At 43.9% G+C, this 71402-nt stretch overlaps 5 protein-coding genes across 7 annotated transcripts in view; 2 read left to right on the top strand and 3 right to left on the bottom strand.

Annotated features, from left to right (window-relative positions):
- The window catches only part of LOC308336777 (uncharacterized protein), a 95537-nt gene extending 79144 nt beyond the window's left edge, over positions 1 to 16393 (top strand). For 2 of the 3 annotated variants that reach the window (XM_080794324.1, XM_080794322.1), the window contains 21 exons: positions 38 to 121; positions 343 to 408; positions 593 to 646; positions 736 to 825; positions 2614 to 2649; positions 2771 to 2824; positions 3614 to 3670; positions 4091 to 4150; positions 5101 to 5142; positions 6295 to 6322; positions 7168 to 7236; positions 8054 to 8082; positions 8372 to 8467; positions 9031 to 9175; positions 9703 to 9767; positions 10624 to 10752; positions 11623 to 11670; positions 11841 to 11903; positions 12332 to 12529; positions 13279 to 13394; positions 13818 to 16393. In XM_080794324.1, the coding sequence (XP_080650450.1) occupies positions 38 to 121; positions 343 to 408; positions 593 to 646; positions 736 to 825; positions 2614 to 2649; positions 2771 to 2824; positions 3614 to 3670; positions 4091 to 4150; positions 5101 to 5142; positions 6295 to 6322; positions 7168 to 7236; positions 8054 to 8082; positions 8372 to 8467; positions 9031 to 9175; positions 9703 to 9767; positions 10624 to 10752; positions 11623 to 11670; positions 11841 to 11903; positions 12332 to 12529; positions 13279 to 13394; positions 13818 to 14019 (1731 nt within the window). In that variant the 3' untranslated portion in view covers positions 14020 to 16393. The remainder of the gene's footprint in view (positions 1 to 37; positions 122 to 342; positions 409 to 592; positions 647 to 735; positions 826 to 2613; positions 2650 to 2770; positions 2825 to 3613; positions 3671 to 4090; positions 4151 to 5100; positions 5143 to 6294; positions 6323 to 7167; positions 7237 to 8053; positions 8083 to 8371; positions 8468 to 9030; positions 9176 to 9702; positions 9768 to 10623; positions 10753 to 11622; positions 11671 to 11840; positions 11904 to 12331; positions 12530 to 13278; positions 13395 to 13817) is intronic. The other variant, XM_080794323.1, reaches the window with a different exon arrangement.
- A 2733-nt stretch (positions 16394 to 19126) lies between these two features.
- msl2b (MSL complex subunit 2b) lies at positions 19127 to 26875 on the top strand. The gene is made up of 3 exons (XM_080794158.1): positions 19127 to 20772; positions 22671 to 24196; positions 24977 to 26875. The coding sequence occupies exons 1-3, from the start codon at positions 20631 to 20633 to the stop codon at positions 25289 to 25291; spliced, it is 1983 nt and encodes a 660-aa protein (XP_080650284.1). The 5' UTR covers positions 19127 to 20630; the 3' UTR covers positions 25292 to 26875.
- A 6895-nt stretch (positions 26876 to 33770) lies between these two features.
- tnfsf10 (TNF superfamily member 10) lies at positions 33771 to 40942 on the bottom strand (the record flags this gene model as incomplete). The annotated part of the gene is made up of 6 exons (XM_080794258.1): positions 40809 to 40942; positions 37977 to 38114; positions 36572 to 36617; positions 35554 to 35667; positions 34859 to 35106; positions 33771 to 33980 (listed from the first exon to the last, which is right to left on the bottom strand). The coding sequence occupies exons 1-6, from the start codon at positions 40926 to 40928 to the stop codon at positions 33771 to 33773; spliced, it is 876 nt and encodes a 291-aa protein (XP_080650384.1). The 5' UTR covers positions 40929 to 40942.
- A 13643-nt stretch (positions 40943 to 54585) lies between these two features.
- LOC308336736 (neutral cholesterol ester hydrolase 1-like) lies at positions 54586 to 63197 on the bottom strand. Its single transcript, XM_080794255.1, has 5 exons — positions 62941 to 63197; positions 60827 to 61049; positions 60024 to 60093; positions 58371 to 58542; positions 54586 to 57802 (listed from the first exon to the last, which is right to left on the bottom strand). Exons 1-5 carry the CDS (start codon positions 63076 to 63078, stop codon positions 57185 to 57187), a joined length of 1221 nt encoding a protein of 406 aa, XP_080650381.1. The 5' UTR covers positions 63079 to 63197; the 3' UTR covers positions 54586 to 57184.
- Positions 63198 to 68670: 5473 nt separating this feature from the next.
- On the bottom strand, positions 68671 to 70005 carry LOC308336497 (tubulin beta-2 chain-like; the record flags this gene model as incomplete). The annotated part of the gene is made up of 1 exon (XM_080793864.1): positions 68671 to 70005. One exon carries the CDS (start codon positions 70003 to 70005, stop codon positions 68671 to 68673), a length of 1335 nt encoding a protein of 444 aa, XP_080649990.1.
- Between the last annotated feature and the right edge of the window lie 1397 nt (positions 70006 to 71402).

Raw genomic sequence — 71402 nt, 5'->3', positions numbered from 1 at the left:
GTGTGGATAGATTTTGAAGGGGTCTTCTGTGTGACAGGGATCTCCAGGGCGAGATGGCGTCGGTGTCCCCGGCCCTGCTGGCCCCCCCGGATCCCCAGGACCCATCATCAACCTCCAGGATGTAAGAAACAGTTGCCCCGCTGCCACTTCAACAGCATGATGCCACCTTAACAGAAATTACAACAAAGATGTTGAGATAAAGCTAGTGCAGAAGTCAATGAAAAAAAAGGAGGGGGAGAAAAAATCTTCAATACACATTTAACCTGACAAATGATTTGATTGAATTCAATCAGTTTTGACACATGAACTGTATGTTAACTTTCCATCATCTTGCCTGTCCAGCTCCTGCTTAACGACACAGATGGTGCATTCAATTTCTCGGGGATTTTTGAACCTCAGGGACCAGCAGTGAGTATCTGCCGCAGACTTCATTTCTTAATCATAACTTGGATTAATTATTAGTTCACCACAGTGAAACATGTTCTCAAAACCAATGTACAATTGTCAATAACTGTAGATACTACTGTAGCACAGTAGCAAGGTGTACACAAGGAGATCAGTGAACATTGTGACGATACTGAATACTTTGCAGGGTCCAAAGGGGGACATTGGGTTGCCAGGCGTCCAGGGACCTCCGGGGTTAAAGGTCAGTGTGTTTTCTTACCTTTGGCTCGTCCGGACCGCACGTCCATTCGACACTTGGTTAATTTGATATTGTTTCGTGTGTCGGCGCAGGGCGAAAGAGGGGAACCAGGCCTCGTCATCGCAGCAGACGGTTCTGTGATGTCAGGCCTCGAAGGAGCAATGGGGCCACAAGGAAACAAGGTGCTTATCAATATATAAATGTATAGATATCATATCTCATTGGCCGCTGCTGTTCATTGAAGCAATGCATCATCATCGATAGGCGGACGTCATATTTTGAGTGGAAGCCGCGCATTCTAATCAATATGTTTGACCCAAGTTATTGTCTACTGAAGCAGGGAGGTTTCTCCTCTATTAAAACCCATCATAACTCACTGGATTCTCAACCGATTTTCATGCGGTTTGGTTGGTTATAAATGTCCAGTAGGTTACATATTATGTATACTCACAGAGTTACAAATGGATATACAGTATGAACACTAGAGGTGGACACAAAGTAGGCTACTGTAGATTTACTGCAACTGAAGTATTTCTTTAAAGAATCTTACTCGAGGACTACCGGTAGATTTAACTTTTTTTACTTATGACGACTTTATATGAAGTTTGTCGTTACTCGTTACTTTTTAGCATCGCTTTGAAGTAAGCTGTTGAATTCCTTTTCTTTTCTAAACCTGCGATTGGCCTCATGCTGTGTTCCTAACAGGAAATCACAGTAGCCTACCCGCTCTCAATAATGGATGTATTCAAATTGTCAACGAATTAGATGACTTCGGTTCGGCATTCGGTGGTAATAGTGACGGAGGGGTGGACACTTTTTTTACATTTACCTAGCTAGCTGTGATCGACCTGTCAATCATATGACTACCTGCCTCTCCATCCTGTGAATGGCTTTTAGTCCATTTGAATTGATAGAATGGTGCATTTATCCAAGGCGCTTTACATAGATTGTGCATTACATTTAATTCACCCATTCACTCACACATTCATACACCAATGATGGAGGAAACCATGCAAGGCACCAACCTGCTCAGGGGTTCAGCGTCTTGCTCTCAAGGTCACTTTGACACTAACTCTGGGGGAGCCCGGGTTTGAACTGGCGACCTTGCAGTTCCCATCCGGCCACTCTACCCCTGAGCCACCGCCATTTCACCATTCTGCTCAAACTAGGGGAATGAACAGAAGTTTGAAACTAGCTTCTACTGAAGTTAAATAAGGACTTCTTCTTAAAGTCTGAAATCTCTGAATAGTTTGACCAGGCTCAGACTTCTCATCTGGTTTCAGAGAGTTACAGGGTCCTGTAACGGTATTCAGAAAACAATAAAGCAATGTGTTAATATTAAAAAATTACTTTTACTTTTGAATACTGAGCAAATAATTTAACTCAAGTACAACTTGCACCCATACATCCAAACAGAAAAGTCCTATCTGAATGCATTCAACGTCGTCAAATGACATTAAACAAATTTTGCCACTCAATTTGCCACTCACTTTATGCATGCGCATACCCTCTATATTTGACCAGGTGTATCTGTACTTTGACTCAAGTAATGGGGTTGTGCACTTTGCACATTTATATATATCGTCTCGATCCAAAACTTTTTCCAATGTGCATTACATTCACACACGAAACCATGCAAGGCATCAGGAGCACTAGAGGGTTTGGCGTCTTGCTCAAGGACACTTCAAAACTAAGTCAGGGGAGTCGGAGGATTGAACCGGAAACCTTCCTTTTCCCAAGCGGCCACTTCAAATCAAATCAAACTTTATTTATTCAAGCACATTTAAAAACGACTTTTGCCATCGACTAAAGTGCTGTACAGGTCAAAAATAGGCATGAACAGTGAGGATTCGCAGTGTGTCAGTTCATATCAACCACCAGCCAAGAACTAGTAAAGCTTAATCATGAAGTTGATTTGATACTATAGAGAGAAATGAATAAATAAGTTGCTCATTGTGTTCTGTCTGCAGGGAGACGTTGGTGTACTTGGACCGCCAGGTCCTCTGGTGAGTCTTTAAGGGCAACAGAATCTTCGCTTTGCATGTTTGTAATCAGTTTTTTTGAATACACCAACACCAACACAATGCTTTGAAACTAGTAATCACTGAACGTGTCTGATTCTAACAGGGACCTATCGGACCACCTGGAACGAAGGGAGAATTTGGCTTTCCTGGCCGTCCAGTAAGTACTAGTCACACAATAAACATATAATATTTTATCCCTGTTGATTTATGATACAAACTGTTCCTGTTGCAACAGAAACCAACATTACAGCCCCATTTACATTTTAGGCAGGCACGTTGGAGTCAGACTTTTAGATTAAAAAATATATATATGTCATCCTGGCCGTTTCACTCACTGACAATATCGCAGAGACAGCTTGTTTATTTTTGGACCACAATGCTTAAAGGTAGAGTAAGTGATTTCACTTAATTCAAATATCACTTATTTTTTTGTTTTGTTGTCATAATCCTCTCTACTATAGAGTGTGCTGACCATATAAGGAGTTCCTCCCTGTCCCCAGTTAACCCCTGGGGGTCAAAAAACCTTAGGTTTCGTTTTTGACTCTCTATCCTGATTGGACGAAGGCTTAGGTCCCACAGCCAAAAAACGAAACCTAAGGTTTTTTGAGTGAAATCACTGAATATACCTTTAAGATGACCCCATGTTATTCTCCATCGAAAGATTACTTCCGCGAACCAGGGGATGAGCGAGTGACATCAGGACTTCGGCGCTCTATTAGTACTGGTCATAATGGCACAGGGCGTATGCCACACACATGACTGACATGTAGAACACGGTGTACACAAAGATGCATTGGAACGGGTGCAACATAAGGCAAGACAATGCAGTAATCTTTGGCCATCTATCGACTGGTAGATGCAGCACTTTGGGAAGAAACAAGTAGTACGATTAGTGTTTTTTTTACACAGTGATGCTTTTTGCCTGACGTCTCTTGTCTTTGAACAGGGTCGGCCAGGTCAACTGGGACCTAAAGGAGAAACGGGCGAATCCACGGGCCTGCCGGTGAGTCAACAACAGCCCAAAACAGCCCTAACACTAAACCAATAAACACAGCGATTCCCAACCTGTGTTAAGGGGGTCAGATGGGTGGGCCGCAAATGCTATTAAGACTTTCCAGAAAACGTTGGGAACCACTGCGATAAATAAACATTCCCTAAAATGCCTCTTTCATATACAGTATTATTTGAGTTGGTGGGGGAAAAAACAACCAAATAGAAGCAGTCTTTTGTTTCTTTAGAACAGTATAGAAAGGCAGGAAGCTGAGGGCAGAGCCAACCCAGGCCGCCATCATGTGCTGGACACACACACACACACACAGCCCCAATTGTCCGGCCGTGACCCACTTTTTGACCCATTTATTTATTTTTAAGGTATACATGCATGTTTCTGTCTTTAATTCTCTCTCTCTCTCTCTCTTTTCAGGGTCGCCCTGGCCCACCGGGTCGCCCAGGTCGCCCAGGACCGTTGAACTGTCCCAAAGGAGTAAGTGTATATATAAAAAACACATGCCGAGCGCTTGACACACACATTGTCATGTGTGTGCTTTCATACTTCCCTCCTTGCATTCATCCATATCTCCCTTCCTCCATCCACACACACACACACACACACAGTGTCACACCCTTTACAGATACCATTCATCCCTCCTTCCTTCCCTCCATCCACCCCTCTCTCTATACTCCCCCCCCCCCCCCCCCCCATACATCCTTTCCTGTACGTAGGCTTGTTTTTCTTTTCGACCACATATTGTTGAGAATGTAATTTGAGATCAAATATTATTTAAACAAGACTGCTGCTTGGGTTCATTGTTTACTTTCAATATACAGATTGTTATTTTGAGTTTATAGTTTAGATTGGTTCTCTTGGGCGCCACACTGTCTCTCTCTGCATTCTATGTATACCGGCGTAAATAGTGTGGCGGTGAAATGTATATCCTCTTGTCTATATCAATGTTTCTAAAAAGTGGGGCCTGGGGAGTCCCAGGGTTCCTTGAGGGGGCTAAGGGGACGATTCATACTCCTATTTTAGAGCCGAATAAAAGTCGGTTCGGCGCTGTAGAGCCTACAATGTGACGTCATTTGAGGTTCGGGGGGGGGGCGGGTATCGTCCTAAAGTCGGCTCTGTGGTGCTACTGAAAATTTCTGACGAGCCGAAGTCATTTCGGCACTGCAGCGCCGAAACAGCGGTAAAATAGGAGTATGAATCGGCCCTTACAGGTGGACCCTCGCAGTTCTGTAACTCTGAGAGCGTACAAATGGAAATGGAACCACATGGACCCTATAAGAGGGTCCATTCGGTTTGTACATTTGTACCGTCTCAGAGCTATGGCGGTCCTTGGAATTAAAAGGTTTGAGAACCACTTCTATCCACGTCTATATCATGTCATGATGTCATTCTTCACTGTCTCCTTCTCTGCTGCGTGTCCTGTGTAGACCGTGTTCCCCATCCCTCCCAGACCCCACTGCAAGAAGACCGTGAGTACTAAAGTAGACTTTATAGAACAATGGATTCATCTTCTTTCAGCCTTTTATACAGCCTGTGCAATTACAATTATCCGTTAGACATACACAACTCACATTCACAATAATTAATTTAATTTGCAATGACGACATACATGTTCACAATATTGTGCAGCCGGAGAGACTTGAATCACCGCGCTGGACCTTGACCACTGAACGACCCCAAGACTGCAAGAGTGCAGACTATTATTGCTCATGACCAAAATGTAGTTTGGGGTGGCCTTAAATGGCCAGTCATCTGGCATGTTTATCTTAATTGACTGTGTCTGTGATTCACTGTGTACTTGACTTTACTGCCGACCAGTTTCCAAAACATACAGTGGTTTGTTTGGTCATGGAGGAAGCCAGAGTTTTTCCATTCAATTCGGTGTAGTATAGAAACTAGCCTGCAGGGACTTGATTTGAGATAATAACACACACTGACACGCTTTATTGTGCTACTGCTGTCATTGGTTTTCTGACATTTCCGATTGCATTGTGTTTTTACTTTACCAAGTGGAGAAAACGTCGATTCACAATGTTCTTCTTTTATTTTGCTCTTTCTAAACTTTTGAGTAGCCCATTATTTTTTTGTACCCCCTTATTCTCCACAATTTAGTCCTTTTAATGCCAATTAATTCCTCAGTATCCTGACTCACGTGCCAGTGAGGAGGACAGATGATGACACATCTTCCCTTATGGGGGTCGTCCATGGTGCATCATCTTCTTTGATGGGGCCCTAGCGGGCCAAATACATCAAGGGTTGTCCTTGATGTGAAAATGTTTGGGAACCATTGTTGTGCAGACACAAGCAGCGAAATTGACGTACGGCCTTGGTGGCCAGTGTAGCGTCTATGTATGTCTTATGTTGCATGGTGACAGTCATGGTTCCGTATACATTTTCTCTTGACGAATAGACAAATCTATTATGTCACCGGCACTAACGTAATTTAGTCATAACTTAGCGCTGTTATTATTCATACAACTGTAGGTTGATCAAATCATTAATTTCACTGTAATCGTTTATCTGAAGCATACAGATAGAGATAGAGTGCAGACTCACTTAACTGCAGGTTTTTTGTTTTAATATTAAACATCCTTTAATGTGTGTTTGTTTCATTTGCACAGCTGTCCCCCAATGGAACCATTGAAACTGGTAGGTTGGAATATGAACCCTTTCTGTGTTTAGGGTCGTGAGGCATTGCTTCTCGTGTTTCATCTTTCAGTTTGAAGTACATTTACATTGTTGTAACAAATTTGATGGCAATCCACCTAGATTTTGACATAAGTAAGTAAGTAAGCCTTGCCGATCCTATCTCGTGTATCTTTAGCGTGAGGCAGTTTGATGTACAAGTATACCTCCTGGACATGACGCTAGTATGGCATAGGGACTAAGCCCCAATCCAACCCTTGATGCTAAGTGCCAAGCAGGGAGGCACTGGGTCCCATTTTTAGAGTCTTTTGTATGACCCGGCAGGGGATCGAACCACGACCTCCCAGTCTCAGTGCGGACATTCTAACCACAAGGCCACTGAGTATAGATTTTGAGATACTGTGTGCATATGGTACTGTTGTTGGCCTGTGGCTGGTGTTAGACGGAAGGCCTTGGTGAGACCTTATTACGGTGCATATCTTCCGGGGAGCATGAATAGCTAATGTCAGGGTAATGGAAATAGGTATTAAATAGGTTTTTGCCTTTAGGTGGCGCTATAGGAAAGGTAATGGGGTCCCTGATAGTCTAGAAAATATGATTTTATATTTTGTTGCTGTCGGGCAGAAACCTTGTATCTCCATATTTAAAAGTTTTGCCCCTAGACAGGGACTAAAGTCTCACCTGGAGTTGCAGGGCTTAGAGATGTTGACCTTTCTTGCCTATAGGTTATACATTTAATATTGTAAATATATAAGAATATAATAATAGTAAGTACAATTTTCTTCCATAGTATGTGTTGTAAATTGGATTATGAAGGATATTTGCTTACGGTAATTCCTCCCCTGCAGGGAACTGTCAGACGGGTGCTAAGGGAGATCAGGGAGAGAGAGGTCTGCCCGGATTACCTGCTCCGCCAAGTAAGTCAACGCTTTTATATTTGAGGCCAGCGGTTCCCAACCTGTGGGCTGTGAGGATCCCCCCCAAATTCACCCCCTAAACACTAAGATTCTATTGATAATATAACAGTGTACAAAATGTATCTAAAAAGGTATATACTACATTAATTCCATTGATCCAAGCTGGGACGCAGCTGATTGATTGATCGTTAGAATAAACATGCTCTGAAAATGCCCACATCTGGAACACGTGTGTGTGTGTGTGTGTGTGTGTGTGTGTGTGTGTGTGTGTGTGTGTGTGTGTGTGTGTGTGTGTGTGTGTGTGTGTGTGTGTGTGTGTGTGTGTGTGTGTGTGTGTGTGTGTGTGTGTGTGTGTGTGTGTGTGTGTGTGTGCGTGCGTGCGTGCGTGCGTGCGTGCGTGCGTGCGTGCGTGCGTGCGTGCGTGCGTGTGTGTGCGCGCACGCGCATGTGTTGGAGGTGAAAAGAAGTGTAGTACTTCTTGGGCTTGAGATCAATCCAGCTGCACTAAATACCCTCTCCCAGGCAGCAGGTAGACCGTATGTAGAGCTGTGTTTAACTTGAGTGACAAGTTGATTGCAGAGAATATGTAGAATGGCCCACGTACGTACGTCTCCAGCTGAAAATGGCATATATGCATCCGTCAACATTACCGCCGACTGCCTGTGAGTCATTTCCGTTCAGAGTGACTTTAATGCATCCTTTGTTGAGAGCAGAGTGCCGGGATTGGAAAACTAATTTAACTTCAAAGCTATGTGCTAAAAAGTAATAATAAAAATGGGGGAAAAAAATAGAAATGATTTGCTTTGTCTCCTGTTAGATCATGTGGGTCCCTTGGATGCCAGTTGGGTAAGTGTGGAAAAAAGATCACTTCAATAAAACATTTTTACATTTATTTATTTTTTCTTCTTCTTATTTTTTGCTGCCTGACCTTGGTTTAGGTAAAGAAAAACTAAACTGTGTGATTTTCTGTGTGTGTGTGTGTGTGTGTGTGTGTGTGTGTGTGTGTGTGTGTGTGTGTGTGTGTGTGTGTGTGTGTGTGTGTGTGTGTGTGTGTGTGTGTGTGTGTGTGTGTGTGTGTGTGTGTGTGTGTGTGTGTGTGTGTGTGTGTGTGTGTGTGTGTGCGCGCGCACGCCAGCAGCAGGGAGAGAAAGGTTACCAGGGCATCAAGGGAGAGAAGGGGGAAGCTGGGTTACAGAGCCATCCAGGTATCCCTGGGCGCCCGGGGCCAGTGGTGAGTCACAATTAATCAAAACAGAAGATAATACATTCGTGTTTCATCCAATCAGTACCCATTTATTTAATTTGATAGTGTTCCAGTTTCAATTTTGTTCAGCTCATTTCTTCTTTGTGTCTTCCAATTTCACTTGTTTTGTCCTGTAGGCTATTGAAATGAAATTGGTATGTTTACCAAAGAGCTGACGAGGCACTCTATTATTGCAGAATATAGAGCAATGAAACACTTATTGTAACAAAGAAATATCACTTAACCCATTTTGGGGCGGGAACCCCTTTTGGTGTTAGCATCATGTTATGCTTTACCTATTGAAAAATCAATGGACATTTTTAGAATCTGATCTCAGGTCTAAATGGGTTAAGGTCCACATTATTATAATGATAAGAAGAAGAAGAATGCTACGGTTTAGTAGCAAGAGTGTGGCATTCTGCCACACTCTTTACAGAATATCTGGAACGCATCTTTATAGTTTGAGACCCACTTCCACTTGAGGTCACGGGAGGTGCAGACAATCAATACACGCAATATACGTAAGCTAACATTTGAACTGTGTTTCTCAGGGACCTAAAGGAGACTCTGTGGTGGGGCCTCCGGGCCACCCCGGGGTACCCGGCTCCCCAGGGATTCCAGGCTACGGCAGATCAGGTACCCCTGGGCTTCCTGGACCACCCGGCGCGCCCGGACCTCCGTCCAGATATGGCTCAGGTATTCATCAGCCCTGCGTTAAAGTCGACAAATCATGTGGCAACCCATTCAGGACGGAAACCCCTTTTGGTGTTTTAAGCATTATGTTATACTTTAGCAACAAAAGAAAATTGACCGTGAAAATGTGGCGCAAATCTTTGAATATATATTCTTTCACAGCAAACGTTTTTAACTCAAATCTTTGCTGCTGGGTGTCCCTGGAACAACATATTTTCAGATGGGGATCCGCGGCCAAATACAGATAATTCTGGGGGTCCTTGACATGAAAAGGGTTGAGCACCACTGACATATAAGAAACAGAGGTTTTTCCTGAAAACTGATTTAGAAGACATTTGTTGAATGGGTTAAAAGGCAAAATAAGAAAGAATAGCGTAGTTGCTCCCACCTGTATCGGCGCGTACCAAAAATAGCCGATCTACAATCTCTACAAGACATCACATCGCAGCTTGTACAAAGGCTATTTTCAGTCGAGTTAGGCAATAATCAGTCAAATGGATCAGTGATCTACAGGTGTTTTTGTTTGACAGCTGTGACCATTGCTGGACCTCCTGGACCTGTCGGACCCGCTGGACCTCCCGGTAACTCTGCTGGTGTAAGTGAACCTGCTAATTATTATTATTATTATTATTTGTCAATCAGTACTAAGAACATATCGTTGCTGTCGGAAGGAAACCTCCTGGCATAAAGCAGTGCTATTGAACACCCTTTACGTCTGTGTGTTGTTTTCGAAAAATATTGAACCAATGGAAAGTAGTAAAAAAGTGCTTTGGACAAAACCTCTTAACTCCATTGGACCCTCATAATGTCTGCTAAAGCAACTAACTCCACCACCTCTCCCCCTCTCATGGAAGTGATTGACAATATATAAAGTTACAACACCAACTTTGATGAGGCAGTATTGCTTTGTTTTCTTTCTTGGTTTTCTTTGTTTCCTGAAAAATGAACATTTTGGAGGTTTCCTCCAGACAGCAGAGATATCCAAAGGGGCGGTGGAAACGGAATGGGAAAACATTGCATTCGCAATCGAGTCTGATTCACATATAGATTGTAGTTTTGCAACGTCCTGGTAAGGACGTATCAATTATTTTGCTGCTTTACCATAATGTCCATAACTTTTGACTCAACCACCGATCTGACCGACTTCGCTCCATGCACCACATTCCCTCGTATCCTCTGCGATACATGTGCCGAATTGATCGGTCGGGCAGTTCTGTGTATTTTGTGAATCTATAGAAGCATATGAAGTGTTCTTTTAACAATCTTAATAATAATAATAATAATACATTTTATTTATAAGGCGCCTTTCAGGGCACTCAAGGTCACCGTACATTTTAAAAATAGTACAAAAACACATATTGGCAGTTCTTTTCAGTTATGTAGTGATAGGATTTTATATAACAGTGAGTGTTTGGCTTTTGTAAACGCTCCCGTCTCTTGTTGTCTCTTAGCTGCGGACATTCTCGACCAAGGAAAGCATGATGCAACACACGCTCAGGGACGCAGACGGGACTCTGACCTTTGTCTCCGGGACAGCAACGTTGTTCATCAAGGTTCCTCAGGGATGGAAAGAGATCCAGGTATGTAGTAGTAGTAATGCAATGGAGGAAAATAATTTCAGCAACACATGGAATGCAGACAATGTAGAAACGTACACATTCCAGCATATGGCCTTCATCATCAGAGTTGAATTGTTGAATTACTTCTTCACTGGGTGAAGTTGTACTTCTAATACACTTCACTTCAAGGGAAAAGGCCGGCTCAACTCTTGTCTTATAAAGGTTCAGGCGTGTGCTGAAGAGAACATATAGAAAATTTATAAAATCCGCACTCTTCGTCAGTGTCAAAATATTTTGACACTAACGAAGGCCTGCGCGCCGAAAAGCGCTTGTCTGTCTGGTATGACTGCTGCTTGCGGAGCACTGTCATTATTAAACAAAGACTCTTACTCGACTGAGAGTGCGGATTTTATTCATTTCCTATAACTTCTAATACACTGACAGCAAGTTCATAAGAATAAAATGACATGAATTATTTTCGGCATTTCTTGCAACCTTCACATTTCTTTTTTTCAAAGTAGCTGAACATCGCAGCGCCACAATCAGATCCACAATCACCATTCTAGCACGATATACAGCGGGCAGCAGGCAACGTCGCATCGACTATAACATAATTTTGTCCATAGAGAAATGTTTTGGTTTTAGATAGATGAAAATAAATTGACTTTTGAAGTATGCTGCCAGTTTAAGTGCAGGGACAGTACCAAGATTAATTATATGAGTCGGTTATTAGCTAATTATGATGACTGGTAATGTATGTCTTTATACTAACAGCTTTATCATACATTTATATCAACTTTATTTATTATATGAATTTAGGCTTCGACCAACATGGTAACAGACATGCATATGTACCATTGTAATGTTCCTGCTTTGTCTTTCTTTCCCTAGCTTGGCAATCTGATCTACCTCCCAAATAACATTATTCCACAAGACGAGGTATTGTACATGTTCATTTAATGGAACTTAATTCCCAAACATTGATTCATGTAGAACTGTTTCCAAACCGTGACAAACTGACCAAATAAAATGTAGTTTTTTTGTTGTTCACTTAACATGTTAATTGACAGCCAAAGTTTGAATTGCATTTTTCTGTTGTACATGTTCAGCCTCGACCGGCACAACACACAAGAGGTGACGTAATGGAAAGAATACCTTCAGTTAAAGACAGGGTGAGTCCCAAAACACTGTGGCTTTCTCCATCTGTTTTTATCTTATGCAGCCCAATACTAATCCCAATACTTCTGGATCTTGACCCCCAAACTGATGTGTATTTGGCCACAGACCCCCATTTGAAAATATTTTGTGCCAGGGAGCCCCATAATAGAAGACTTCAGAAAAAGGTTATATAGCCGGTATACAAGCTCGCAATGTGTTGCGATGCCACATGTTCTGAGCTATTTTAGAATAGCCTAAAGCTCAAATAGGACTAAAGTGTTTAAACTCTTCCTCGTTTTTCTGGGGACCCCCTGGAACCTGCGCCCCATACCCCCACTTTGAGAACCAGTGACGTAAAAGCGAGAAATTATACTCAACAAGACCCGAAGTGTGGTTGTTCAGACAACACTATTTGACGCCAGCCTTGCTCTGTCCCTCACAGCTGAACCTGGTGGCCCTCAACCAGCCCCACTCCGGGGACATGATGGGCCTGGACACCGCCGATCGCATGTGTTACGAGCAGGCCAAGGCCATGGGCCTGCAGCCTAACTACCGCGCCTTCATCTCCTCCCACAGACAAGACTTGGTCCACGTGGTCTACCCTGGCTTCCGCAGCACACTGCCCATCACCAACCTCAGGGTAAGGCCTAGTGCTAACCTCTTTGACTGCCTTTTGTTTGTTTGTTTGGTTTCTTGATTTGTAATGTTGCGCAGGCAGTTATGAGTTATGAGTAATGGAGGAGTATGAGGGAATAGATTCAGTCTAAGCCCCTGTAGTAAAAAACAAAACTCTCCCCATGGGCTAATGACACAAAAACAACAACCTGGTGAAGAGCGTTCCTGTTAGCATTCTTTTAAAGCTGTTTTTAACTCTGCATCCTCTGCCTCCATTGTTTTGAGTGTTCGGATCTCTTCATTCCCGTTGATCCATTAAGCACCATAAGTTCACTTTTTAATATTTAATTTAGTTATTTTATGTTTTTACAGTTGTGTAGAGGTCATCTGGTTATTCCAATCTTTTATTTTAATGATATCCCAAAGGTCCCAGAAACATTCTTGTAAAAAAAAAAGTTATTATATATTTTTTTCTTTAAAACCTTTGTTTAAAATCATTGTGATACTGATAAATAGAAACGTATAGTACACTATGTTACTGTAGTTCCATTGATCCAAGCCAGTTAAGCTTCGATTGATAAATTAACATTAACATTAAATTAACATGCTGGCTGCCATGTTAAGTGGTCAAATGGGTGGGCCGCAATTGCTTTTAGACATTTTCAAGTGGGCCCTATGATCCAGAAAAGGTTGAGAGCCTCTGCTTTAAGTAACACACCCAACAACTGTGTGTATCTCTGCTTTGAACCCTGTGCCTAATGATTGTGTTGTCAGGGAGACGTGATGTTCAGGAACTGGCAGGAGATGTTCAACGGCATGGGATCACCCATCAACGCCAGGATCCCCATCTATTCCTTCGATGGCCGGGACGTACTAGCAGACCCCTTCTGGTCAGTTTAAATTGTCTGGCTTTCATTGCTTGTAGATACGCTATTTTTGCACACACCGCGATAGTATATGTGGTTAATAACCAGAATAATACATGTAGTCGCTCATAAACAATATATTCGCACATTGTTTGTTTTCGTCATATGTTTTTGTCATGTATATATAAATATATATATATATATATATATAGAGAGAGAGAGAGAGACAGAGAGAGAGAGAGAGAGAGAGAGAGAGAGAGAGAGAGAGAGAGAGAAAGTTAAAGGAATTATCAGACAAAAAAAACCCTGCTTGGTTCTGAATGTCTATTTCGGTATATTTTCGGGTTATTGCCCAGCTCTACTGTCTTACTCTACCTACCCACGTGTCCATCCATCTACTCCTCTATGGTGACATTGACCTTGTGTTTTCTCCATGCACTTGGCCAGGCCCCATAAGACCATGTGGCACGGCTCCAGCAGCAGAGGTCTACGCGTGTTGGACCGCCACTGTGAGGCGTGGAGGAACGACCACGTGTCCATCACGGGCCTGGCGTCCAGCCTCACCACCGGACTACTCCTGGGCCAACAGACGCGCAGCTGTTCCAACCAGTTCATCGTCCTCTGTATCGAAACCCATAAAAACTTGTAGGAAACACCCACGGCCCCCCAGAACTAGAAGAAAAAACAACAACAACACAGAAACACTGTACCGTTTCTGCTATACACTATTGGTTCTCAACATAAAGTCTGGGGACCACCAGGGGTCCAAATAGACCCTTACGGATCTTGTAACTTGTAGATAAACAAGCACTGATCATTTCTTCAGTGTAGATTGGGGTTTGAGCCTAGTTAAGTTGATTCTTTGCTTTTTTTAGTTTCAAGGACCCCAGTTTGATATGCATTAGGCCACAGAACCCCATTCTTTTCTTCTTTGGGACGCTAATCTACACTGTGAAATCCTTAGTGTCAATTTAACTCTTGAGAGTTACAGACACGCATGGGTCCATTTGGACCGCTGGGCGGGCCCCAGACCAAAAGTCGAGAATCACTGCTCTACACAGTAAAAAAAAGAAAAAAGCTGTGATCGCGTCCTGTATGTTTCAAAAAGGTCAAAAGTCAAAGCTATAAGGTTTAGCTTTTATATGAACAGAATGTCAGGGTGCATTCTCACACCCCTTGTGTCAAAAGGGTGAGGGGTTTGGGACAGAATTTGACTATGCCTCACGGGTCTCAAGTCCGGGTTGAGAGTGAGAACAGCTCTTCCGCATTCCATTGTGGGCGGAGTGTTTGTGGGACAATGAAAAAAAATGGCACACGACAGGGAGATCCCTGTCTCATTCAACGGGTGATGATGCATTGTCGGATTTTGCAACAATTTGTCACTATATAGTATGACTTGAGAGTGAGAATATGTTGGGAGTGGGACACAATACTTTGAACTGTTACTCCTCTTTCACTGTGTAGGGCAGCTATGAGGCTTTGATGTAAATCACTTGGGAAAGGTGTAAATATACATCGTGCTGATTCAAGACCAAGACCAAGACTCCATGTTCTTTGAAAGGATATGTCATTCCATGTTCATTTCATGTTGCCCAATGCTTTTTCAGCTGCACTAGTGGTTCTCAACTCTGGGCTTGCAAACTAAACTACAACCATACTAATACATTTTCATTTTAAAATGAAAACAAACTAGTGTAGGCGTGTACTAAGAATACTTTAATCTTCTGTTTTACAAAGTATTTCAATTAGTTCATTGTTCAGAACATGTCAAAGCAAAGACTGGTTGTACTGTTCTAAATTACACCCGTTAATATTAACCATGGATTTTGAAACGTTTTAAATGTTTTATTGTATTAATTGCCTGTGTGGTTCAGAAATTGTGGAAAGTGTGTTGATGTGTGTGATTTGTGGAGATTATCTTGTTGAAAAAATAATGTTAATATAAACATAAGCTTTTGTTTGTCACAGAGCTTCATTTCTTAATTTATCCAAACCCCAATGCAAAAATGGATCTGTGGTGGGAACCCATTGTGGGAATAGCTGCCGAGTTGGTCTACAAAAACATGTCTTGTCTGCAAGCACTCTGTTACGGCCAATTCATGCTTTGAGTGACAAGTTTTGAGTGACGTGTCTCACTACGTTCTGAGATTTGAGGATTCATACTGTCTGCGACTCGCCGACAGCCTCCCAACAAAATGCAAAGAAGAAGAAGAAGCTTACCTTTTCTTCACTGTGACACTGTCCGTGGACGTCCTCCGCGACTCACTCCCTTCACGCGACATGTTGTTCCACACTTGTTGCTCAAAGCATAATTTGGGTTATGGGAAAGCATAAAAACTCCTGGGTCCCCAAGGATTAGAGTTGAGAACCACTGAGCAGATGTCAAAGGACTGTTGTGATCCAACTCTGAAGGATGACATACATTTTGTTTACAGGTTGTCTTTAAGTGTTTTCTTACAATTACTTCAAATTTCAGAGGACATTTTATCCAGGGCCAATTTTACACCCCCTCCATCCAACAATGGAACAGCCAGACAACCAGTATTGCTACCAAAGTAATTTTGATGCACTGTATTTCTGTTTTTGTTTATTGTTCAATTTCTTTAGTTTTTTTTGTTTTCATACATCTAATGTCACACCTTAGCAGTACTCAGTAGACTATTTAATTTAAATTCAATGATTTATTTATACCATGACCGCACATAACATGAAATCAGAAGATTAAAATTAAGAATGTAATTTATCATTTGTTGTTTTGTCAATGTGACTGTTAATTTTCTTTTTCTATTCCACTTTTTGAGTCTTGATATGTCTGTTTATAATGTTTTTTTTGTAAGATGTGTAAGGAATTATTTTGAGGAAATGTTTATAGAAGCAGTCAAAACTACATTCTAAGTGTACAGACACAAAACAAAAACAAAAAAATGTTCATACAACATTTTGACATTTTCTAAGGCAGAACAGAGAGCATATGTTTTGTATAAATATCGATGCTTTGTTGAATAAAGTTTTCTTTTCATAAACTCTTGGTTGTGTTTACTTATCAACACAGCCACGTTTGCATTTAGGCTATTTCTGGTGTACACAAACACACATGCCGGTCCAAGCACTACTAGGGCAAAAATAATTAAACAAATTATGTCAGCGGTGGAAGTAGTCAGATTTCTTTTAGTAGCTAGTTAAAGTACTGTATTAAAACTTTTACTTGAGAAAAAGTACCAAAATATATCTACAATACCAAGTCAAAGTAGCCTACTAAAACGTCTTTCCTATTTGTGTTTTTGAAAAATAACACAAATAGCCATTCTAAAAGCTCACATTGCATCATGTTGTGAGCTTGTGTTTAGCTATAGTGGTACGAAGACTAGGCCAGTGATACTCAACCTCAGGCCCGCGGGCCACATCAGGCCCGCGGGACCATTATGACTGGCCCACCAATGAAAATCTAAAAAAAAGAAGAAAAGAAATCTGGAAAATGAAATAAAAATAAATAAATCTGAATGAAGTTATCTTTAATTACATTATTATAAGTAATACTATTAGAGTTGTACTATTACTCGAACGAAAATAAAGGGGGGGAGATGCAATGCAAATGAAAGACATATACTGTGTATCCCTATTCCCTGACATAATTTTATAGCTAAACGGACAGAATTCTATTTTATTTGAATGATGAAACCCAGCTGCCATTAATAGTTGGAAATGGAAATGGAAATTGCGGAAATGGAAATTGCGGAAATTGTAATTGCGGAAATGGTGGAAATGGTGGAAATGGAAATTGCGGAAATTGCGGAAATGCGGAAATGGAAATTGCGGAAATTGCGGAAATGGTAATTGCGGAAATTGTAATTGCGGAAATTGCGGAAATTGCGGAAATGGAAATTGAGGAAATTGCGGAAATTGCGGAAATGGTAATTGCGGAAATTGCGGAAATTGCTCTTCATTTATAGCTATCTATTTTCAGGTAGATTGTTTTATTTTACTCAGTCAGCCATATCACTACTCATTTTTTTTCATGAAAAAGGTCATCGCTGGGTAATCTATTTTCAGGCAAATTGTCTTTATTGTATTTTATTTTACTCAGCCATAACAATTTATTTTCTGTTAACCAACTTGCTGGCTGGCAGGCAGGCAGACAGCTACTCATAGACAGGCAGACAGACAGACAGCTACTCATGGAGAATTGGACAGGCAGGCAGTCAGACAGCTACTTATAGACAGGCAGACAGACAGCTACTCATGGAGAATTGGACAGGCAGGCAGACAGCTACTCATGGACAATTGGACAGGCAGGAAGGCAGACAGCTACTCATAGACAGACAGACAGCTACTCATGGACAATTGGACAGGCAGGAAGGCAGACAGCTACTCATAGACAGACAGACAGCTACTCATAGACAATTGGGCAGGCAGGCAGACAGCTACTCATAGACAGACAGACAGCTACTTATGGACAATTGGACAGGCAGGAAGGCAGACAGCTACTCATAGACAGGCAGACAGACAGCTACTCATGGACAATTAGGCAGGCAGGCAGACAGACAGCTACTCATGGACAATTAGGCAGGCAGGCAGACAGCTACTCAGACAGGCAGACAGACAGCTACTCATGGACAATTGGACAGGCAGGCAGGCAGACAGACAGCTACTCATAGACAGGCAGGCAGACAGCTACTCATAGACAGGCAGACAGTAAGACAGCTACTCATTGACAGACAGACAAATAACTACTCATGGACAGACAGACAGGCAGGCAGGCAGGCAGGCAGGCAAAGAGCTACTCATGTTATGTTATGTTATTATAACAGCTACTCATGTTATGTGCAATAATTTGTGCAGTTATGGAAACAGCTCTTTGTGTTTATGCAAGAAAATGTAACACATTTATTTATTTACATATTGTGTGCATGCACATTGTACTTTGATACATTTTGCGAAAATAAAGCAATTGAAAGAGAGAAGTTATCAAGTATCATTAATGTCGTAATTTTATCTACTGGCCCCTGGCCCCTTGCCATTTTTGTAATGTGGCCCACAGGTAAATCTATTTGAGTATCCCTATAGGGCTGAAATGAACACCTGTTTCTTTATTTTTGGTTTATTTATTTATTGTACAAATTGAAACGTGGTGTAACCTGCCTGAACCTGATAAAATACCATGATAAAAGGATCCCATTATTCCAAACGACCACAATGGAAATAAGCTCTCTGGCTTTTTTGTGTGTTTTAAACTTTTAGACAGATCTCTATGTAGGCGTACAAAATAAATATATGGCCATAGCTTAATCCTTATGTTATTACTTTTTCAGTCAATTCATCAATCAATTAAACCACTATAATCAGTCACCAGAACAATATTCTCTCTCTCATACACACGCACGCACGCACACACTCACACACACACACACACACACACACACACACACACACACACACACACACACACACACACACACACACACACACACACACACACACACACACACACACACACACACACAGGGTGTTGCAGCCGGGAATGGAAGTCGGGACACATGGGTGATGTGGGTAAATTATGAATCAGTGTAGATAGATATTTTAGTTTATTAATGTTTTTCAATATTACTTCAATTTTAGGCCTAGATTTAAGGGCCTAAACTCCTGAAGTATCCAACTTTTAAATGGACCGCGGCGCTTAGTATGTGTGTTCTCGCGAGATTGCGGCCCAACAGCGCCCCCTCCAGAAAACAACCGGAGATGTTCAAATTACTCCTCGGCTAGCCCATAGCAAGGTACACAAACAAAATTTAATCTCCATATTGCTTCCCTTCTCCTAATAACTGACTGGAGCTCTACCAGATGCTGTGTGAGAGGACTTGGTTTCGGCTGCATTTGCTTTATTTCTGCGCCAATCCAGCGGTTGGAAGACTAACAGCTCATTCCTACAGTGGATAGGGGCCTGTATTTTTTTAGTTGGCGGTGTTCTCAGGCGCTCGGAGCGGCTGCCGCTGTCACTACAGCCCCGGTGCTCGGTTCGGCGGATGTATTTCCCCCCGACCGCACGGGCACAACGGCACAAAACGGCGAAGTCGTTCTTATTTCTCGGATAAGCTGCGTTTTAGTCGTCGTTCGTCCCCGCCGGACGCTCTTCCTGCGACGGATCCCCGCGATAAAGGACCCCGGCGGTGCGGTCCGAAGGGGCCTGTGCTGTTTTTGTTTTCGCAGTCGGAGGAGGCGGAGGAGGGGAAGCCAGCCGCCATGAATCTGTGTGAACAATAACACAATCTGAAGCCTGGCTGGCTGCCTCTGGCCCCGGACAGAGGGGGAGCACAGTGCAGGGCTACGGCGGTGCCAGAATGCACGGTGGTGGTGGTGGTGGCGACTGTGGTTCAATGAAGCCTGCTGCTGGGCCATCCTCCTCCTAACCGTTAACAGACAAGACACGACCACCACCACCACTACTACACCATGCATGTGGATGATGGTGCTGTGAACAGCGCACTGTGGACAGCGTCAATACAACAAGCCCGTCTGGATTTCGCTGCTGCGACCCAGAAATAGTAACGGCAATAGTAATTAAGTATAATAGTAACGGGCGGCCGCCGGAGGAAAGCGCTCCTCCACAACACACCACCACACCACATGCAGCATGGTCTAAATCATGTTAAAGTAAAACGACAGTGCCAGTGTTGAGCAAACCCTCTTGGATCTATTCTATTAACTTCTATGCGTCTGACCGAGGAGCTCCCGCCTTCATGTTTGCACTTGCAGCCTGCCATTCTGTACATCTTTGATTGTTTTTTATTTGTTACGGTATTGTCGTATATATATTTTTTATTTATTTATTTAACGCCAATGTGAGAGATGCAATGAGGATGGATCGGTTGTGATCTATCCAATGACAACAAGACGGCTTAATAACCACCACACGGATGTTAATATGCATGTGGATTTTACGGTCATGGGAATGAAGCTGTCCGCCGGCTCCCATATATATGCGACCCCCCTCATCATCTGCGTTCATTCCAAGGGCCAAGACAACAACAACATCGCCCAATTTCTCCCCGGCGGACACTAGTCACCACACACACACACACAGACTTCACAGGAGCAGCAGTGACAGCGGGCAGCGGATCTACTGCTCCCTCCCTCCCACCCACCCACCACAGAAGCGCCGGTGTGTGTACAGTGTTTGTTCAGTCAGTGTGCCGTGATTTCGTTATTGGTTTTGTATTTTTCCACCACCCACCCGGGCCCGGCCACCGACCCCCCTGGACGGACATGAACCCGGTGAATGCGACCTCTCTGTACGTGTCGGCCAGTCGCTCGGTGCTCCAGTGCGACCCCAGAGACCCCCGGGCGCTGGCGGAGCTCTGCAAACTGCTGCCCTTCTTCAGACAGTCGCTGTCATGCCTCGTGTGTGGTGAGTGTCTTATTTATCATGCCATTATAGTCGGGGGTTAAAACAAATATATTTATTTCTTTCGATCTCTCTCACTTCAATTCCTATCTATCTATCTATCTATCTATCTATCTATCTATCTATCTATCTATCTATCTATCTATCTATCTATCTATCTATCTATCTAACTAACTAACTAACTAACTAACTAACATGATAACATCACAATTCACAAATGCAGCTTTCAGAGACGGCACAGTGAGGGGGTGTGTCGTGTCCCCCTTGCTGTGCAGAACTATACCAATACTGTAATGCACACAGGAGTTCTCATGAGTAAAGAATGCCTTTATGTTGTATGTTTTTTCTATAACTTACAATTCATGATAATATTAACGAATATATCTGATGACAAAAAAATGATACTTGATGTTGAACTTAAGCATCAAGTACCAACCATCGCTTTTTGTTTGTTTTGTGACATTTAGAATTGAATTGTGTTTAACGTGACGTAACTTCAACCGTTGAAGTGATGTCACCTTACACTATTTCTAAATGTCATTGGTTACTCTTTGACTGACAAAGTAGCAGTACTGGGACATTTTACAGTACAGTCCTTGAACATAACGAATAATAAACCCAGGTCCCTCTTCTTGGAGTAGGTAGCCTATACATGGCGCAGACTGTTTATTAGGTGTTTCCACCACTCCTGCAGTAAACACAAACGGCAAGGATGTGGATGTTGTTTACCTGGTGTTAGAGAACTGGTAAATAATATGCATGTTGTTTTGAATGTTTTAGCACAGTCGTGTAGTCGGTGGTTCTCAGACATTTTTAATTTCATTTCCAAGGGCGCCCATAACTAGTGTAAACTCAAGGAACCTTGAGGGTCCTTGGCTTGGGTCCCACTTTGAGAATCACTGCTGTAGTCGGTATTGTTGTGTGTGCGCAATGTGCATTGTTATGAAAGTCTGCTGTCAGTATTTCCTAAAACATCCCTTACCACTGACAGACGCTCTGTTAAAACTGACACTGTGTGTGTGTGTGTGTGTGTGTGTGTGTGTGTGTGTGTGTGTGTGTGTGTGTGGCTTTTGCTTATGAATGGACATCATTCCATCCATCTGCAGCTGCTCTTCTTGGCGACGAGCGTTGCTAAGGAAGCTCTGCTCAAAGGGCGGTTGTCTTCCCTCTGTCAAGTTAACGAGACTTGTCTGTTTGAATGAGCACTCGCATACACACGGAGGTAGCAGCAGGTGAATTTTGGTCGCGGCCATTATAGCAACTGAGATGCTGTAATGCTATCTGGGCATCTAAGTTGCAATACCACCCCAGCACCCCAGCCTTGACAGCCCATTCATTGTAACTGAAAGGTCCTATCTTATTTAACTACGCTAAACTCACTGCAGCTGTATGGAAAGCGTGGTCAATAAATTCCGTACGGGTGATTATTTTTCTTTCTGTGCTGGTCTGCTGGAGTTTGGAAGCGCTTGTTGGAAATCACTCAACACCTGTTTTGAAATTGCGTTACACCGGTTTTGAAATTGCACATAATGCAGGAGGAAGCAGGATGTTGCGTTATTGAAAAACTCGGAACACTTATAATCACCTACACTGTGTGTGTGTGTGTGTGTGTGTGTGTGTGTGTGTGTGTGACTGTGTGTGTGTGTGGTGTAATCCGTCTTCGTTCCTGTGAAGTGTATAATGCATCTTCTGTTTACAAATCCTCTTGGTTTTCTCTCCTTGACTCCCTGCCTTTCCACACATCCCTCATCCCTCTCCCGTCCTCCCACGCTTCTTGTGTCCTTCAATCAATCTCTCTCTCTCTCTCTCTCTTCTCACCCTTTGCTCTCCACATTCCTATCCCTCCTCGTCTACCATGTCTCCCCTCCTCTCCTCCCCCCCCCCCCCCCCCCCCCATGCAGGTAACCTGCTCCAGGACCCCATTGCCCCCACAGACTCGTCCTGCCAGCACTACGTATGCCGCGGGTGCAAAGGCCAGAGGATGCAGCTGAAGCCGTCGTGCAGCTGGTGTAAGGACTACTCTCGCTTCCAGGAGAACCGCCAGCTGTCGCTGCTGGTCCACTGCTACAGGAAGCTGTGTCTGTACATCGCCCAGTCGCCCCTCGCGCCGCACATAGCGGGCGCGGCGGGCGACTCGCCGGACCTCCAGGCCATCCTCGACGAGGGCCTGACGCTGGCCGAGAGCGAGCAGGACGCCGCCGCCGCCGAGGAGGAGGAGGCCGTGGACTCGTCGGACGGCGGCGGCGCGGCCTCCTACGAGGTCCGGCCGGCGGAGGTCGCGGCTCCTCCGCCGGCCGTCGTCGAGGTCAAGGTGGAGGACAGTCCGAGCCGGGTGGTGGTGGTGGCGGCTGGCGTGAACGGGCTGCACGACGGCTGCAACGGGCTGGCGGAATCGGACGTGCGCCTGCAGCCGATCGCCATAGAAACGGGAGGCGGCGGCGGAGGAGGGGTTTTGAAGTCGGAGGTCTTCGAGGACCGGCTGCCGGTGTGCGTGAGTGACGACGTGGGTCTCTGTGAAATCACCGCGTTCGGGGAAGAGCTCAAGCACAGCGGGGGGTCGTTGCTGCTGAGCGTGGAGGAGGTGCTCAGGACACTGGAGACCACTGACCCGGACCCGGGCCCCCCTCCCGGTGGTCCCCAGCGGGACTGCAACCCCCCCGCCGCCTCCGTACCTCACGCCAGCCTCAACAACGGCCCCCTGCACTGCCCGTTGGGGCCCGACTCCTCCCGCCACGCGCCCTCGCTCCCCCCGCCGGAGAACGGCCCCCGCCCGCTGCAGCCCCACCCCCACCCCCAGCCCTCGCTGCAGCCTCCTCCCCAGCCCTCCACCGCCGTCCCCCGCGCCCCGTCTCGCTGCCACCGCAAGCGCTCGCGCTCGGAGAGCGACAGCGAGAAGGTGCAGCCTCTCCCCATCGCCAGCCTCCTGCGCGGCGGCGGCCCTCCCCCACCTCCGCTCGGTGCCAACAACAACTCCCCCCACCACCACCTCCTCCACCACCACCACCACCATCACCACCACCTCGGTCTTGCCGCCGCCAAGCGGGAGCCCAAATTCCCTGCCCCAGGGGCCGTCGCGCCGCCCCACCACCCACACCTGGCCCCCGTGCCCAACGGAGGCCCTCCCAAGGTGGGCAAGACTGTGCTGGTGTCCAGCAAAGGACTGAAAAAGGCGGTGGAACACCACGGCGGGCAGAAGAAGGCTTACACCAAGGCCAGGCAGGGGGGCGTGCCCAAACCCCGCGCCCAGCCGCATGCCCGTGTGCCCCCTCACCCCCACTCTCATCCTCTGTCCCATCCGCCCAGTCCCTCCAAGCCGCTGTACAAAAAGCCCGTTGAGAAGAAGGGCTGCAAGTGTGGCCGAGCCACCCAGAACCCCTCCGTTTTGACCTGTAGGGGTCAGCGATGTCCCTGCTACTCCAACCGCAAGGTGAGAAACCAGGGCAGACGCAGGCAGTGGTGGAAAGTAATGCATTACTTTTACTAGTAATTCACTAGTTCTTTCTTTATTTGGATCCACATCAGCTGCCACCAAAGTAGCAGCTATTATTCCTGGGGTCCACAACAAACATAACAATCCATTAATCACATATAACACAATATAAAGTCCAGTACTAATACTGTACTACTACTTACTTGTTTTACTTTGAGTAAAACAATCTGCGTACTTGGGCCAGCAGGTGCTAGTTGTCTGTCTTACGTTACAGCTCCCCATGGTTACATTTACTTCTGACTTGGTTGGAATGTCGCTGATGCTCTCATGTGGTGTAGAATATACTTCGCTTTCTAGTTTAGAGTCACAGTTGGATAAGAATAGAGTTATCAACATGTTTATTTTGCTATTATTTTTAACTTTTTTAATTGTTGAGGAAAATTGTTGTGTCATTGTAGTATATCGCTGATGCCGGGCGGAAAGTCCAAAAACATAAAAAAACAATTATATATTATTTATAGTGAAAATAGCTAATCTACAAACTGACAATGTGGATCAGCTACAGTACTTTTATGAGACACTATTGTACCCGATGAAGTAGGCAGGGCATTAAAGAGGTTTCTCCCCGTCAGCAACAATATCCAGTAATTCAGCGTAATTTCAGAAGAATAACATTTTGGAGAATTATGATGGTTCTCTCTTTTTTAGTGTTATTACATTACGAGCGTGACATTTACGACACTATTCATATTTCACAATGCTGTGTCGTTTCCCCAGGCATGTCTGGACTGCATTTGTCGAGGTTGTCAGAACTCCTACATGGCCAACGGGGAGAAGAAACTGGAAGCGTTTGCGGTTCCAGAGAAAGCCCTGGAGCAGACCAGACTAACGCTGGGCATCAACCTCACCAGTATCACCGCGGCGGCCCTGCGCAGCCCGGCCACCAGCGCCCCCGGTGGCAATAACGCACTCATCAACGTGGCCGCGGCGGGAACGGCGGCCCCCGCCGTGACGGCCGCCGCCTTCATCTCCGGGGCGGGACACGACAGTAGGGCCTTTGACGATTCGCTGGAGATGCGCTTTGACTGTTGACGCCCGGCCCCGACCTTTTTGTTTTGGTTGATTTTGACGCGCACATTCCCCACCCCCCCCCCCCCATTCCCTCCCCAGGTGGGCGTGGCGTCCAATCGGAGCCACGACGAAGGGCCCACCGCTGCAGGGGGGGGGGGGGGGTGGGTGGTGGCGGGTGTTGGGGGCCAGAATAAGGCAGCTACAGTGACGGGCGTCAGTGAGGGCCAATCGGCTCTTAGGCTGAGGAAAAAGCCCGCCCATCTGTTACCTGGAACGGCACCATGCTTGTGGTCTTACGGAGTGATGCAGGGTGGACAGACAGTCGGCAGAAGAAAGGAAATGGACAGGAGTATAACACAAGAGAAGAGAAAGAAAGACATTATGTAGCGTTACTGTATGTTCCCAGATTTCACTTCAGCTGCGTTAAGACAAGTTGTCGTCTTCTACATGAGTAAAGTATAGAGCATGTTGTGTAGCCAAGTCTGAGAGGGGGGGGGGGGTGTGTGTGTGTGTGTGTGTGTGTGTGCGAGCGAATGGGGGCATTGTTTCTGGTTTGGACACGAACATTGTTGTTATAGCAGGAATGGAGACATCATCATTAGAGTCTGGTTGTGTAATTTATATAATAAAAACATAGTTTTTTGTAAACAGACATCAATTTCCATTTAAGAAGACATTTTATAAGTTACATGTGACAGAAGAAGGGGGTGAAAACCGGGCGGACTCCCGGCTCAAACCAGACTTTTACAAAAGAGAAACGGGGCCATACAGATTGGTTAATGGCACAATGCAAAGTAATATGAAGTCGGACAGTGATGCCTGGCCACTGATTAAATACAAACATGACAGACATGTGTCAAAGCTATCAAATTTCCTGTGTTCATAATGGTCTGTATGTACTTAACTGCGGCTATGATGAGATGCTGTCAAATGATTATTTATTATAATTCTGGAGATTTGGGCGCAACCATTACAACCAATCGTAGCAAGCTGTCAGTAATCGTCTACGTCCTCTCGGTGGAGGTTCCTCACTGGCGGGTGAGTCAGAAGGAAACGACAGCAGTGACGACACACAAATGTGCGTGGGAAGGAATCAATTGGAATAACGACTAAATTGAGAAGAAAAAGTACAGTTTTTCTCACTTATCTTTGCACATGTGAGCACACTAGTCTCATAAATGCAGTTAATTTTCTGCCTCGTTCTTTTGTCAAATAACCTGGTTTATTTAGGGTCCCGTCTCCTCCCTCTCACCATCTGTTCTGAGTTCTTCTGGAAGCTTCACAACCGCTGCTAAGTTACCAGAAAAAGGACTTCAAGGATCCGGAGCGCTCCTTGTTTTGCGTAAGTTACATTAAATGCAGTATTTATTAGATGTCACCTGACTGCGGTCGCCCGGTGGGTGTCTCTGCTTGTGGCTTGGACCCGCCCACCACCATGATGGATCTCTTTCATGACTGTCAACTCTCTTGTCAGTCTTTGACACTTCCTGTCTAAATTATGTTGCTGTCTGTCTAGTGTTAGTTTTCTGTTTTTGTTTCTCCCTTGGGGCATTTAAATATCTGTAATATAACTGTAACATATTTCCACAAAAAATGAAAATTCAAAACAAAACAAATCCATCTCTTGTGTTGACTATTTATTCTTGACTTGTTTTAACATTAGTTTGAAGTTATTTCGCTTTTATTAACTTTTACAGCCACTAGAGGGCATCACAAGGCTGATAATAATGCCTTGAAAATGGGTCATTTTGTCTACACTAGTCTATAATGTGTAGAATATCTGCTTTTTATACACATACAGTCATTAAGACCAAAAAAGAACATTCTAAAGACAAAAATAATCAGTATTTGAAGTGTTTTTGTTACTGCTCTTTGGCATTGTTGGGAAGCAAACTGTTGTTGTCGGGTGGAAACCTCATTTATGTCCAAAACTCAGGATTAAATGTACAAGTTGAAAACGCATCGCATGGTGAAATGTTTTGAGCTTGTAGGTTGGCCCCGGGACAGTAGTAATCATGGAGATAAGAGACTAAATATTAATGCAAAAGTACTACATAACTATAAATGGTGACAATGTGGGCTCTTTGATCTAGGTTGAACCTACCCACAATTCTTTACTAATGCTTTTTCTCTCCTGTCATGGCATTGTTTTAATAACCGATCTCAATATTGACCCATAATAGCTTTTGCCATAATCATGCAGCCCATAACTGTGACAAAGCCATAACGACAATGGCACATACGATCTTTAAAAATATGATATAGGCCAGTGATTCCCAAACTTTTTCATGTCAAGGACCCCCAAATTGTCACTAATTAGCCCACGGACCCCCCATTTGAAAGGATATGCCAGGGACCCCTCCATAAGAGAAGATTTCTATGTCTAGCAGTGATTTTCAACCAGTTTAATTTCAAGGACCCCAATTTGACATGCATTAGTCTACAGACCCCCATTTAATAGCATTTCTATCACTGGGACAATTTATTAATTATGAAATCAATGCTAAGTTAACTCTGAGAGTGTACAAATTATCATCTAGCTGGGTCCCCCCTGGAACTCCCTCAAGTACCCCTGGGGGTCCCCGGACCCCACTTTGGGAACCACTGATATAGGCTACAGTAGTAGTATTTAATTTGACCTCTTATTTAAGCTATTTTATACCGTTTTGGATTCGAAATCGGGAACCGTTAGGAATGAGTGACTGACTGTATAGGTTCACCCAGCTCATCCCAAAGGAAAGACTTATTCCCATCAACATAATATACCACACAAATATGAGCAAACTATAATTCTGAATTCTGGTTGCTTTACAGATCCTCATCAAGGCAGCAAGCAGTTTCAAGTTGGAGCTAATAGCGGGGTTTATAGTCGGCAAAATGAAAATATTTTTTCAGTATTTTCTTTTTCTTTTATTATTATTAATATACAAAATGGTAAATGGTGCATTTATATAGCGCCTTTATCCAAGGCGCTTTACATAGATTGTGCATTACATTCACCCATTCATACACCGATGGCAGCGGAAACCATGCAAGGCACCAACTAGCACATCGGGAGCAATTAGGGGTTCAGTGTCTTGCTCAAGGACACTTCGACAGTAACTCTGGGGGAGCCCGGGTTTGAACTGGCAACCTTGCGGTTCCCATCCAGGCACTCTACCCCTGAGCCACTGCCCCCAGTCCCATACAGCCCCAGTCCACAGGCCTGATTTTGTGAGAAGTAGAGCAACTCTACTGGCCACTAGTCAAACTCTACCGTCTAGGGTGGCTACTTATTATTGAACCAGTGGCTCGTGGCCCAAAAGTCGGTCAGTCTACACAGCCAGGGTCACTCACATTCATACAAAGCTGAGTGCAGCAGTTGAGACGAATAACAGTCTTATAAGTTCATAATTTATAGCTGTCCTGACCCCTTATCCATAATTATGGATAATTAGTATGGACTTAAGACTGTTATTCGTCTCAACTGCTCAACAGTGGTTCTCAAAGTTGGGTGTGCGGACTCTCAGGGTTCTTTCAAATGGACCCGAGTGCACAAATGTGCATTCCCAGAGTTATGAGAGCCCTTAAATGGTTTGAGAACCACTGATCTAGAACATGGTGTTGTTACAACTCCATGCAGAAGGTGAAACGTAGGTCCCCAGTAAAGTTGAGAAGTGCTTCTGCACTACATAGTTTGAGCCCCTTTTAGTCTACACTCTAGTCTATACAGTATACTGGGAGCCTCCAGTGTATCATCAATGAAAAGGGAATTTAACAAGACCGACGTGGACATTGGAGCATCAATCCATTTGTCACCAGGCATTACGCAAGTCCCTTTGTCTGCCATGAGAGCTGGTTTTAATCAAGAATGTCAGAGTAAGCGAGGGGGAGACGTAGAAAGAATTGTAGCCTTATAGACAAAAATTGAAAGGGTGTTGAGATGTAATTCTGAGGATTCGGTCCCCCCCACCCCCGGGCCCTTCCTCTATCCTTCCAGGCAGTTAATTCCAATCACATGGTGCTCTCCAGGTCCAAATTATTCCCTGATCAAGTGTCGTCTAGGACAAAACAATAGTGGTATTCTTGGTACTCCACGTCCAGTTGACTACCAGTGCTATAGATGGATGACTCTGTGTGATCATGGCATGCCAAATAAAGTTAATAAGTGCCCTCTCTTGACCTAGGATGGAGTCCTGCCGGTGCCCATACCTCCCCTCCACTGAAAGGGAGCTGCCCATGGATCCGAAAGTCCCATTAGTCCGAAGGTTGGCGAACATTGCACTGCTCCCGTGCTTGCGGTTATGTTTAGGTTAGGGTTAAGAGATGGGGATAGTAATTTCGGAACGATGAACCTTCTGACTAAATGACACGGCACCCACTGAACATAACCGTACTATCACCAGAGAGGGAATTTGTGTCACAGTGTCTTTATTTAAACATATTTACAGGCAAACTTGGTTTATTTACATTCACATTTTAGCTCCATTTGCACTCGTATCCAAATTGACTTGTTTAGTCCGGTGCTTCTCAAAGTAGCCCCGCTTTGAGAGGGGGGACCCTCAGGGTTCCTAGTGGAGGGGGTTTCAAATGCACCCTTGTAGGTCTGTAACTCTGATAGTGTACAAATGGACTCATAAGGGTCCATTTGGTTCCATTTGTACACTCTCAAGAGTTAGGGGACCGGGGGTTTCCTTGACATGAAAAAGTTTGAGAACCACTGCTTTTGGGCAGTCGTCAGTTTTATTGTTGTTGCTTATTGTTGTTCAGAGGACAAACTATAGACTCGGATGTGATTCGACGTTCCCATCGCTACTCATGTGGCGGCCACCCATACTTATTGTATTGAACTCCCCGTGGCTTAAACATGTGATTTCAATCTTTGGAACAAAAAAAAGAAAAGAAAAAACACCTGTAGACAATTTCCAAGTGAGTTCGCAAGGCTAATCAGTGCTGACGAATGCATGAGTTCACTCAGTCGTATGGTTTGGTCCCACTCAGCGCCACATATTTCTGTCAGTACATACATTCACATTTGCTACAGCCACCGCTTTCATACAAACAACATTGTCCAAGCTCATTATTATATCCTTCTTTGGAGATTCTCAAGCTTTAGATTGTTGGCAGTGACGAGTGAGAGTAAGTGCTCGATTATATCATTTGCGGTGATCTTGCGCCTTTGATCACAGCTAAAAACCAAAAAAAAAAGATCCTTTACATTCAATAGTACAAACCAGGGTTCATCAAGCCCAGTGTTCAGAGACCCCTACTTTGGGTATTCTGTCCTACTACCAGGTGTTACATATACGTTCATCTGGTGTTGCAAATGCCCAATTAGGCAGCCAGAACGAATCCAGATGAATGCTATCAACTTCCTGGTCGGAGTTGAACTGGGGTCAAAAAGCCCTGGTACAGACAATAGAACCACAACAACAGGCCGTGCTTACTCATATTTACAAGTGTCATAGCTAGGAATGTTCATAGAAAGTAGAACTCAAGAAAGCATCAGGAGTGATGTGTGTAATTCATTGTCATTCCTTTGTTTGTTGTTGGTCAACACATTTTCTGCAGAATCCTCATGCCTCAACCTTAGAAGAATTGGCTGATCTAGAGTTAATGTCGCACTGGGATCTCACACCAAAGACGGTGGACCTACAAGCTCACATGCGATGTAGAGCTTTTCTGCTCACTGGACGAGACCCATATTGTACAGAGAAGATTATTGTGAGCACAGAGGGAAATCAAGGTGAGATATTTGCTTTCCTTTCAAACACACACACACCATATGTACATCTTAAAATACACGAGTTTGACTCAGACAATGACATTGATTGTCTCTCTCGCTCCGTGTCTTTTTACACACAACAGAGTTTGACTCTCGCAATCACTGATATTGTTTGTTTTTCTCTCTTTTACACACACACACACGTGCAGAGTGCTGGTTTGCGCACGAACACACACACACAGTCACACACACACCTTTTTTCACTATGATTTACACACTTGCACACACACTCTCTCACACACACACACACACACACACACACACACACACACACCTACCCCTCCCTAACCCAGTGGTCTCCTGTCATATGCCACAGAGGACAGTGTTGGCAGCTTTTCATTCCAACCTAATGCCACATCAGGTATTTTAATGCATTTTGAAGGCAGGGCAACAGATAACAGTCTAATAGTTACATACTAGTCCATATCTAAACAATATCAGTTTTCTTTTCTTTTCTTTTTATAAAACTAAGTGGAAAATACTTAACCCATTCTGACCGGGGAGTCGGGGACCCATTTTGGTGTCAGCATCATGTTATGCTTTAGCTATTGAAAAATAGCAGATCTACAAGCTCATAGCGCGCCACCGAGTGGCGCGCTACGAGCTTGTAGGTCTGCTATTTTTTAAAAATCGAAGAACGACTTTTTAGAATCTGATCTCAGGTCAGAATGGGTTCATCAGACCAGTGTGTGTCCAGTGGAAACCTCGTATGAATCTGATCTCAGGTCAGAATGGGTTAAGTGAGAAGGTGACTGTATAGATAGCAGAAAGGAACTGCACAGTGATGACATCACCAGTGGAGGAAGCTGCTAAATGTACACTGCGTATACAGGAGTATATTATTTGCCTATAAACGAGCATTGCAAATGACTAGCATTCAAAACCAGATACACTGAAAAAGTCTACTTGTAAAAGGTTAAATGTTTAAGTATCCTTGTATTTGGTTTACAGGGAGTTTAGGTGAGTTTGGACTTCCTACACTCATGCAAGGTATTTAATAAAAGATTTTCTCTTATCCAGCGATTCCAGATGGCGGATTTGTCGTACTGGGAAGCAAAACTTCAGCCGGAAGTGTTCATGGAATGTATTATAGTAATATAGTCAATGAGAGCCAGGTGGACCAGCCTATGAACACAAAAAAATATTTCAGAACAACTGCGACCATTGAAACATAATCGGTAACCAGGAAAATGTGTCACACATTGATTTCCGCCGTGTTCCTTTTTGATATGCATACTCAAGTTTATTGGTATCTAAAGAGCACCATGTAGTAGTACAGTACATTTCTGACTGTGCAAGTGTGCAGTAAGAACGGGCTGTTGTCGCCACTGACAACCTGGCAACCAAATCTCACGATACTGCCGAGCCAGAGAGGATACGTGGTGCCATTTCGATGCCTCAATAAAATGACGCAGTGTGCACATTGAAAAACAAGTAATATGTGATATGTCTATATACTATTTAGACTGCCGATTCGTGCCGAACCAATTAACTGACTGAAAATATTTTTTGTTGTTCATAAGCTGGTCCAGCTGGCTCTCATTGACTTCAATGCATTCCATCGAACGTCCGGTTCCAGTGAATGTTGGGGCAGACGGGCAGAGCACGTTCAAACCTTTTCCTAACATTTATGGAACATATTTATTTATTGTAGAAAAAAGAGAAGGAGCGCATCTGTTTGGCCAGCGTAGGAATCCTCAACAAGTTGCTCTTTCGTTCAACTGGGTGATACCAATGTAAAAGGATTTTTAATTGATAAATGTTAAGATTCGTGGTGGGTTTTGTGGGTATCCAGAGAACTCGCTGCGGTGCATTTTAGTTTAACTTCACCTTAATTTATATTGCATTGAATTGAGAGAGAGAGAGAGGATAGTTGTTTAGAGTTGACACTAGATGAAGTAGGTATGCTAAAGTTTAAACGCCAAAGTACCGAAACAATGTCATTAATTAGTAAACAATATCCTGAATTTGTAGGCCTACCATCATTGGTATAGAGGGTATGCGCGTGACATCATCATCAAACTCGGAAGTTATGCAGGAATGCCTACTGTTTTCTGTGCAATCTTGTTAGTCACCCTGATGAAGGCAGTTAGCCGAAACGCGTAGGTACTAGGTGCATATTAACCTTTGCTATGCATTAGCCACTTTAAAATAAAGGCTTTTTACCTCATACAGGAGTGCCTTGGTCTCATCTTTTTTTGCATATTAATTTATTTAGTTTTAGTTTTAGAGAATGCCAAATTAGAACTTACGTGCTGTTTTCCCCCCACATGATTTGAATATCCATAATTTAAAATGATCTGTTGCCCTGCCTTTTAATTACAAAACAACCCGAGTAGTGTCTGTGCACTACACAGGCATCAATTGGGTATAACAAGGTATGGCAGCCGCCGTAGATATAAAAGATGAATATAAAAGATAAAATCTGGATGCATTCTTCAATAAAAAAAAAAATAGGCTGCATTTGAAAGCTTAAGTTGTCTCAAGGCATTTACCGGTACGCACATTTGCCATGTCACACTGTAGCCTTTGCTATAGCCTTCCTTGGCCTATGAGAAACAAGTGTTTGCTAGTCGTCATTGATGCCGTCAAGTGACCTTGCCATACCTTTTAGCCTTTGCTGAGTTGATGCCACTGGTCTATTCTAATAATAACCTTGATAATCTTGGCCCTCCGTAGCTGAACGGAACCTTCACCCCGCGACAGAAGAAAGCCTATCCTCTTTCTCATCGTCTCCTAGCTGATGAGGAAGGCCCCGAAGAAGCTGCTGCGCTCGTCCATGTCCACGGCCGAGGCGTTGCTGACGGTGACGAAGAGGCGGTCTCCGGCGGACAGGGGGACCAGCCCCCCCTGGTGGGCCGAGTGCAGGGAGAACTGGGCCCCCCGGGACCAACAGGAGGTGCGGCTCGTCTTCATCAGGAGAATGGGCACGGGGTAGGAGCTCATCTGGGGGGAGATGAAGTTCATTATGAATTAGTTTAGGAAAACTAGAATTTAAATTTGTACAAAGACACGATAATGAAACTGTATTGTGTTTCCAAAACAAAGAAAAACTAAAATGTCCTTAGTTTTGGTCTTTGTCAATACTTACACGTAAGTCAGTAAGAACAATTAAAAATAGTGAAAATAGCAGATCTACAAGCTTTGCTTGTAGTAGATCGGAACTTTTGGAAACCCCTGACTGCCCCATATATTACAATCCAAAACTAACACTAAAACTAGGTCAAACATTCTAAACCATAATAACCTTGGGGTGGTTATGCCTGAATGCTCACTTATATTTTTATAGTCGACACAAAGGAAAGAGGATAAAGTTCTGAAGGTAAATTTTTACACTGAAGTAAAAGTCATAAATTGTCTTTTAGAGCCATTTAAAAGCAGTTTGAACGATTACTTGACGATTTAAATTGATTTAATACGTCAATAGGTCAATAAAGTAATAAGCCAATTAACGTTACGGTAGTAATTCACTGTTGGGGTATAGTCTTAGAATAATACTTTCATGTTTAACAAAGCAACTTAACACTTTATGGGCTTTTCAGATAAGAAGCGACGAATTCAGAGAGTGAGAGTGGGAGTGGGATCCCGGGCAGAGGCCTTTTGTGGCTATTTTTGTCCTACACGTCATATGCAGACGAGCAAATCGGCTATTCTTGTCCTACATGAAGATTACATTCCCATTGACAATGAATGGATTATGTACGATGATAAGAGCACCCCTCACTTCACACAGGTGTGATTTTTTTTCTCTCCTGTATCTGGCCTGTAACAACTGAATTTACCCCACGGGATCAATAGTTCTATCCATCATGAATGAGGCTCACCTTCTTGTAGACATATTGAAGCAGTGGCTTCCCTCTGTCCTCCCCCTCCTCTCCGTCGTCCTCTCCCTCCTCGTCCTCCTCGGGGGAGTGGGTGTGCCTGAAGTAGGTCTGGGCGTAGACGTAGTACAGGCCCGCCCTCGGAACCACCAGCTCCCCGTCCACCAGCTGCACGTCCTGGAGAAACGCCAGGCCCTTCTCCCCCTCCCACCACGAGATCTTCTGGCCCTGCACTCGCCGACCCAGAGAACCTGGGGACACCGGCAAGAACACACACACACACACACACACACACACACACACACATGCGCGTTTGTATTACTGTACATAAAAGTTTAACGATAATTTTATAAATACCCTTTTTTTAAGATGCTTTTAATCCTAACCCTAAATAAAAACCTGCTGGCTAAAGGGGGGCTATTAGGCTTTTGGTCATCACATCAGGCAGTGCATGGCTCTGAGCCACTAAGGCTACGGAACACATAATCTCAGACGTGCATGTAAATTCTCACAGACCGCAAAAATAAACACCTGCTGTACTAGTCTGGGTCTCCGCGACTGGAATTAAGAACTAAACCAGTGCCATAATCTTCTCTCTCACTCACACACACACACACACACACACACACACACACACACACACACGCACACACACACGCACTCCACTGGTGTCTATGCAGTGCCTTGGCAGCACTTACCCCCAGTTCGCTCCCCTTTAGGGATGAAGCTGCCTGTAACGTGTGCTGCCACTTTGGGGCGAGCAGAAGCCCTGTCGTCCATCACCAGTGAGGGCAAGACCCGGGACACCTCGTCTGACAGGGAGGGGCGCAAGAGAAGCATTTAGTAGAAGCATTAGAACATGTTCTGTTCTGCTCTCTCCCAACTCTCCCAAAACCAACCAAACAAACCGAACTTCAGCTGATTCCCAACCTTTTCAAGATCAGGGCCTACTTGAAAGTATATCAAAATAATTCACGACCCACCCATCTGAACCGCTTAGACCGAATGGCTGCCATGTTAAGCGGTCAGATGGGTGGGACCTTTTCAGAGCATTTATATTTGAAGGATAAATCAATCGCGATCGTCACAACTGGATCTTCAAGCTTGAAGTAGAGTGTGCCGATATGCAGTATCGACCATTATTTTACTCTTTGGACTACATCGGTATCTGCAATTATGCAGCCGATGTGTCTCGTTTTTAGCTACTCTAAACCATGGCATCCCTATTTTGGGCATGGCGGTACTACAGATTAACATTTTCTAAAGTAAAGGAAAAAATGATCTATAATAGCCGATCTTCAAGCTCACAGCATCTCATAATGTTGACACGTTGTGAGCTTGGAGATCAGCTATTTTAAAATCTATTTTTGGAAAAAACTTTCGTCAAATCAAAGTTGTTCAAATTTTGCAATCAGTGGGCTTACTGGGCTATAGGATTCTGCCCCAAAATGCGGATCGGCATTGGACCCACCAATATGGCATGGGTCGGGCTCTATAGCTTGAAGATCAGTTCCTCTCAATGAGTGACACACTGTCGTGCAATGTAGTATGAACTGAATTTACAGTCTTTGGTGGGAATGATAATCTTCATACATTCCATGACACGTGAATGGACACCACTAGCTACTGTCATTTCATAGTCATCTGACGTGTGTGCACGTGTTATTGGTATTTTGTGTGCGTGCGTGCGTGCATCTCTCATTGTTGTTTTCTCACCTCTCACCGCAGAGGAGATCTGCCTCTGGTACTGCTGAGAGACTGACTGGAGGGGAAACGGAAAGAAATTATATCTGACGGGCAGGTAGGAAGTATACGCAGCAGCGGTTTACTAAGATTAAGAGCTTGGGTTGCTCCTGTGTGTGTGTGTGTGCGTGTGTGTGTGTGCGTGTGTGTGTGTGCTTTTATTACTACACTTGTGAGGGCCAAATGTCCCCACAAGTATCGTAGAATGTGAGAAATAGACATTGTGAGGCCGGTTTTCCTGATCCTCACAGGGGGAAAACAAAGTGACAAAGTTACTTAGGATAAGACTAATATACTTAGTTGAATTTCATTGTCGTGCATCAAAAATAGCTGATCTACACGGTCGACATCTAGATCGTCTATTTTCAGCTTTAGGGTTAAAATGTCCCCAAAAATATTTAAATGACATTCATAACATTGTCATCCTAAAAGTTGATGTCCTCACAAGTATAGAGTAAAGTGTGTGTGTATCAGTGTGTGTGTGTGTGTGTGTGTGTGTGTGTGTGTGTGTGTGTGTGTGTGTGTGTGTGTGTGTGTGTGTGTGTGTGTGTGTGTGTGTGTGTGTGTGTGTGTGTGTGTGTGTGTGTGTGTGTGTGTGTGTGTGTGTGTGTGTGTGTGTGTGTGTGTGTGTGTGTGTGTGTGTGTGTGTGTGTGTGTGCGCACGCACGCACATTCTTAAGTGCATGCATGTTTGTGCGTCTGTTTTTTTTATATCCGTTGCGCGTGTGTGTGTTTGCGTGCGCGGGCCAGGTGAGTGCATTCCTGCGCTGATTAAACCACACAGGATCTCATCATCATCTCTGACTATGAAGGAGCCCATTGTATGTCTGCAGCGCTCCAAAATGACCTGACACTGACTCAGGGTCAGCTGTGTGTGTGTGTGTGTGTGTGTGTGTGTGTGTGTGTGTGTGTGTGTGTGTGTGTGTTTGGGTGTGGTTCAAGATTCTATGTTGAGTTTATTTGTCATTCCACCATATCCATATAAAAATACACATACAATAGAACGATAAGACATTTTGTCAGGACCAGGTGTGTGTGTGTGTGTGTGTGTGTGTGTGTGTGTGTGTGTGTGTGTGTGTGTGTGTGTGTGTGTGTGTGTGTGTGTGTGTGTGTGCGCTCGTGTGTGTGTTAGTGCAGCCTCATTCAACCCTCAAATATATCAAAACCAATTTTTAGAATCAATAACCGACTTAATCTTGCTCATGTTGATTAATTGAATAATATTTTTTGTAGAAAAAACATAATATATGATAGATTTAATCGACTAAATTGATTAGTAACCACTTAACCCTGTATTATACCTTGTTGTACAATGGTGCCGTACAAAAATAGTGAAAATAATCGTTCATGATATAGGCAAAAATATGACATTGATTACCTTCTCTATCAACAGGTGGAGCTGTTGGGTGACCTGCCAGCAGGGATCCCCACGAGACTCTGCCACGCGCGCCGGAGCGCCCCGAAGGTTGGCGTGGGTCAGACACGACACACTGCTCCGGGCAAACGTCTCTTTCATCTGCAGGGGAAAAAAGAATCACAGAATTCAGCTGCTTCTTTTGATGCATTGGAAGCAGCAACGATTATATTGGTTTGCTTATAGCCTAATCAGAATTTAGTGTCATTTCGTTTTATATTTAGAGGTTTAGGATTACGGTAAGCCAAAGTCTTGATTATTCAGATTTCGTCCTAGTTACACATTGCTCCCTGAGTGACTGAATGGTGCACAGTACATTAGTAGGATACAGGGACTGAATGGTGCACAGTACATTAGTAGGATACAGGGAATGCACTATTTTAAAGCAGTGGTTCTCACAAGTGCGGGGTTCTGTCCTTTAGCTGGTTCCAGGGGTTCCCCAGCTAAATTCCCCCCTTGGTCACTCACAACTTGTCTACTTCAGTCGCTTTGGAAAGTGCCCCAGTCGTCACTTTCCAACACTGTGGAAGTCCTCTAGACCAGGGGCTTTCAACTGATTGTGAACCAGGGACCACCAGCCTGACTAAGAATCAACCTAGGGACCACTCTTACCACCGGGCTAAGGTTAGGGCTTTCGTAACACTTAAAACTTAACTTAATTTCTTAACCTCATACTTCACAGTAACTGGCAACATTGACATACCCCCATGGAACAGTGCACAAAAGTTTAGTGCACTGTTTCCGTGGAAGAAAAATGCAACATCTTCACTTTTCTACATTACTAATGCACAATCTCGTTACCCATCGGCAAAACAAAGGAAAAACAGTGCCCTCTTTTCCTTTGAAAAGAGGGCACTACTAAATGCATGGTCAGAGATCACATGCAATACCTTCACGGACCACCTGTTGAAACCCCCCCCCCCCCAGTATAGATGTTCGGTTTCCCATGCAGACCCAGATTTGAATCCAGAAGGTTAGCCTAAGCCTACATTTGGTCCTCGGGTGGATGAATTTAGCGTAGTCCTGCCTGAAGACCAGAAGCATAATATTTGACTGATGAAGACTGAAGCGATTGATAGGTTTTCCTCTGACTGAGCGATATAGCTATCTAGTGTGTTGTCTTCACCAGGCCGACATGGCAAAGACTAGGCCTATATGTTTTCGCGTGTGCGTGAGAGAGAGGTAATTAAAGGACTGCTTGATCTATCTGCACCAAAATTGGCATGCACACTGTGGATACCAATGAAGGAACTCTGCCAATCTTTTCAAATAGGCCTGGTGGTGGCTGCTTTACAATTTGGCCTTCATCTTTTGAACTGTAGGTATTACAATCAAATTGTTTTTAATGGGCATGCAGGTCTGTTTTTTAGGCTACATATATCCCCATCCAATCAAACCCAAATTGGAATCGTATGTTGAGGGGCCTCATAGCTCAAAAAGCACCCTCTCTCCATAAAGGGGCTGCCTGCCACAAATACCAAACGTTTGTATTGCATTGTATTGCTATTTCGCCTGCAGCTTCCTCATGTCCTGCAAGTGCAACTCACGATGGACATTGGACACAGACAGACCATCCAGCATGGCGAAGACCTGCACTCCGGCAGTGAGGAGAGCCCTTTAAGTGTCCCTCCATGTGGTTTCAAATAAAGGCGTCTACATACATAAAAAGTGCATAAGTAAAACTAGGCCTAACCAGGGACCTTTCCTTTCCATTTGCTTATTTTAAAATGCTTCCAAGTAGCCTAATCCTAATTAAACGTAGGTCTAGTTACTTTGGCTTGCATTGTTTAACTTTCAGTTCCCTGTCTAACACCATATCTTATCAGCAGGGGTAATGATTAATATATTATGGATTCAACAACAGTCAGTAACACAGGGCATGCACATGCAGGCATGCATTGGCAATGGCAACATGGCATCATTTAACACTGTGGGAGAGCAGAGCCACCACAAGCAGGCAGGCTATTATGGTGAGTGCAACATAAACAGGCTTCAATCAAACACGCGCTCTGTGTTTGGGAATTGGGATTATCAGGAAGAGCGCACTGTAAATGAAACTCGCTGTTTATGGTGTTAATCTTTGATGAATGATGCAACCCAAGTAGGTTATTTACTGGCATTATGCGACTTTCTCATATTGTGCGAAGGCTAAGCGAACGCTGCAACATCATTTGAATTCGCCGTGAAAACGCAGAGCTTTTAAAAAAATAGTCCAAAACAAACGGGCAGAAAATCACAATATAAGTTAAGTTTTAAGGCTTCCCCCCCCAAAAGACTATGGGGCTATAGCCGCTATAATCATTACAGGCTTGGACCAAATCACAACACGCTCCTACTTAGGCTATTGTATGAATTTAATTTATGTTCAGTTTGGGCAGGTCTCATGCAGAGAATATTTCTCGTTGCGCACACGATGTCGCAGTAACTCAACATACGTACAGTCGTAGGCTACAGCTTGTAACTTGTAGCTTGTAACTTGTAAGCCTTACAAACGCATGCATATTTACGCAAAAAAAGTTATAGGCCTATACGTTATAGTCTTATTTTGATTGATTAAAAATGTTAAATGCTAGTTTAAATCAAGTTCGTAATATTGGTGCATTCATTTGAATGATGCATGCTTTTATATTAACTGTTGAGTATGCTTTTCGTAGTTTTGCGCTCGCATGTGCGTCTTATTGTATTATTGTTTTACTTGGCTTTTACTGACTGATAATTTAATGTTTTTAATTTAATTCGTCACAGATGGAGAACGGGGGGGGGGGTGTGCATCGTGTCCCCGACTCCTTCCCTTACCGAGTTGAGGACGCTGGTGAAGTAGAGCACCGTGACGGTGACGACCACGGTCTGCAGCAGCACCGCGGTCAGCAGCAGGACCCCGAGATGCGGAACAACGCCGCCGCCTGAGCCCGTCATAATACTGATGACAGACAGAGACAGACAGCCCGTGTGCGCCACCGGCCACGCGACCCCGCGGTGACCAGTAGTGACACCAGTCCAGCTGTGAGAGAGAGTGACCTCCTCCCAGCACCAGCTGGAAGCAGCTAAACCAGTAATCCCAGAACAACAGACACCGACAGGACGGGCCAGCAAGTCCCTCTTCTTCTTCTCCTCCTCCTCCTCTTCCTCCTCCTCCTCCAGTCTCCGTTGAACCAGAACCCTGCAGGGCCAAGGGATGGACACCGGGGAACAGTGCAGGTCCAAAGAAGAACGTGGGTCAGTCGTTTAACATTTACCCCCTCCTCCGGTATACCTCTTTTTCTCTTCTACTTCTTCCTCCTGAAAAGCCAGAACAATAGCCTAGGCATGGGGGAACACTGGAACAGAGTACGAAGTTCAGGCAGGCAGGCCAACCTCCACCCCCCCTGGACTGGACTGTGTTACACGACTGTGTGGAGCCAGCCAGCACACACGGAGAATGAAATGAGAGAGAGACAGAGGGAGAGATACCTAGTGGGAGAGAGAGAGAGAGAGAGAGAGAGAGAGAGAGAGGGAGGAGGAAGGCGGGGCCACCTTGAACAAGAACTTTTTTCTTTCTTTCTTCTAATGCACTTTTGAAAGGCCGTTGCTTAGTTTTTGCACTGAAAAAACACTGATAGCATATATGGTTGCCAATGGTTGATATTGTAGTGCTTTGCCCTCCACCCTGCCTGCCATAGAACCCATATAGCGTCTGTCATTGTTGTGTCTCACAGATCCTCAAAGACCAAACATCTGAACGCCCACTCTTTGTTGAATAGTTTAGTTCAGAACCGGTGCGGTTATCACCCCATTGTTCCCAGTTGTACCGCGGTTCAGGCTATAAATGGATCCATGGTTCTGTTTGCCCCCCCACTCACCCCCCTTTAAAACACACACACGCGCGCACAATTCTCAATGCAACATCTGGCCTCAATCTGTGTTCTGCGCGCACGTCCCCCTGGGAGTCTTGCACTATTCTATTTCACTCCGCTTGTTCTGTGTGTGTGTGTGTGTGTGTGTGTGTGTGTGTGTGTGTGTGTGCCTGCCTCTGTGGGTGTTGTTGCGTGGGGACACGCATCAAGTTAAAAAATAGTTTTAGAGCTTGAGAAGATTGGATACATTTGGTGCTGTGGTTTAGCTGCAATGTGGTCTGTGTGTGTGTGTGTGTGTGTGTGTGTGTGTGTGTGTGTGTGTGTGTGTGTGTGTCTGTTTGCGCGCATGCTTGTGTGGTGCGTGTGTAAGTGCAGGTGTGTGCGGTTGTATCCAGTTTGTACCCAGTGTGAGACACCAATGACCTTGACTCTGCTCTAGTCTATTATTCTCTCTATCTATTTCTCTCTCTCACACACACACACACACACACACACACACACACACACACACACACACACACAGAGAGAGAGAGAGCATGAAACTGTCACTAACTTATAGGCTATATATATAATATACTGTACAGTACAAGTACAATCTCAGCCTCTCTCTCTCTCTCAAACACACACACACACACTTTTCTGTAAGCGGGCCAAGTTTTGATAGCGACACAAAAAGGAGAGCTAACTCTGAATGCCCCTCTCCTCCACAAACGCACACTCCCCCGCTCTCTCTCTCTCTCTCTCTCTCTCTCCAAATTTCTCGTTCACTCCCTTCTGCCCCCCCCCCTCTCTCTCTCCACCTCCCTCCTCTCTCTCCACCTCTCTTTCTCCTGGGGCCTGGTTTGACATGGCCTTCTCAGAATGCTTGCCAAGTTAAACCACACTTGCATTTGTGCTCACATATACAGCGCACACACACACACGCACACGCACACACACGCGCGCGCATGCAGGCACGCACACATGCATGATAGATGTAGGCCTATACACATGCACAAACACATTGGTTCAGACACATCTGTGCTCTCACGCACACGCACACTCACACAAACGGACATGCCCATGCATGTGCACGTGCACTCACTCTCTCATATGCACTAAAGTACACGCACACACCTATACGCCTATTAAATGAACACATTGGTCCATTCGAACATTCTCTATCTCACACATGCACGTATGCACGCACACACACACACACACACACACACACACACACACACGCGCACACACACACACACACACACACACACACTGCATTGCTCTATATCAAGGCCAAAGTCACTGAGTTGAACAATACAAGCCATATCTGGCACTCATGCACCTCGGGAAGGGAGGGGCGGGACAATAGAGGGGACCAATGGGCACGCCGGAAACCTGAGAGCCAACCAATAGCCAAACAGGAAACTTTGGGGGATTTTCCACAGTTGTGTTTTGGGTCGTTGGGGTTTTTACTTTTTTTTCTTGTTTGACCACAGGGAAAGTTCCTATACTGAGACCCACGATTTAGAGTAGACCCTCTCTGGTTTACTGCTGGTATACCGTGCGTGTGCGTGGACTGCGTGCGTGCGTGCGTGCATGCTAGAGAGAAGAGAACCCTTATGAGGGTGATTGAGAGAGAGAGAGAGACAGCTTAAGAGTGAGGGACACAATCTTTAATGTGTACGGTATGCAAGTAGTGTGTGTGTGTGTGTGTGTGTGTGTGTGTGTGTGGGGGGGAGTGCTCAATGCTTCATTTCACTGCAGGAATCAGGAGTCCAGAGGGTGAGACAGAGACACTCCCGGGAGATGGGGAGTGAGACAGAGAACCCCCCCGAGATAATTACTAATGTGGGGGGAATATTGCTTGTGACTATGACTCAGAGAGAGAGAGACAGAGGTGTGTGTGTGTGTGTGTGTGTGTGTGTGTGTGTGTGTGTGTGTGTGTGTGTGTGTGTGTGTGTGTGTGTGTGTGTGTGTGTGTGTGTGTGTGTGTGTGTGTGTGTGTGTGTGTGTGTGTGTGTGTGTGTGTGTGTGTGTGTGTGTGTGTGTGTGTGTGTGTGTGTGTGCGTGCCTGCATGTGTCGGTCCAGACAGTGAATCACTATCTAGCGACACATAATGTGTCTTAACTCCCGCTTGAGGCCCAAAATGTCCGCCTACTCATCGCTCTCTGTCCTCCCTCTCTCTCCCCGCTTGTCTCTCTCTTCCTCTCTCCATCACATCGCTCTCTGTCCTCCCTTCATCTTCTCTCACAGCCTCCATTGCTCTCCGTCTCTCTTCATTTCCGTCTCTCTATATACCCTTCCTCTCCCCCTCTTTCTTGATTCCAAACCACCCTCATGTCCTCCCTCCCCCCAACAGTCGTGGGAAGAAGTAATTCATTTTAAAAGTGAAACGTGCGATACGACAATGTCTCTCCAAAGACTCTGTTACAATTAAAAGTCCTGTATTCAAGATGTAACTTGAGTAAAAGTACAAAAGTATTGGCAGCGAGTATACTAAAGTATTGGCAGCAAAAAAAGTAACAAAAGTATAGAAAACATTTGTGATTTTATTTTATAAATTACAGATCTAGTATAGAGAGATTATTTTCGAATAGTGGGAGTATAGAATAAGGGCTTTGTATTAATAATAAGTAAAACGTACAATATTTGCCTCTGAGAAGTAGAATAATAATGTAGAAGAATGTAGAAGAATAGAAGTGGTGAAAGTAAAGTTGTTGTACTTTTTGAGTAAATGTACATAGTTATCCCCCCCGCCCGCGCGCGCGCACACACAAACACACACACACACACACACACACACACACACACACACACACACACACACACGTGCGCGCACACAACACACACAAACACACATTATCTCATTCTCTCTCTCTCTGTCTCAGCCTTGTCAGGAACAGTGAACAATGTGACCTTTCCTCTAAGTTACTGCAGTGATAACATTCTCCTACTCCCATTCCCCAGTTGGCTCAGAGTGCCGGTGTCCCAGAGAGCCACTGTGGGCTTTCTTTTTTTTTTTTACCTAGCCGTCCAGGGCCAGGGCCCCTGCGTTGTTTTCCATCCTGGTGGGCAGTGTTTTCTTTTGAAATAAGCGTGAGGCCCCCCCGGCTGATTAACGAGTAGCACCGGAGAGCGCTGAGGGAGTCATCTCTCGGCTTTGCGAGGTCACACGTATGCTCTCTAGAGAGAGTGGGTTCATAATACGGAACCTGTGCTCGCATGCATGCACTGCGATATGTTGCGCAGAACTTACACAACATGCACTAATATGTTTACATACAATTTGCGTGCACAAACATATTCCAGGATATTATTTACCACATTGAGTGCCATCTGGTAGACAAAAGTGGTGGGTGTTTGGGTGCTTGGTGTTTTTAGGCTATTCCACTATGACTCATGTCCGGTTTCGGCTTCCATCTAGGATGCTAAAATGTTAGCGTTAATGCTACCGAGCAAAAATAAGGCCAGTACTTGCTCTAGAAAACGCCAATGTTGCCATCACGCTGACCGGAACATCGCAGATCTGGTCAACACCATGGACAGCGCATTAGTTTCGGAGAAAAAAGCGTGCAAAGGTGCGGCCTAAGACAGAATCTAACGACTATTGAGAAACGAAAGCAGTGCGGGCGGGGCCCTGGCAACCGTGCATAGCAACCGGAGCGGTTCCAAAGATGAAACGTAGCGAGGCAATGTTATAGCGATATCAAACGCCTTAAGACTAGCCTGCTCATCATTTGTAGCCAGCGTCATTAATTAATATAGGACAGGTATACTCGTCACACGGATCCAACGTGTTATTAAGAGTGTACAAATAGGGCCTGGGCCATGGCTCAGCGGTCCAGGCACCTTGGCTGGTAATCCAGTCTGGCAGTGTGCCGCATGTTCGACTCCCGATCCCGACGGCCTTTACTGCATAGACTGACACCACATAAGACAGGAACGCCCAAAAACATCACATCCGGTTTTAGCCCCGGGGTAAGAATATTCTATGGCTGCCAATGCAACTTTTTCCAATCCTTAATCACATACGGACAAACATCTATGCCGATAATATCTAACTTGCGGAGGTAGCGTGCCTTGTCCACGGGCAACAGATCTTTCAACGTATGGCATTGCAAATACCTTTGATAATCGCTATACTCTGCGCAATATTGTTTTGGAAATGCCGCAAATTGCATCGCAGTGAACGAGAGCAAATCACAACTTCCCCCGGGGGTGGTGACGCCGCCCTGAATACGCGGTGTGGTGTCTTCCCCCCCCCCATCTCTCTCCCCATTTCCTGTCAGCCTACTGTCTGTCTGTCCCCATAAAAAAATATAAAATAAAGGCGAAAGCAACAAAAACAAAGAGTGTACAAATGGACTCAGAGTTATTGAAATTTTAATTTCAGAACATATATTCTATACAGTATGACATACCCAGCCTTTTGTTTTTGTTGCCTTGGGCGAGAAGAGTGATGACAGAGAGTGATGAGCTTGTGACTGATCTGGTCAGGTTGGTTGGCTTATTTGGAAAGATGGTCGGTTGAGTGCTGACTAATCAGTGCAGATAAAGCCTGACAATGTATTCTATTCAAGGCTATTATACATTGTTGCGTGGCATTGTAGATTTACTAATCCATGGTTGAGGAGACACGTGGTGTTTATCCAGGTGCGAAGGAACCGAAACACAGTGTGTGGAAAACAGCAACTTTTGACAGTTCACTGAATAGCTCTGATCTAGCTCTCTCCCCGCACACTGTAAACCAAGGGACTCCATTCCATAATGTTAATATATTACCCAAAGAAATGGTGAACAAATGCTGTACTCTATATAGCTATTAGTACATATAGTTAGAATATAATGCATAAATAGAGAGAGAGAGACTTGTGGAACTTACATACTAATTACACATAAAACAATTTGTAACCTTGTTACATGGGTAATTACATTGATAAGAGCAGCCAAGTTTGCGAAATTGCAAAAGGATGAAGTGGAGGTAGTTTCAGTACACACACACACACACACACACACACACACACACACACACACACACACACACGTTCATGCTTGCATACTGTACATAGTTTATCACCTTATTAAGTCTTGCAGGGCAATTGCACCGTAATCAACTGTGCTAGATTAGGGCAGACTCATAATGGTGCTCTCCAGATGCACGTTGCTTGTGCACGCTATAGAGAGTGCATGCACACACACACATATGCATGTGTCCATAATGCATTCACACATTTGCTTGTTCTGAAGACGTAATACAGCCTCTCTCTGTGTAACGAAAATACAATTTATATTCCTATTTGATTATTCCTTTAGTGTTCACCATATTTTAGCTCTATTTTATGTCTGAGTTCTGTACAAAAATTGTTATCATTTGTGCATTGATACTATTCAATAGTGTCCTAGCCCAATGTGAGCGTCTGACTCCTAAGTGAACAATATTCATAAGAGGACACTAGCCCAAACATTTAGACTCTGCTGCTTTTTCGTTTGTCCCACTTGTCCGGTGGGTGTGCGTCAAACAATTACACACCAATTACAATCCACTCTGTCCATACTCTGCCTCGGAATCTGGCGGCCATCTTGGTTTTCTCTCCACTGTAGATGCGCAAGAGAACCCTGGCCGCTAGGGGCGCGGCCAATGTTCTGTTGCGCATTTACCGCATTTACAATGGAGGATTCCGAGACAGAGTGGATTAAAATACCTTTTTTTTTTTTTAAACTACGGTCCTACGGTGTGTAATTGTTTGACGCACACCCACCGGACAAGTGGGGCAAACGAAAAAGCATTTGCATTTGTACAAGGTAAGAGTGATTTTGAGGCACAAGCGTTGCTCGCTCGACCATATTTGGGTGGTCAATCTTTTAGACTCTCGTAGAGAGATTCGTCCTTTACGAGAGTCTAAATGTTTGGGCTGAGAGGACACCTGAATAATATTATGTAGGAATGAGAGAACTGCTTATAGCCAGGGTCCGTACGTTGTAACTCCTTGGGAGTTGAATTATTGTTGTGAGTTCAGGACATCAGCAGGGGATATGATGCATCTTGTATCATAAAAGTGTCAGCATCCTGAGACTTCACATGGCTGACAATGAATCATCATCATGGGTAAAGTAGAGAAAATGTCAGTCAATTTGCAATCCTTGTAGAAATCTGTAAGTATTTAAGCTGTGGCTCTCAAAGTGGGGTCTGGTGACACCCAGGAGTCCTTGGGGGGGGTTGCAGAAGGTCCCGAGCTAACTCTCAGAGTTACGAGGGTACTCCGTGGCCTAATCATGCATAGTAAACTGAGGGTCCTTTTAAATGAAAACGTTTGAAAATCACTGATTTAAGCTTCACCAACTTTCAGATCAGGGATATGCTGTACGCTGCCTTCTTCTTAAAAAAAAAAACCCCAATTAGTAGCAATTCTTCATTCTCTCATCGAGGATATATTTAACTTCCACAGACATTCTTTCTCTGATAATCTATTCGTGGGAAGTTTGAGGTTGAGAAATGTTGTTTTACAGCTAAGAATTGATTTGTTATTCGAGGCAGTGAGGTTACTTCTGAGAAGGAACATAATACTACGCACACACACACACACACACACACACACACACACACACACACACACACACACACACACACACACACACAGATGAGATAGATATCTCATGTCTGTATTTGGAGAAGCATGTTCCTGCTCATCTTCTCCTGTTGGTCTCAGATCACATGACCTAACAGGTATGTGACAGGATGTCACATGATCACCTGATGACCTTGAAGTTAGTTTCTCTCTGCACGCTTTGACTTGAAGGAGAGAGAGAGAGAGAGAGAGAGAGACACACAGACATAAAAAATACAGAAAATGTGTGAGTCGGGGAGGGAAGAGAAAGACTATGTATGAGGGTAAATGTATGAGGGTAAAAGGGGGAATGTGTGTGCTGTCCATCCACCCGTTTGTCTATCTGCACTTTCTGTCCAGCCCATGACCAGAACAGCTACTCAAACACGTGTACTCGTTTTACTATACTTGTGAGGGCCTCATGTCCCCACAAGTACATATAGCCTACAGTAGAATTTGAGAAATTGGCATTGTGACGACAATTTTCCTGGTCCTCACAAGAGAAATGGTTGTTTTGTGGTTTAAAACAGTTTGGGGAGTTAGGATTACAAATCAGGAAAAACAGTTCAGATTGGGGTTAGGATTAGACATGTGGAGGTTATAGGTTTATGGGATCGGATTGTTATATGCCTGCTTTATGTTTAGGCGTTGCACATGGCAAATAGCAGATCTACACGCTCACAACTATAGTTGGCAGCGTTGTGAGCTTGTAGATCAGATATTTTAGGCTTTAGTATTAGGGATGAATATGTCCAAAAAAGGGAAAGAAATGACATTCATGGAATTCGTAAAATGCCGATTCATGCCCTCACTAGTATCGTAATAATAATAATAATGGATTGAATTTTTATAGCCTTTGTGTGTGTTTGTGTGTGAGCGACGAGCGTGCGTGTGTGCGTGCATGCGTGCGACCGTGCGTGCGGGCGGGCGCATGTGTGTGTGTGAGAGAGAGAGATCGAAGCGAGACAAAGAAACGGAAAGCAAATGAAAGTAAAAGATAACAGGTTCCTCAGGTTTCAGTGTGTTGAAGTCAGAGAGGAGAGAGAGCCAGATCAGACTGAGAGACTCATAAAGGGGCTCTGAGACACCAAGAGAAAGACTCTCTCTTTGGTGTCTCAGAGCCCCTTTATGAGTCTCTGTGAGAGAGAGGGATGAGAAAGGAGAAACAAGAAGAAGGGGAGCACAGAGGGACAGTGGGGGCATATAGTCATGAAGAGTATAGGGTGAGACGGGGAGGGAAGGGGTGATTTAACCCATTCTGAACGGGAACCCATTTTGGTGTTTAGCATCATGTCATGCTTTAGCTATTGAAAAATAGCAGATCTACAAGCTCATAGCGCGCCACCGAGTGGCGCGCTACGAGCTTGTAGGTCTGCTATTTTTGAAAAATCAAAGAACGATGGACATTTTTAGAATCTGATCTCAGGTCAGAATGGGTTAATCAGACCAGTGTGTGTCCAGTGGAAACCTCGTATGAATCTGATCTCAGGTCAGAATGGGTTAAAACAGTGGTTCTCAAAGTGGTGTCTAGGTACCGCCACGGGTCCTCGAGGAGGTTCCAGTTAAAGTTCCAACTTTAACCCTATGTGTACATCATCAAATCCATAAATATGAAGCCAATCCATAAATATGAAGCCAAGCTCACAATTGGATCACTTTTTTGTTCCCTATATGCCCAGCTTTCCGGGTTTGTGTGAACACGTCACAAACATTGGCTTGAGATGATTGGCTGAGCGTGGAATGTGACGTATGATGATGTGTGAGCGCCCCTCACTTCACACGAGTGTGATTTTATTTTTATTTTGATGTGGAACACTTTTGAAACATTTTAGCCCAAATCTTATGTATGGAGGTCCCTGGCACAACATATTTTAAGGTGGGGGTCACATGGCTAAACACATTAACTGGGAGTTCTTGACATGAAAATGTTTGAACCACTGATCTAAAGGAAAAGTCACACCCATGTGAACCTCTCTCTCTCTCTCTCTCTCTCTCTCTCTCTCTCTCTCTCTCTCTCAGCATTCATGTGTGTTGCTGTGCTAGGCTAACGTTACTACAGCGTCCCTAATGCTCATTGACGTCACATAGGTGAACAACACATAGGTGAACACGGACATTGCTGTTCGTTGGAGTGGTTGCACCACTCTCCCTTTGAATGAATGGTTCTGGCATTGAAATAGTAAGTACCTGATGCCTACCTCACTTAACCCACAACCTGCCACCATAAATGACCAGCTCTGCACGATATTGTATGATACTCCTCATACAAAATATAGGATAAATAGAATAAAATGCTGTTACTGAAGCAAGAAGAAGGAATGGTGAAAAATGATGATGTCTTTTAAATCTATAAGCTTGTTGCAAAGTGCAAACTCATTAATGCTGTAGCACTGGGGGAATGTTCATAAAGTCTAACGCCAGAAGACTGCAGTCGGTTTAAGAGGATTTGGCGGCACCTTCTGTTTGAAGAATAACACTCCAGGCACCCACAAGTATTGAAAATGGATAAGAAACAATAGGTTATGCTTTATTCGTCTCTGCCCTGTCAGATTTCTCCTATTGCATTCGGATTGCGGCTATGATTTGTTTCCAAAGTTTTGCAGAAGTGGCCCATTTCCCACAAAATGCTAGAAATCGTGACGCATATTCAGACTATAGGCCAAGGAAGAACCAAGAAATTGTTCAAATTGGCCTCATGGTGGCCCATTTCACGTTTTGGCCTATAACTCTTAAACCGCAGGTCATACAATCAAAGTCATTTTTTGGCTTTCTTTAAAACAGACTTTGTGCTATATACTACTTAACTTTTTGTCCAAAATTCACATGAATTGTTACACATTATCTTTGGCGTCGTCTGATCAAGTTGTATCAGTCAGATCCCATTCCAGTTGGCTATAACTGCCTTCCAAGCCGAGGTTTACAGGCTCTCGGAGGAGCACACTCCTCCAATTGGTACTCAATTATGAGCCATTTTGGCCCAAGTGGGTTTAAAGTTCTCATTCCAGCCCAACTCTATAGTTGGACTGGAATAATTTGTGAATACTTGGGTAAAAAGTGTGAAACAGTAATTATACAAATATGTAATTTACTCATAAATACATACAACACATAAATCATACAAAATTAAGATGCAAACATTTCACATTATGTTCATTACACAGTACATTTACAGTAGATTTAAGTGTCATTTGCCCAGCTGACCCGCTGCTCTGAAAATAGCCAGATGTCACTGGAATTAATTTAGTTGCGGGCAGAAACGTTGTTAATCCATATCATTTTAAACTTTAAAACATTTTGGTAAATGGATGCCCTAATTCATCATAGTAAAGTATCCCACAAGATGCATTGTAACTAGTCTTTGTGACCTTGTGGATCTGTTATTTCGTGTATGTTTTAAAGTGAAAGTAGTTAAGCGTGTCCGACGGTTTTATGAATATCTAACCAATAAAAAGTAGAGCTTGTAACTGAATAATGACATTGGATTCATTGGAAGACTTTGTGCTTTGTAAGAATTCAGTCCAATGTGCAGCTGATTATTTGACTGCTGGATATCTGCAATGCAAAACATTGGCATTGTTAGAAAATTAAGGATGTTTTATTTTTCCCATGCTTGATTTACACTTCATTGTGCAACGTTGTTGTACCACTAAGAATAAATCTGGTTTCAAAGACCACAAACTAAACCAAGGATCTCAGTGACAGCTGTCTGATTTGTGGAAAGCAGGTCTCATAGAATACAGGTACTAGGTGGGCAGTTGGGCACCTAAACATTGTGGGCACCTGTTACATTGGCATTTCTCTCTTTCCTACATGTTTTTAAGTGATTTAAAGTAGAGATGTATTGTATACATTTGTATCAAATATAGAAATAGCAGGCATTCAGTGTCAAATGCTAAAGGTCTGGTGACACACACCATATATATATACCGGTATATTTATATGGTTATATATAACCATATAACCATATAAACTGAACTTTGAACATTCAGTAGACTTTCGGGGGTTTTCTGAATAATTAGCCTCAAAAAGTGCTCTGATTGGCCTGTGATTGGATGGTGACTTCATCAGAATCAAGGTCTAGATTCTAGAACTATCCATTTAAGAAAATGCATTTCAGCCAATGAACACATTGACCTTTTTCAAGTTGTGTCATTTCTTTACATTATGGAAGAAATTAGCCAATGTAACATTGAGGCTTCCAGTCACAATGTTTACATTCCCACTCTTCCGGTTACGTTCTTCACATATACTTGGTCCCATTAACATGCTTTAACCCTCATCACCGTCTCACACAGTATAGCAATATACCACAAAAGATAGCTTTCACTGTATTTCTAGACCTGACACGTCCCAGCCAACCTCTCTATCCGACCCACTGTACGAGGGTGCAGCTCCAGCCTGTAGCACAGTGGTTCTCAGCCCGTCTATCTGACCGCTACATGATGGATGGCAGTCCCATCGGCTGCCATGTTAACCCATTCTAAACCCTAAATATTTTCTGGAAAAAAAAACAGTGTCAGTGGTGCTCAACCTTTTTCATGTCAGGGACCCCCAGAATTATCTCTATTGGTGCCGAGGACCCCCATCTCAAAAAATGTACCCCCCCCCCAGAAGCAAATATTTTAGTTAAAAATGTTCGCTCTGAAATATATATTCAATGATTCTGCGACGCATTTTCACGATTTTTCTAAAATGGCAGACCTACAAGCTCGTAGCGCGCCACTCGGTGGCGCGCTATGAGCTTGTAGATCTGCTATTTTTTCAATAGCTAAATTATAACATAATGTTTAAAACACCAAAAGGGGTTCCCGCCCAAAATGGGTTGATGGGCCCCACCAACGAATCGATTTTGTGCTGATCAATGGAACTAACATTGCATAATTTTAAGATAATATGATTTTAAATATTAATGTTAAATTAAAAGATAAGGGTAAGATTAAAAAAAAAAAAAAAATTGAATGGAAAGATTTTAATGATTAATTAATCATTAAAAATCCTAGTGTTTTTTTCCAATTATTTGGGGGCCCACTTGCAATATACAGGTTGAGAATCGCTGCTATAGCATATATCTACATGACAATAAACGGTAAATGGTGCATTTTATATAGCCTTTATCCAAGGCGCTTTACATATAGATTGTGAGACAATTACAAATTATAGACATTCACTCATTCATCATAACACCGATGGCAGAGGAAACCATGCAAGGCACCCTAACCTGCGCACCGGGATCAATAATTAGGGGTTCAGAGTCTTGCTCAAGGACACTTCGACACTGACTCTGGGGACCCCAGGATCGAAACTGGGAACCTCACGGTTTCCATAGAGCTGTTCACTGCAGCCCCATTAAAGAACTCCTTCGAGGTGAATCATTTACATGATTACCAATGTATGTACGGTATAGTGCTGTCTGTGAACCGCTGTCTTCAAAGACATGATCAAAATGGAGAATAAAACGTCGTTAAACATGTCCCTGGTTAATATCATCACTGTCAGATGGAAACCTTATATGTCCAAAAACGGGGGGGGGGGGGGGGGGGTATATAAAAATAGCCAACCTACAAGTTTGGCTATTTTCACTACTTTTGCTTAACATTCTTGTATGATGAAGTAGTAGGCTAAAGTAGGGCATAAGATGACAAAAACACATAAGTTGGACATACAAGGTTTCTGGAAGAGACTATGTAATAGTTGGCAGACAGGCATAGCAACTAGTAAAGTATGGGGTATCTGGGTTTAGAATGGATTGTATACCCTTACAGGTCGATAACTGAGTGTAATAAATGGAAACCGAATGGAAGGTTCCATTCAGCTCCACTCAGAGTTATGGGGTTTCTTTAAATCAAAAAGGTTTGAGCCAAATAATCAGGGCCCAAATTAGACCTGGAACAGCAGGTTTAACCCATTCTGACCGGGAACCCGTTTTGGTGTTAGCATCATGTTATGCTTTAGCTATTGAAAAACAGCAGATCTACAAGCTCATAGCGCGCCACCGAGTGGCGCGCTACGAGCTTGTAGGTCTGCTATTTTTGAAAAATCGAAGAACGACTGACATTTTTTAGAATCTGATCTCAGGTCAGAATGAGTTCATCAGACCAGTGTGTGTCCAGTGGAAACCTTGTATGAATCTGATCTCAGGTCAGAATGGGTTAATGAACTACCTGGACGATCCATCATAATCATGGGGAACAAGTGGAGAACCAACTGGTCCTGTCTCAGCTCTGTGTACTAGCTGCTGTAATTAACCAGTCTTTAACGAGCTTTGCTTTCCAATCCAAAAAACACACTGCCTCCTCCTGTTCAAATAATGAACCGTTGGCCCCTTATGTGTACTATATTGCATTTGCAATATGCTGTCACTGAGACAGATGTTTGTGTGTATACACAAACGATGCCAAAAAAGTACTAAACTAAACGTCTGTTTGGATTTGAGATATTATACGTTCTTCTGCTAAATCAATCTTTCTTCTATTGGATCTTATCATTTTTGTATACGGTAAATGTATATCTTATCTTATATTAGACAGTGGCGCTAATAAATCAAGATTAAACCATTGTCGGGGACATTTTAGCTTGATTTTCTTTTAAGCCACGAGACCACCTTGTGAAGAATAACACCTGGAACTTATTTCCCTTTAAGAAAGAACAGTCATTTGGGGATTTAGAAATTGCAGGCGTCATTACTGCCATTTAGATTTGTTGCAGAAAAATTGTGCAACCCTAGCGAGCTTTACAGTACATCGTTGAAGACTTGAAGTCAGGTTTTTTTTCTCCACAAAATAGTGGAAATAGCAGATCTGCAAGCTCACACAGCGGGTCATGAGTTTGTTGATCTGATGTTTTCGCTACTTTTGTGCGACTCTCTTTGTATGAAGAAGTACAGTAAGGTGTTAATTCACTGGGGAAGAAAAGACATGAGAGATAGATAGTGGAGATACAAGGTTTCTGCCCGACGACCGCAACGATATTCCCCATTTCCAAAAGCTGTCCCTGCAGTGTCTCTCTCCTGCATGCTCTCTCTCTCTCTCTGCAATCCCTTTTGGACCTGAAGCCAAATCTCTTCTGATCCGTGTGGGGATCGGACCAAAGTCTCCTGGCTGTCAGTTAGAGTGCATTATAGAAACGGGGGTGAAGAACGACACACGATACTCGGTTCTGGGGGTCTGCCTGCCTGCCGACGGCTCTCCCCTCTGGGACGTCGTACAGCAGACCTCGCAGTCCTCCACATCACAGCTTTCGTCGTCAGTGATTCTACCGTTGTACAAAAAAAAAAACCCTGCTGGTCTTTTGGGAGATCAACATTTAGGGGAGCTGCCCGCCATGTTTTGGCTGAGGGTTTTCTCCTCGGTTTGGAACGAGAGGATAATCATGTCAAATGTACGGTATTGCACAACCCAGTAGAGTATAAACAGCTGTGAACTCTGGCCTACTTAGTGTGCTACACACACCTTGTTCAGCCAGCTTTGTGTGTGTGAGTTAAAGTGTCTGTGAGTGAGACTGTATGTAGTGTGTGTGTGTGTGTGTGTGTGTGTGTGTGTGTGTGTGTGTGTGTGTGTGCGTGCATGCAGACTGTTTCAGTCTCTCAGTGCTTTTGGAGTCCCAACCCTTCAGGTAGATTATGAGCTAAGTAGCCTTCCTAGGTAGAGCTGCAGTTATCCATTATTTTCTCGCCAACGAAACGATACGATTCGATTAATATAATAACTGGGAAGCATTATATATATATATGTATATATATATATATATATATATATATATATATATATATATACAAATCGATTACCCACAAAAACATTATTTATTTATTTTTGTTGCACAACGATGTCGTGCCAAGATAGTTATAATAGCAGATCTAGAAGATCGGCTGTTTTAACTTATTTTCTTTTTCTTTTTTTCAAGCTTTTCCCCTGTAATGGCATGCCTAGGAATAGGTATCGATTATTAATCGATTATTTTATTCAATTAAATATTTCTTCTTGATGGATTAAATCGATTAGTTCGCCTCTGTTGTCGCCCTATAGTCCTAGGTTGCATTGAATGTGTGTGTGTGTGTGTGTGTGCCATCAACTCACAGTAAAACCTTGACGCAGCTAATTGAGGTCCGTTACGTTTAGTTCTGCTGTGAAACTGGAAAGATTTTCATTCTGGGACCGCTGGGCATGACAACATAGAACACCCTAGACCCCTTATTATATTAATTGAACAATAAAATATGTTATCTTTATGTTTCCCCCTAATCCATTGACTGGATTCTTATTATATACATAGATATTGTCTAAATATTCTACTACATGGTAGAATGACTGAATAGATTTTTTGGACATTTTTTAGCTACAACTGCATAGATTTACATTTGTATTTAGATTTAGCCATTTGAACTGGAACTCAGCAGCTCAAATGTTCTTAAATGTTTTTCGCAGTAGGATGCAAAATTCAACATTTGACACAAAGTCACCAATATACGCAAATATATTAAAAAACTAAATCACTATTCCTCTGTTCAGGTGTGTTTCTGTCCATGTCAGATAACTTGAAGAACATCTGTTGTAGGCGCTTCAGCTCAGGGCCCGTACCCAGTGGTTAAGAACGTATTCTCTTCATCCTACTTTCAGGTTCATCCAAAGCAGTGCTTCTCAAAGAGGGGATGATCCAGGGAAGCTCAGGGTTTCCAAAGAGATCCATCAACAGGTCCGTTACTCTGAGAGCGTACAAATAGGAGTTGTATAATTAAAACATTTGCCCACACTGAATCTAAAGGTTCTGATCCAGCCAGCGGATGTAGTTCTCCATGCTCCTCTGTCCGACGCGCGACCACATGGGCAGCGACGAGAACACCATGCAGCCGTGGAAGCCGTCCTCGTAGTGGTCGGAGGTCACCGCCACGCCGGCCTCCCGCAGGCGCCCGGCGTACATCAGCCCGTCGTCCCGCAGCACGTCGAACTCGCACGTCATGACGTACGCCCGCGGCGTCCTGCCCAGAACGCCCCGCTCCGCCAAGAGCGGCGCGGCCCGCACGTCCGTCAGCGCGGGCATCGTCGCCGCGACCGGCGACCCCGTGGCCTTGACCACCGGCTGGAAGTTTTTTTTGCGCTCGGCCGGGAGCAAGGCGGTCCAGTCCAGCTTGGAGCGCATTTCGGCGGTGACGGCCGGCTGGTCCAGAGAGCTGTGGTTGTTGGCTAGGAAGACGGGCTCCAACGACGGGTCGGCGCCCAAGTACTGGAGCCAAAAGCGGGCCATTTGAAGCCTGTAGAGGATGGGTACGTCCTGGTTCTGCTGGTAGGATGGGGTGTGGAAGTCCAAAGCCTGGAGGACAGGATAGATCAGTGCCTGGGCCTTGAACTTCACTGTCATGCTGTCATCAGAACCCAGCTGAGGAGACACAGCACAGAAATGATCAAATCAACTCTACTCAACTTACTTGCAGTGGTTCCCAACCTTTTCTGGATCAGGGCCCACTTGAAAGTCATGAAAGCTGTGTTAAGTCGTCTTTATTTTGTATTTGTATCTGTATTGTATTTGCTTTGCACAGGACCCCAGGAAGACTATATGCTCTTTCATGTGTCCCTAATGGGGATCCTTTAATAACCATAAACATCAATCAAACAATTATCTTGCCGCCCACCCTCCACCCCCTTTGAGTAAAATATCAACTATTACTAAAATACATACAATATTTAATGTTTCATTTTAGTTGTAGAGGGCAATTATAATGTACGGCAGATTAAGGCTTACTAGTCAGATGTATGTACACATGTTTTCATCCCAAAAAGGTTTCCAACAACAAAACGCTATACACTTGCTGATTTAACGAACTAGCTCTCTACCCTGTGGAGCTGGTGCACTAATTGCCAATTAGTCACAAATTACTAATTGAACCCAGCCTCTGGGTTCATCTGTGGTGAATGAGTGTAAATTAAATGAGTTCATCAAGGCATACCTCTTGGGCTACAGCCGCCGCCAGGTTTCCCCCCGCGCTGTCCCCGGACACACACATGCGCTCCGGGTCCAGGCCGTAGCGCTGCCGAACCGGCTCGGAGAGGAAGGCCCGCGAAGCTGCCATGGCGTCATGGTACTGTTCTGGGAACACGGCGTCTGGAGCCAGACGATAACTGTGGTCATGTAGAGACACGGAAAACACGGTTAACGGCACACATCAGAATCAGGTTCATTTAAATGAGGTATCACGACCAGCGCGCCATGAATTATCTCTTGCTTATAGGATAATGGCACCATGGTTTGGGCCTAGCCTTGCGTAACCAGCCTTCATCTGCCAGATTAAGTCTGGCCCCTCTTCACGCCCGAAGTGGTGACGACTCGAGCCAACCAGATTCGTCTGGAACCAGGCTATAACACAACAGGGCCCAGTATGCAAATATGGGGCGGGACATTGCAGAAATAAATCGAACACTGAGGCTGGTTTGATCAAACATTTGTGTTTGATTGCTGATTGCTCCCCCCTCATCAAAACAAAGATGTTCCCATTGAAAATGAATTGGAGCAGCAATCAAACAGCAATCAGACATCACACACAGACCAAACATTGGTTGTGTAGGTGTGTACGAAGCCTGAGAGGGATGAAACTAATATCCACGCAGTGATATTAGTGTCGCTATGCGAGGCTAGTTTGGGCTGTGAGGATATTGCAAGAAATAATTGGCAAAGATTTTCTTGATAATAACACTAACATAATACAATTTATGTTAATGTAATGGGGCAACCCGTGCCCTATATACAAACTAAGACACATGAAACTGTTAACATGCAAGGACTATTTTAAAATTGGAAGATTTTAAGATTGTGAATTTAAATGATCACTGATTACCAATTGTCTCTCCTGCACCGCTGGTGGCATTTCCCTTGATGAGGAAGGGGCCAAGTGCTATGCAGGAGAGGGGTGTTTCTTATGCTGTCTCATTATTGTCATTGCGTTTACACGCTGATTTATACTTGATAGGTTACTTTTATTCAAGGTGTTATTTATGGAAGTATTTATATTGAAAGTATTTATTGAGAAGAAATGTTGCTAATTGATTCTGTGTCCACTCCTGACTGTGGTAGGATCCACTCCTATTTAAGGGAGGCTGTTAGTTAGTTGGATGTGGGCTTTGACACAGATAACATCCCTGAGGGAGAGCTACAGGGCCATGTGTGATCAAGGTACAGCCTGAAGAGAGTTCTCATCCTGTTTGGGTTTTGTTAAGGAGTGTTGCCCAAGTATTTATTTATCTTTTTGTCCTTTCTTTATTTTGTTTCCTGTAATACAGTGTGCTGTTGAGAATATTTGCACTGAACAATTGTCTGGACTTTTGGTGGAGGAGTTTGGGCCTTGGCCGTTCGGGGCAACTTCAGTTACAATTTAAAAGCTTCGGTTCTCATTGTGATACTGATTAATAAGAACTTAAAAGTATACTACGTTAATTTCAATGATCAAAGAAAGAACAAAATCGATTGATCATGCTCTCAAAATACACACATACCACTGATCCAAAAGGGTTGTAATATGTATATATATATATACGTAATATCTATATGAGGCGGAAGTGTTGTGAAAGTGTCTATGTTCTGATCTGGTTGTGTGCTCCAAACTCACTCCACAGACATGATGACTGCATCCAGCTCCTCTGCCATCTTCCTGCACAGTGTGTCATAGGATCGCATGCCTGTGAAGAGAGACGAGTGTTAAGACAACATCAAGACAAGACGTTTTGGTAAGCCCCCTATTGAACTCATGTGTTACATGTGTTTGATTATTACCACTTGGCACCTTAAGGGGCCACGTCCACAGAAAGCATTTTTTTGAGTTGCTAGAGCTTTTCTGCCATGCGGTTCTTCTATGATAAGGACACGCTCCTCTTCCCAGTGCCAAGCATCGCATTTCACCGCTTAGCAACCAGTGTTTTTTTGGTTAAGACTTCACTGATAATCTAACGTTCATATAAAAATATGAATATAATTAATATCTGTTTCTGGCACAACGGCGCCACTTTTGCACCTATTGGTACTCTAAACATAGTAACATATAGTCACATAGGTTAGGACATAGTCACATAGGTTAGGACGGACATTGCTGTTCCTTGGAGTGGTTGCACCACTCAAAAACATTGTGATAACACTAAACAAGAACTAAAGAAAGTATACGAAGTTGGTCCCATTGATCGAAGCCGGAACACAATCAATCGATTGATCGTTGAAATAAACGCGCCCCACCCATCTGACCACACAACAGTCATTTAGCTGCTGTGTTAGGTGGTCAGATGGGCGGGCTGCAAACACTTTCGAGATTTTCAAGCAGGCCCTGATACAGAAAAGGTTGAGAAACAACCTACTAACACACATGACTAAACCCATAGACAGCTTTTGACATGATGGAAAACCATACGCAACAATACTCACGTCCACTGAGGAGCGCCCATCCCCCGCCGTGGAAATAAACCACACCCCGTTTCAGTTTCTTCCCTCCGACTGGCTGGAATACTCGGGTGGGCACGCCCCCCAGGGTGGTGTCGGTCACGTGCACGGAGGCACAGGAGCGAGCTTCAATCACCTCCACCCAGGACACCATCTTGTTAAACACCTGGACCCGATGGCACACTCCCAACGTGTGAGCCATTTCGCCCTGGAATACACACACACACAATCAGTGTCAATGTAAATGTGTGAATGGAAATTACAATGTAGACATTTAGCAGAAACACTAAACTTACAACTTAACAATGAGCTAGCCTTGATTGGCCAGCGATTCAGAACTCTTGCCAACAAGGCATTTGTGCACTTTGCTCTCTCATCTGATTGGACAGTATATGGTGACATACCCAACTCAAACAATATTCCTATAGAGATACAGTAGACAACCACACTCGACTTAAAGTTTTCAATGTCCGTTTAAAGCGGGTTTTAGGTTCGGTTTTAGTTTTTTATTGTAATAGAATTGTCGCTATACTAACATGAGCTTGTAGGTCTGCTATTTTCACTATTGTTTAAGAACTAGTACTGACTGAGACCAATAATATGTAGTCCTTTTGAATTGGAGAGAGAGATAGAGAGATAAAACTATAGCGAAAGTCCGGTTGGTCAGGTTTATCTAGCATTGTATGTAGTCATAGCACGTCATAGTACATATATGTATAGCATAGTAGTATAGATGTATAGCTTATATGTATAGTTTCATTATAGATATTCCACTGTTACTTTCTTAGCTTACGCATGTTTCATGATAAATGTTTTTATGTGATGTATTCCCATGCTTTTTTGTTCTTGCTTAATGTAAGTCGCTCTGGATTAAGAGCGTCTGCTAAATGCCTAAATTGTAAATTGTAATTGTAATGCCAGCTTTTGCAGTTGCAACATGTTGTCATTCAAACCTTTGGCTTTAGCCTATTAATTCTCGAAAGACGAGTTTGCCCTCATTTGCAGTGTCGTCGAGACACACCATAATACATTTTCACATCAATAATGAAACGGAACAAAAACAAACAAACATAGTCCAACACAGAAAGAAAGACTGCTTCAATAACCCTGTAATTTCCCTGACCCTAGAAGTTTAGGGCACTGATACTGGATGGACATTATCTATAGCCTATATTGGCCAACAAGGCCAAAGGCACAGCCAAGGATGTAGGCTAAAGGAAAGGTATATATAATATTATGCAATAGCCTGAAAACAACATAGCGTTTATAGTTCAGTGTTGCAACGTTGCAACAATTAACTAGACGATGTGATTGATTAGTAGGTACAATCTAGTTAGGTAGAAGGTCATTGTTGTTTTCTTAATCTTTAATCAATAACAATTTTGTCTGGACAAATAGGCTAGCTTACAGTAATAATTAACACAGGGTGACATAAAATTAACTTTGTGGCCTGGCTTCACTTCATGTATACAGTATGTACCTTCGAGTATAGACATACTACTGTAATCTACATGTAAATTGAGCTGCTATTTTACACACATTTTAAATTTGAGGCTTTTATATTTAAATCGTTTTGAGGAAAAATGCTGCCATTTGTCCCAAAATGACTGCAAAAGATTGGTGCTATTCGTTTCAAAAAGCTTTATACGCCATAGCCTAACACACATATATTAACGATGCAATGTGACATAGCTCTGTTTACTCAATGCTGTACCCCCTCCCTCCAACTATATACTTTCCCCATGTTCAACTTTTATTTTATTATATTTTGACACTTGCTTTGGCAATGTAAACGTATGTTTTCCCATGCCAATAAAGCTCCTTTGAATTGAATGTTCTTTATTGTTTTGTTTGTGTGTGTTAGCCTGGGATGCGGACATATAGCCGGGCGTTGAACCCACGGGACACTTCAGTTTACTTCAGTCGATGTATTATTCGCCTATATGCGGTAATAACAGTCTCCTCCACTCAACATATAGCCTACACTTGTAATTTAACACCAATATGCCCTGCGTGTGATCTGTGTGACGCTGTCACAATGAACCTTTACATTAAAAGTCCAGTTTTAATTTATAAATAATAAAGCCATTTATCCTTACCGCATGCATAAAGCCCCGGAACAACGCATCCAGCAGCATGAGTTTCCAGGGCTCGCTCACGGCGCTGGGTAGCGGCAGGTAGATGTAGTAAGCAGCGGCCGCGGACAGCAGCACGGTGCTCACCCAACGGAGCCTCATCGTCCCGACACAACTATAGCACCGTGCATGTGGATGGGACGGATGGGAGGGGAGGGATGCCCCGGTCGGCCGGTGGCGATCAGTAGTAGCTTTGCCAGAAGATCCACCCTCCCTGTCTGAACAGATGGATCATCTGGTGGTGGGGACGACCCACCCAGAAACCTCGGAGAAAGTGACACACACAATTCAGAATAAAAGTGTAGTCGATAATAGTCCCATCGGAAAACGCCGAGGAGCGAGGACGAACTCTTACTTTGCCATTAGAAACCCGTAGTTCAACTTTCGGAAGTGGGGTATGACCGGTGTTGCGTAAAGCCGCGCGTTCTCATGGGAAGTGTAGTTCCGCGTAGGTAGCCTATATACGCTATACCCTTTCCACAGTGGCCTTCTATTGTCAATGTCAATTTTGAGGTTCATGTAAGGAAATCATGAGTAATTTCCTTTTACCATGTGGTGTTTTAACAACCTAACAAAATACTACAGCAACCGTTATATCAACACAAGGGACAGGAATGACAATTCACAAATGATAGCCTAATGGGAGATGAGTGGCGAGTTGCAGCCAATCTCTGTGCAGCTCATGTGCCGAGCTATTTCGACTCGTTCTTTTGTTGTTTTATTCTTGAATTAATGCCATGCTTCGTTCATATACCAGTGTCACACAAAGTAGCAGAAAAGAAAATGTACTAATCTACAACGTTTCGTTATAAAAATAATGTGCGATATCCTATTTGTGCGGTAGGCTGCCAAATAAACAAGTGAAAGTGGTTAAGTGTTTGTGGGTTTTAACAAGAGCTTGTGAAGTTGTGAGTGACTCGCCTAATTACTAAATAATAGCCTATAGGCCTACATTGGAATGGATCCATTATCCATTCCATTATATAGGCTACAACGGCATAATGGAAGACAGAAAAGCTATGGTAGCCTATAATAAATATATTGGCCTATATATCGCTAGCGTCGCGACTGTATAGATTAATGTCGGTTCAACAGCGTGTGTGCGCGCTACCACCGGGGGGCAGAAGCCGACTGCCTGCTGCTGCCGTCAATGCCTCCAACCCGACCGACCACCCTAATGTCTGATGTCATTGTCTGTAATTGACTTTGAACGTTTGAAGTGTGCGTTCTTTTCTCTCCGCCTCCTTTGATTGTTGACCAGAGGAAGTGAGAGGGCGAGTCAACAGCTGCACCCTACTGTGTGTATTCAGATGCTATTACACATTAATAGTGCTCAGCAGTTAGATGATCACAGCTCTCAGACAGACAACACGGCCACCCCGAGTGGAATCGACATGGGGGTCCTTCCCCCCCCCTCTCTCTCCCCTCCCTCTCTCTCCAAATTCAAATTAAGAAGGGCTTTGTCAATACTATCAAGTAGGCCTAGTATCAACTATAATGTAACACTATTAATAGCTATAACACTAGCACTTACACTATAAAAGCCACAGAAGAGAAACAAAATCGGCTACTTCAGCTGGTCAATTCAACTAACGGCACTCATGTCTCTGCCAGGCCCAGGGCAGTTTAGATGGGATTTTAAATTGAACTAAATAGAACTAAATAAATTTCTACGAGAAACTTTACAACCTATAATAAAAAATAAGGGCATATATTTTGAATATTGAACTTGCTTTGCACTCGCATGCAAATAGGCATAAGTAAGTATAAGTAAAGTTTGCACTCACAAAGCAGAAGGAGGAAAATGAGGTTTGGGTGCTTATCTGACTTATTTTAATTTACTGATTAGGCTATAGCCTATATACTGAAAAGATCAATATTCAGAAATGTAATGTAGGGAGGCCTCTAATGTACATGGCGTGCTATAGTGACACAATAGTATTATATGAATAATAAACCGAAATAGCCAATTTGCTCATTGACATGTGACGTAAATTCTCCATTCATTGTCAATGGGAATTGTGCCCCTCATAAATACACATTCTTAGACCTCTATTTACAAAAATTCCATCAATATAAATACAAACTATAGAAATGCACTCTGTTGAGGTGCTACTAACTTTTTGATTGATTGGTTGATTGATTTATTAACAGTTTGCAGAATTACAGCACATTTCAAGCACAAACTCGATACAAAGACTGTTAACTGTGAGTGGACGACCCAATTAAGCATTACACTTGTTTACTAATGTCTATTACGACTGCTGTAATCCTTTAGACCCGTTTTGTAAAGAGTTATTAGCCAGTTTGGCAGCTCACACATCCATTGATAAAAATGTTTTCTTTAAAACTCACTGAGTCAACTGTTTCGTATTAAACTACCGGATTGAGTTTGAAGCTTATTTGTGTAAATAACTATCAATCTATCACTGCCCTCTTGTGGCAGCTGCTCTTATAGCTAGCCTAGAGTGAGTTTGGAGAAATTCTAGGGTCAAAAGCTCCAAATGTAGTGCCACATGTTCCTGAATCAATTTACACATATCCATTCATCATATTGGAAGTGATCTCTATTGTATGACTCACAAACTGCTTGGTCCAAGAGTCTTTGCTTATTTACTTCACATTTTGTGAAAACTCATCTTTTGATATAAGTGCATAGTGTTTGTCTCTGTTGAAGTATTTGTATGACTAGAGGAAAAACCCACACTAGGGCAGTCAAGGGGCTCGCACGCACAACGCACGCACAACGCAAGCACACACACATATACACACAGACACATATAGTCCTGATTAATACACTTTGTTCCGCTTCCCACCCCTGCCTTCAAGGTTGATGTAGTGATGTACTGTAAGTGCACACTGCAGTGGCTTAATGACGAAACACATAGATGTCAAACAAATGAACTGTGCTTCATCTGTGATTAATGGCTGCCACAATGCAATTCCAATGGGAGTCACATATGGTTTGACTAAACATTTGTGTTTGATGAGGCAGCAATCAGCAATCAAACACAAATCTTTGGTCAAACCATGACTCCCATTGGAATTGCATTGTGGCAGCCATTAATTACAGAGAGAGCACAGAACATTCGTTTGATACGTGTGTAGGAGGCCCTATTGAGCTCGTCCAGACCAATCAATAGACTGATTAAGTGTGGTAATGTCCCATTCAGTGCATTGACAGCATCCGATTGGGGTGCCCAGCCACCCAGGCAGAGAACACTGCACACGTGGCCATCATTCTGTCTTCCTGGACGACACAGTATGACATGTTTAATATACAGAGAAAAGAAAGCAGATATGCAGCCAGATATAGAAATAAGCCACACCTAAAGCGGATACTTCAATGCAAGCACCTCTGCAAGCTATTGCAGAGATGCCAGTGGCTCATAGCGCACAAACCTGTTTCCTTCACAGAAGACCTCTATTCTGAATCCATAATCAAAATACTAAGGAATAACTCAGACATTGGCATACTCGTGAGAGTATATTACTACCAAGTCTTTATACATGCACTTCACAGCACAGAGCAATAATGCACAATGATGGCTGATATGGCCGAGATGATGAAACTAATGATGGTAAAGATGGAATTATGTTTTTAAGCCAAATAATGCATCAAAACAGGAACACAAAGAGACAACTCTTTACACAAGTAAACTAAACTACTGACGTCCAAGCAGCATGCATATGGCTCAGGCTCTCATACAAATAAATCAAGTGAGTGCCTTTTGAAGGCCTTCTGCAATCAATACAGGTGAAGCTCAACTCTACTACCGTTCAATTCAGGTGTGTCTATTAGGATCCCAGTCTCCGACTAGGGCCTAGTGCTAACAGTTTAATTACATTACATACTCAATCTTTGATGCTTTCTTTTGGGTCCAGGACATACAATTTCATGCTCAAGGCTACCCCAGAGGGGCTTCTGTACTAGCCTGGTTAATAAACCAGACTCAAATCACACTGTCGTGTGTCATGCCCTAACAACCTCCAATCTGTAGGACTACGGATGAGCTCGGACATGCACTGCTTTTTGATTGATTGATTGAAATATTTATTAACAGTTTGCAGAATTACAGTACATTTCAAGCACAAACTCAATACAAAGACTGTGAGTGGACGACCCAATTAAGCATTACACTTGTTTACAAGAGGGTCCACCTTGTTCGATTCATCAAAACATTTAGAGACGTACAAATAGACACTTCTATATAGTCAAAGAACAGAACAGGAATTCATCATAAAGGGAAAAGAAACATATACAGTGAGGGGGAAAAAGGGGTGGGGGATTCAGAATTTACGGGGGCCAGTTTCGAATTGCAGCCGTCCGTAGGTGCCCTTTGAGAGCGGTTTTGAAGGAGTCAAGGGATTCGCATGTCTTAATGACTGTCGGTAGGGCGTTCCACATTTTGGTGACATAGGAGCGAAAATAATTTAGTCCCTTGTTTGTGCCGAATCTGGATTGTACATGGTTCGTTGCACTCCCTCTGGTGTTTTGGGTGTGGACTTCGTTAACATTAAGGAAGTATCTAGACAGGTACATGGGTATCTTGGTGGTGTATCGAATCTTGTGGACCAGACCCATTACAAGATGCTGTACTGCTCCCGTGCTTGCGGTTATGGTTGGTTAGGAATAGAGGTAGGTTGTCGGTCTAATGACCGTCGGACCAAAACACGTGTCGGAACTTAGTACTGCACCCCTGTCCGCCATGGTTGGACCTGCCAAGAGCTGTAACTCCAGCCTAACTTAGCTCTCTGGGTCACTGGTATAACACAAGCTCATCCACAGGTGACAATCCATGGGAGAACGCAATTTAGCCATTGCCAAATCCTAATGTGTCTGGCAGTCCCTGTTGCATCGTTCTTGAGTAAGTTGCCCATTCTGCGCTGGTCTCTATCATGATTTTGTATGTCAGTCATTCAGTAAGTCCATCACGCCTTGTGACACGCTCCATATATGGCCAATACAGAATTCATTCCATATGTTGATCTGACCCTGTACACTCAAGACACTTGAGACACTTAGATCTCCATATATGGAGCTGACCTGTTCTGACATTCCATAATATGGAATGTCAGAACAGGTCAGCTCCATATATGATGATCGGTCAGATCAACATATTATGTTGATCTGACCAGGGGCGGAAACTCCGTGGGTTCAGAGGCGCGACTGAACCCCCTGGCATTTTGGCAAAGGCGCGACTGAACCCACTGTTTATCATTGATCATGTTGAAATGTTGCTGAAACAATTTAATGTGTTCTTCGTTGTGAACTGAAACACTGTGTTCATTAACAAACTGTAAATAAGGTACCAACCGGAAAAAAACAACTTGTTTTTTTCCACCCCTGGGGGGGAGGGCTGCATGAACCCCCTGCCGTTATAAGAACTTTCCGCCTCTGGATCTGACCGATCATCAAAGGGGCGTCTTACTGGTGTATATTCTGTTTAAAAAAAAGTTCTTCAGAAACATTTGACGTGGCTGTGGATATTCTATTTTAAAAAAAGTGCTCAGAAACATTTACATCATTTGTGTTGTGGATATTCTATAAAAAAAGAGACTCAAAAACATTGTCATTATTGTTGTGGATATTCTCGAAAAATAAATAGGTTCGTAGATATTAACATTATTTGTCATTTAAAAAAAAGAGGTTCAGAAGAAGGTTAGCAGCTCAACTTTCTATGGGTAGGGTTTTCAGCTCAAATAGTCATCTTCATCATCACCCTCTCCGTCTTCATCAACAGTGGCATCTTGGTATTGTTGGTACTCTGACACCAGGTCGTTCAGGTTGCTGTCCGCCTCCGTGAACTCCATCTCATCCATGCCCTCGCCGGTGTACCAGTGTAGATAGGCCTTCCGTTTGAACATGGACGAGAACTGATCCGAGATGCGTTTGAAAAGTTCCTGGATGCATGTGTTGTTGCCAATGAAGGTGGCGGACATTTTGAGGCCACGTGGCGGGATGTCGCAGACAGCCGTCTTGACGTTGTTGGGGATCCACTCCACAAAGTAGCTGTAGTTCTTGTTCTGCACTTTGAGCATCTCCTCCTCCACCGTCTTCATTGACACACGGCCACGGAAGATGGCAGCTGCGGTCAGATATCGGCCGTGGCGTGGGTCGCAGGCGGCCATCATGTTCTTGCCGTCAAATATCTGCTGCGTGAGCTTTTGCACAGTGAGGGACGTATACTGCTGGCTGCCTCGGCTGGTGAGTGGAGCAAACCCGGGCATGAAGAAATGCAGACGGGGGAAGGGCACCATGTTGGTGGCCAGCTTACGCAGGTCGGCGTTGAGCTGCCCGGGGAACCTGAGGCAGGTGGTGACCCCGCTCATGGTGGCAGAGACGAGGTGGTTGAGGTCGCCGTAGGTTGGCGTGGAGAGTTTAAGGGTGCGGAAGCAGATTTGATATAGTGCCTCGTTGTCAATGCAAAATGTATCGTCTGTGTTCTCTACCAGCTGGTGGACGGACAGGGTGGAGTTGTATGGCTCGACCACCGTATCCGACACCTTAGGGGAAGGGACCACGCTGAACGAGCACATGATCCTGTCGGGGTACTCCTCTCGGATCTTGCTGATTAGCAAAGTGCCCAAGCCTGACCCCGTTCCTCCTCCCAGGGAATGGGTGAGCTGGAATCCCTGGAGACAGTCCGAGGTCTCCGCCTCCTTCCTCACCACATCCAGGACACTTTCCGACAGCTCGGCTCCCTCGGTGTAGTGCCCCTTGGCCCAGTTGTTGCCGGAACCGCTCTGACCAAAGACAAAGTTATCTGGTCTGAAGAGCTGCCCAAAAGGGCCAGATCTCACGGAGTCCATGGTGCCCGGTTCCAGGTCCACCAGCACGGCGCGAGGGACATACTTGTGAGACGTCGATTCGTTGTAATAGACGTTGATTCTTTCTAGTTGAAGTTTGCTTTCCCCACGGTATGCCCCGGTGGGGTCGATGCCATGTTCGTCGCTGATGACCTCCCAGAACTTAGATCCAATCTGATTGCCACACTGACCAACCTGTAGATGTACAATTTCCCTCATTCCTGTATTCTTCAGTAAGTCCAAGATCCACCGATCTTGGTCTTTTCCTTTTCTTCTGCCACTGCTGCTTCTTCCTCAAATTCTTCCTTCTTCAAACTCTTCAACTCCTTCAAAGGTGTCTGTCGCCTTCTCGCCTTATATAATGCTGCCTGAGCTCTGGTCTGACGTCACACAATTCAAACTACTTTACTCATGAGTTACACAGGCTAGGGATGCAACAACACACACACAGTTCAAACAGGGTTGTAGCCGGCCAGGGCTTCATTCATTTGCGAAGCCTTCACGGATTGGCCAAGCTTTGCATCACGTTCGTGACATGCACCAATGCATTGATGCAAATAGCCTGCATCCCGAATCGTTGGACTCATTAAATTGAGAAAGGACGCAATCATGTCACCCTCCCGGGTCCTGGGATGCAATACTGTATATTGCAATACCCCACGAATAGTTTTTTAATGCATTAAATAGGAAGTCCAAATAATCCTGTTCTGTGTTATATACTACTAGTCCATACCCATTCAGGGATATGAGCACCCAAAGTATTTGTACTGTACTGAACAGAACATCCTCTGCCTCTGGCCTCTCCCGCACCGACTATCTAATCGATTCTAGTGGAAGCTGCAGCTTCTTTTTGTCACATCCAGGGGTTTTCCATTCCACAAAAACCTGTTTACAGATTTTATCAAACTGTTTTAAGTACTTCCTAGGAATGTTGATAGGGAGAGATTGGAGGAGATAATTAATCATATTGTGCATGATGCTTGTAATTGTGCAAGACATTCTGTACAATGTCATGTACAGGATGTAAAAACCAAAACAGTGAGTGAGTGTGAGCTAGCGGTAACTGCGTTCAGGGCAGCAGCTAGAATGTATCTGTAATCATGTCAAAAATATTTGATTATTGCGACCAAAGGTCGCAGTTAACTATGGAATTGTGCATTACCCGTCAGTGTGTGTGTTAGTTGGTTGGGGTGAGAGAGCACGTGACACCACGTGACATCATCAGGGATGGTCCTGGAGCACGTGACATCATCAGGGATGGAGATCCCTGATGATGTCATCAATATTAAGCCATATGGAGATCCCTGATGTATTGTCCTGATACCTTTCCATTTAAACTCTAGACAGGCCTGCCCCAAAGTTATTAGTGCAGCCGCGCCCGGCAGCCGGCGAAAACGAAGGTCTTACCACCCATGCCAAAGCGCCAGCGCTCGCCCAGCAGTCTGCTGTTACCCAGGCAGATATGTTGCCGTCTTCAGGCGTCTTACTGGTATTATACTATATATTTCATGAATACCCCCCCCCCTTTTTTGTGTCTTCAGGCCCGGTCAGGTTTTGAGGGCTTTTGGGTTGATGCACATTCTGATGTCTTCCTTGCCTTTTTTTGTGCTTTCCAT

Source organism: Protomyctophum bolini (genome assembly GCF_963924005.1).
Source record: "Protomyctophum bolini genome assembly, chromosome: 21".
Taxonomy (NCBI): domain Eukaryota; kingdom Metazoa; phylum Chordata; class Actinopteri; order Myctophiformes; family Myctophidae; genus Protomyctophum; species Protomyctophum bolini.
The sequence above is the reverse complement of the archived record's forward strand: the minus strand, read 5'-3'. Positions and strand labels throughout refer to the sequence as shown.

Bases quoted from the DNA above. Each gene is read 5' to 3' on its own strand.
- LOC308336736 (XM_080794255.1), bottom strand. From the start codon at position 63,078: ATGAGGCTCCGTTGGGTGAGCACCGTGCTGCTGTCCGCGGCCGCTGCT. The intron at 61,050-62,940 runs GTAAGGATAAAT...TGTGTATTCCAG, and splicing joins TCCGGGGCTTTATGCATGCG to GGCGAAATGGCTCACACGTT. The intron at 58,543-60,023 runs GTGAGTTTGGAG...ACATGACCACAG, and splicing joins GCAGTCATCATGTCTGTGGA to TTATCGTCTGGCTCCAGACG.
- msl2b (XM_080794158.1), top strand. From the start codon at position 20,631: ATGAACCCGGTGAATGCGACCTCTCTGTACGTGTCGGCCAGTCGCTCG. The intron at 20,773-22,670 runs GTGAGTGTCTTA...CCCCCCATGCAG, and splicing joins GCTGTCATGCCTCGTGTGTG to GTAACCTGCTCCAGGACCCC. The intron at 24,197-24,976 runs GTGAGAAACCAG...TCGTTTCCCCAG, and splicing joins CCTGCTACTCCAACCGCAAG to GCATGTCTGGACTGCATTTG.